The sequence below is a fragment of the Microcebus murinus genome, chromosome 6 (assembly GCF_040939455.1).
Source record: "Microcebus murinus isolate Inina chromosome 6, M.murinus_Inina_mat1.0, whole genome shotgun sequence".
NCBI classification, from domain to species: Eukaryota; Metazoa; Chordata; class Mammalia; order Primates; family Cheirogaleidae; genus Microcebus; species Microcebus murinus.
The window spans coordinates 30,620,057-30,691,967 of NC_134109.1; the positions used below are offsets into that span (position 1 = coordinate 30,620,057).

General features: G+C 38.9%; 2 protein-coding genes and 1 non-coding gene across 7 annotated transcripts; all 3 read left to right on the top strand.

Annotated features, from left to right (window-relative positions):
• The first annotated feature begins 10,984 nt into the window (after positions 1–10,984).
• Positions 10,985–11,110, top strand: LOC142871765 (small nucleolar RNA SNORA15). Its single transcript, XR_012919957.1, has one exon. It is a non-coding gene; the product is annotated as a small nucleolar RNA SNORA15 (small nucleolar RNA).
• A 12,569-nt stretch (positions 11,111–23,679) lies between these two features.
• On the top strand, positions 23,680–42,410 carry MED6 (mediator complex subunit 6). Of its 5 annotated transcripts, none has more exons than XM_076003900.1 (8): positions 23,683–23,811; positions 27,957–28,116; positions 29,041–29,132; positions 30,957–31,039; positions 31,354–31,462; positions 32,933–32,995; positions 41,362–41,389; positions 42,000–42,410. In XM_076003900.1, the coding sequence occupies exons 1-8, from the start codon at positions 23,790–23,792 to the stop codon at positions 42,049–42,051; spliced, it is 609 nt and encodes a 202-aa protein (XP_075860015.1). In that variant the 5' UTR covers positions 23,683–23,789; the 3' UTR covers positions 42,052–42,410. The 5 variants fall into 5 exon arrangements, 4 of the variants coding, with proteins under 4 accessions (XP_075860014.1, XP_075860015.1, XP_075860016.1 ...); XM_012756140.3 differs by having other exon boundaries at positions 23,688–23,811; positions 32,880–32,995; XM_076003899.1 differs by lacking the exons at positions 41,362–41,389; positions 42,000–42,410 and adding an exon at positions 35,496–35,639 and having other exon boundaries at positions 23,680–23,811; positions 32,880–32,995.
• A 5,935-nt stretch (positions 42,411–48,345) lies between these two features.
• ADAM20 (ADAM metallopeptidase domain 20) lies at positions 48,346–54,614 on the top strand. The gene is made up of 2 exons (XM_076003898.1): positions 48,346–49,276; positions 51,969–54,614. Exon 2 carries the CDS (start codon positions 52,108–52,110, stop codon positions 54,277–54,279), a length of 2,172 nt encoding a protein of 723 aa, XP_075860013.1. The 5' UTR covers positions 48,346–49,276; positions 51,969–52,107; the 3' UTR covers positions 54,280–54,614.
• Positions 54,615–71,911: the final 17,297 nt, after the last annotated feature.

Here is a 71,911-nt window from a genome sequence, read left to right on the forward strand (position 1 = left end):
GTGCTTTTAGTCATTATCTTCCTAATTTCCCTTCTCCTTCCATGACTTTTTTAAGGAGGGAAGTTTTGTTTGTTTGTTTGTTTAAACAACTTTATTGAGAGAAAATTCACATACACGATTCACCCATTTAAAGTATACAAATTGGCCCAGAGTGGCGGCTCATATCTGTAATCCCAGCACTCTGGAAGGCTAGAGGTGGGAGGATCCCTTCAGCCCAGGAGTTCAGGACCAGCCTGGCAAGAGCAATACCCCATCTCTACTAAAAATATTATAGAAAAAATTAGCTGGGCATAGTGACACATGCCTATAGTCCTAGCCACCTTAGAGACTGAGGCAAGAGGATTGCTTGAGCCCAGGAGGTTGAGGTTGCAGTGAGCTATGACGACACCACTGCATTCTAGCCAGGTGACAGAGCAAGATGCTCTCTCAAAAATAAATAAATTAAAAATAAAATAAAGTGTACAAATCAATGGATTTTTGCATATTCACAGAATTATGCAACTATTATCACTATCCATTTTAGAACATTTTCATCACTTCCCAAATAAATCCTGTATCCATTAGTAATCACCCCTCAATACCCTCTCCCCCAGGCTTAGATGACACTACTTTCTATCCTATAGATTTGCCTGTTCTGGACATTTTACATAAAATAATCATTTAATATATGGTCCCTATGAAATTTTAATGCCATAGGTATGTTGTAATTTGTTTAGGTACTGCATGAATATTTGTGCTTTATACATAAAATAGTAAGATTTCTTTTTGCACCCCTCCCAACCAGGTTTCACTGCCTCCATTGAGAAGGGATGATCCAAGGTGGCAGTTTCTCCACAGAATGTTCCTAACCAGCTGCAAATGCCAAAACTGTGAGTCATTTATTGACAATACAACATTATCAAAATGAGGTCATTGTGTAATTGGTTTTAATTACTACTACCACCTCCAGAAACTGGCTACAAGTAAACCCATTATGAACTAAAATAGGAAAAAATGCAATTTTCCTGACTAAGACCAAATAAAGCCTTACAAATGGAAAATCTGATTTTAATAAGTAGCAATCTGGACTCTTTTTTTTTTTTTTTTTTTTAGCTACATCTGCCTTTGAGTGAACCTACTGAATAGCTTCAGTTGTCTTGCCTGCTTTCCCAGCAGCATACCTGGAGATGCCACCAAGGGGATCAGATGTGGCAGTTAAAATTCTCCTGGATTCTGGAAACAGTTTGGGATAAGATAAGGATATTGGCTCACGCCTGTAATGCTAGCACTCTGGGAGGCTGAGGCGGGTGGATAGTTTGAGCTCAGGAGTTCGAGATCAGCCTGAGCAAGAGTGAGACCCTGTCGCTACTAAAAATAGAAAGAAATTAATTGGAAAACTAATATATATAGAAAAAATTAGCCAGGCATAGTGGCACATGCCTGTAGTCCCAGCTACTTGGGAGGCTGAGGCAGAAGGATTGCTTGAGTCCAGGAGTTTGAGGTTGCTGTGAGCTAGGCTGACGCCATGGCATTCTAGCTTGGGCAACAGAGTGAGACTTTGTCTCAGAAAAAAAATAAAAAAAATAAGCATATTGAAACAAAAAGATGGCATAGTCTATGAAGTGCTTTAAATCCATATAAAATGAATATAAGTGAGGTTTAAAAATATTCCTATTCCTTATTTGAATAACTGTCACAATACCAGTCAATCTCCCTTTTATAGATGTTTTTCTATTTAGTAGCTTTTTGCATCCTATAAGCCTATGTGTTCTGTTCCCTTTAACTGTTGGCAATTTTCACTGGGCAGACAGTATCATAAAGAAATCAACCCCGTCCAAGATTGAGGTGCCGGCAAAATAATAATAATAATAATGATAATTTTTTTAAAAAAGAAATCAAACTTGTCCCTTGTCTATCTTGGATTATTATAAACTTGACTATGAAAATCATCTCAGGAGTTCTTATTTACAAAATTATTAATTGATCCAGACAGACCAGGAGAGTTGGCTCTATCCTGAGAAATTCGGAATGGCTTCTTATAAGTGACTCATTCAAGGACCAATAATTAGGGAAGAAAACCTGGACTAGGGATTATGCTGATAGTAACCAGGAGTCCTGAGTTCCATTTCCAAGTGAGTCAACATAGGTATGTTCTTTACTTCCTGGTAAGCTATTGTTCTCAACCCTGGCTATACATTGCAATCACTTGGGGAGCTTTGAAAACAATGATGCCCAGGGGCCCATTCCCAGAGATTCTTATTTAATTGGTCAAAGTTATCCACTAGACATTAGCATTAGCATTTTTAACCTAAGCACATGAAAATCTCTGGGGTTGGGTCCAAGGCATTAATACTTTTTACAGCTCTCTAGGTATTCATTCCAGTGTGCAAACAAAGCTGAGAATCACTGCCTAAAACCTAGTTTCTCTCTGAGCACATAAGTCAAAGTCCACTCAATAGGGTAGGTCTTTAATAAATGTTTACTCATGGATGGATAAATTGTGCAGTAAAAAACTTCCAATACTGCTACTGACTGCCCCTTCCTGAGGCTCTAATTTACTTTTCTGTAAAACGAAGAAAATGAGCCTGGTGACATCTAAGGCTTTTTCCTGTGCCAGCTTGCTATAGTTAATGCTAATTGTTTCTTTTTGTCTTAAAGCTACAGAGGGCCCTTGAAATCTTTGTAGGATTTTCTATATAAGATCAAATAAAATGGAATAATAGTGCTACCGTTCTTCCTTGGCTGGTTAATTCTCACCGAACAATTCTAAGGAACAAATATTTATCAACCAATTCCTAGGTATTAGACATTAAACAAAATGAGTATCATTTCTTCCTTATGTAATTTAGAGTCTCCTGGAAAGAATGCATGGAGAAAAAAGTAAACAAATAAAGGAAATTATTTACAATCAGTGACAGGTGCTGTAAAACAAACAAATACAGCAAAGAGCTCATAGAGAGTTGAAGGGAAAGGGAAGTGGCCCTTAGTTAGGACAGCATCAAAGACCTCTCTGTGGGCCAGGCGCGGTGACTCATGCCTGTAATCCTAGCATTCTGGGAGGCCGAGGTGGGAGGATTGCTTGAGGTCAGGAGTTTGAGACCAGTGTGAGCAAGATCGAGACCCCGTCTTTACTAAAAATAGAAGGAAATTAGCCGGACAGCTAAAACTATATAGAAAAAATTAGCATGGTGGCACATGCTTGTAGTCTGAGCTACTCAGGAGGCTGAAGCAGAAGTATTGCCAGAAGTTTGAGGTTGCTGTGAGCTAGGCTGGTGCCAGGCACTCTAGCGCAGGGAACAGAGTGAGACTCTGTCTCAAAAAAAAAAACACAAAAAAAACAAAAAACCTCTCTGTGGAGGTCATAGTTGAGCAGAGACCTCATAGGAAGATTTAATTCATCAACATTCAACAACCATCCATTGAGCTCTTCCTATGTGCCAAGCACTGCTCTTGGTGTTAGAAATTGGACAGTGAAGAAAACAAAGTGTTGGTCTCAAGGGGCTTATATTCCAGAAGTGAAAAGTAGGCAGAGAAAGCCTGCGTGTATTTGTGTGTGTAAGGGAGTAGTGGGTGGGATGAGGGTGCTTCTCGGGCCAAGGAACCAGCTGGTGGGAAGGGCCTGCAGAGGATAGGCATGTCTTTCAGTAACTGAAAGCAGGCCTGTGTAGCTGGAACATAATGAGGGCAGTGAGATTTAGCTAGAGAGATAGACAATGTGAGATCATAAGAGGTCTCATAGACCATGAAAACGAGTTATGAAGAGTTAAATGGATCATGGTCTATGGAAAACACCAACATGAGTTTGAATTGAGTCTACTCATGCTAGGTTTAAAACTGCTGTGCTAGACTAGCAGCTTAGCTGATGATTGAGTCCCACATTTGTACCTCAATTAGCTGTATCCTTGAATCTGAAAAACACAAGAACTTCTGCAATGTCTGCTGTATTGTTTACCCACAGGGCTGCTGTGATAGCAGTTACTTGGTGGGGCCATGACAGTGGTGGGTATGTGTGCATCCTTGGGAGAGGGAATGGGGCTATAACCTGTCTGGATCCATAAAAGAAGAGATCCATCAAAGGATTGGGACCAATAGTGGTCTAAAGTAACAACAATAACCATATTTGGTCATGTAATAATTTATTCCACAATGGATATTTATTGAAAGTTTACAGCCATAGGAATTTCCCCCAAGAGAGACAATTTGACTATTACAATGTAATGTGATAAATGTCATAACAGAGCTGTGCTCCAGGATGCTATGGGAGTGTATAAAGAGCTACCTAACTCACAGTGGTGATGGAAAGGGTCTGGGAAGAATTCCAACTCAACTAATTTGACTTGTCTCAAGTAAGTGTTGAAGGACTTCTAGGGGTTGGCTGATTAAGAAAGGGAGGATATTCTCTTTCCATGGGTGGAGGGATCAAGGTGACAGAGATTAAAGTGTATTGCTAGGGACAAAAGGTAAAGAGGGCCTAGAGGTCAGTTTCGAGATGAAAATAGAGGCCAGATCATGAAGGGCATTGTTAGCTGTGCCAAGCAGTTTGGACTTCACCCTGAGGACAGAGGAAAATCATTCCACAAGTTTAAGCAAGCGGACAACCCAATATAACTTCAGTAGTGAGTAATAGTTAACATTTATTGATTTTTAAAAAAAGCTTTCAGGCACTCTTTGGAAGATTGGCACATATAGTAACTCACTTAATCATTTCTAGAATCTTTTGAGTTAAGAAATATTCTTGGCACCATTTTGTAAATGAGGAGCAGAGGCACAGTTAATGTAGGAACTTTCCCCAGGAAACTCTCCCACTTATAACTAGTAAGTGGCCAAAACCAGACTGTTGGTGTCATAAGAGATCACTTAACCACTAAGACATACCTAATTCCTTGCCACCGGAAGTGTGGTTCCTTGGACCAGCAGCATTAGCATTACTTGGGAGCTTGTTAAAGCCTCACCCTAGACTTGCAGAATCAGAATCTGAATTTTAACAAGATTCTTCAGGTGATTTGCATGCACATTAATGATTGAGAAACACTGGCTTAACCCACATGAGTGAAATGGGCCAGGGTGATGAACTGGAAACTAAATACCCCATCTAAAAAGGAATACTGCCATAGATCCAGTGATCAGTGAAAACCCAAATGTAAAGAGCGCCACCCCCCCCACTGCAGGCTCATTTTTTATGTTTTGATAGTAGGGAAGGAATACAATTTTTTTTTTTGTAACCACATTGCTCAGTGTATTGCTGTGTTGGCTAACAAAAGTTTGCAAGTAGAATTTGGCCTAGAAGCTAGAGGTTTCGAATCTCTGACACACATCTCGGATAGTGATCTGGGAAGAAGGGAAAAGGTTCTGTTCCCTTAGGTCATTTTAAGCTGCTTTTTATAGTCATGAGGGTGGTAAAGATTTGAGGGTTATGCTTATAAAATAGGTCTAGGAGTGAGGGGCCAATAGTCCCTCTACCTGCCTTTCACCTAGAGTTTTAAAAACTGCCTATTCTAGGTGGCCCACGTATGATCTGTTCAAATTTTCTAGGTGACTTACATTGGGGTTTAAAGCCAAAGCCATGGTTGGTATGTCTGGGGTTTCATGGTGGCAGTAAAAGAAAAATTGTCAAGAATTTGGGAACTCAGCATCTTTGGCCATCTGTCTGTATCCAGAGAGTGATCAGGAGATATATGGGGTGGGAACCACTTTTACAAGATTTTCTTGGCATAATTGTAAAGTATGATATCTTTGTAAAATGTGATATGAAAATAGGAGTGTTTAGTGAGGCTACTCTGTTCTCTAACTGCCAAGAGACCCAAAGCAAGAAGTATAGACTTTATTTTTGTAGGTTTCTAGCGAGCCACTAGAGGTTCAAGTGAGAGGATATGTATTGTATTTTAGAAATGTCACTCTGATGGGGATATGAAGAATGAACTTGAAAGGGTAGAGCCTGAAGATCAATAAGGAGGATATTTTAAATGTCCAAAAGAGAGATGATGAGATCATAAGAGCAAAGTCATTGGCCGAGCTAGAGAGAGAAGAGATGATTTATCTTTGTTTCAAACATTGCCCATGCGCATTTGACTTTAGTCCATAGCTTTCCCCCTGAACTCCAGCTCTTATTCCAAATGCCTTCTGGCTCTCACTATTTATATGTTAAATAATCATTTCAAACTCAATCTGTCCAAAATTCTCACTCTTCTTCATGCCCTATCTCAGTGGATGCGATCTACCCTTCACCCACACCAAATAACCAGGAGCCATCCTGGACTTTCTCACTTACTCCTATATCCATTCAACGACTAAGTCCTTTGACTTCTAATTCATTGGTGCCCCTCACATCCACTTTTTCTTCTTCATTCCATTGCTATTTTCCCATTTCAGACCCACATTCTTTTCACTTAGACTATAGACAGTAGTGCCTCCAGTCACTTATACCCTTCAATTCATCCTTTATATAACTGCCAAACTGGGCTTTCTAAAACAAAAATCTGACCTTGTTACTTTAAATGAAACTCCTCAAAGTTTACTCCATTGCCCACAAGATAAAGCCCAAATTACTTATATGGAAGAATACAAGAAGGCTTCCAGTTACTGAGCTTCAGTTTGCTTCTTGCTGTGTCTTATACTTGTCTTCCTCATTACCCACATCCATCCTTACCCTCTACTATGGGTTGAGTGTGTCCCCAAAAACGTATGCATTGGAAACTTGATCCTCAATGCAACAGTGTTGGGAGGTGAGGCTTAATGAGAGGTTACTAGACCATGAGGGCAGAGTGAATGGACTTTTGCCAGTATCACGAAAGTGGGTTTGTTACTGTGAGAGTGGGTTCCTTATAAAAGGACAACTTTGGTTCTCTCTCTCTCTCTCTCTCTCTCTCTCTCTCTCTCTCTCTCTCTCTCTCTCTCTCCTTCTCTAGCTCTCTCTCCATACATGAGCCCCTGCTTCCCTCTCTTGCCCCTCCACCTTTAGCTGTGGGATGATGCTTCAAAAAGGATGCTGCAAAAAGGCCCTTGCCAGATGCCCATCTCTTGATCTTGCATTTCCCACTCTGCAGAAATAAATTTCTGTTTGTTACAAATTACCCAGTCTTAGATATCCTGTTTTAGCACCAAACAAAGACATCACTAATTTTTAAGTCATAGAGAAATGCTTGCAAAACTTTGAATATGTCAGGATACTTATGCCTACATATTTTCTTTCATTTTCCTTTCTCCTCCCTCCTTTTCTCACCACATCTGGAAAACACCTCCTCATCATTCATGTCCACTCAAATGTCATCTCATCTATGAAGACTTTTTATTGATAAATAATATTTTACATATTTATGGGGTAAAGGTGATACTTTGTTGCATGCATAGAATGTGTAATGATCACGTTGGGGTAATTGGGTATCCATCACCTGAAGTATTTATCATTTGTATTTCTTGGGAACATTTCAAATTCTCTCTCCTAGCTACTTTGAAATATACATTACATCATTGCTAACTATAGTCACCCTATTCTGCTATCAAACATTAGAACTTATACATTCTATCTAACTATATGTTTGTACCCATTAGTCAACTTCTCTTTAACTCACCCTCCTACCCACATACCCTTCCCATCCTCTTGTATCTATTATTCTACTCTCTACCTCTATGAGATCAACTTTATGGCTCCCACATACAAATGTCAACATGCAAAATTTGTCTTTCTGTATCTGGCTTATTTCCTTAACATAATGACCATGCATAATGTTCCAAGCATGTTGCTTCAAATGACATGACTTCATTATTTTTTATAGCTAAATAGCATTCCATTGTGTATATAGGCCACATATTTTTTATCCTTGTGTCTGTTGATGAATGCTTAGATTGATTCCATGTCTTTGCTATTGTGAATAGTGCTGCCATAAACATGGAGATGCATGTATCTCTTTTATATACTGATTTATTTTCCATTGAGTAGATACCCAGTCGTAGGGTTGCTGGATTGAATGGTAATTCTATTCTTTAGGAAATTTCCATACTATTTTCCATAGTGGCTGTTTCCTTTTTGTCTTTTTAATAGCTGTTCTAACTGGCATCAAATGAGATCTCATTGTGGTTTTGACTTACATTTCCCCGATGATTAGTAATGTTGAGCGGTTTTGTTTTCATATACCTGTTGGCCATTTTTATGTCTTCTTTTGAGAAATGTCTATTCATGTTCTTTGCCCTTTTTAATGGGATTATTTATTTTTTACTATTGAGTTGTTTGAGTTCCTTGTATATTCTCTATATATTAGTCCCTCGTTGGATGAGTAGCTTGCAAATATTTTCTCTGATTCAACAAGTTGTCTCTTCATTCTGTTATTATTTAATTTGCTGTACAGCAACTTTTTAGTTTAATATAGTCCCATTTGTTTATTTTTGTTTTGTTGTCTGTTTTTGCTTTTGAGATATTAGGCATACAATCTTTGCCTAGACCAATGTCCTAAATTGTTTTTCCTATGTTTTCTTCTAGTAGTTCTATAGTTTTGGGTCTTACATTTAAGTCTTCAATCCATCTTAATTTGGATTTTTTTTTTTTTTGAGACAGAGTCTCACTTTTGTTGCCCTGGCTAGAGTGAGTGCCGTGGCGTCAGCCTACCTCACAGCAACCTCCAACTCCTGGGCTCAAGCGATCCTCCTGCCTCAGCCTCCCAAGTAGCTGGGACTACAGGCATGCACCACCATGTCCGGCTAATTTTTGGTATATATATTTTTAGTTGGTCAATTAATTTCTTTCTATTTTTAGTAGAGACAGGGTCTCGCTCAGGCTGGTCTCGAACTCCCAACCTCGAGCAATCCGCCTGCCTCGGCCTCCCAAAATACTAGGATTACAGGCGTGAGCCACCGCGCCCGGCCTGGATTTTTTAATGTGGTGAGAGATAGGTGTTTAGTTTCATTCTTCTGCATATAGATATCCAATTTCCCCAGCACCATTTATTAAAGAGTATGTACTTTCCCCGATGTATGTTCTTGGTGCCTTTATCAAAAATTAGTTGGCCAAATAAACATATAGGTTTATTTCTGGATTCTCTATTCTGTTCCATTGATCTATGTGTCTGCTTTTATACCATTACCATGTCATTTTGGTTACTATGGCCTTGTAATATGTTTTGAAGTCAGGGATTATGATGCTTCTAGCTTCGTTCTTTTTGTTCAGGATTGCTTTAGCTATTTACGCTTTTTTTGTTGTTCCACACAAATTTCAGGATTTTTTTTATATTTCTGTGAAAAATGACATTGGTATTTTGATAGAAATTGCATAGAATCTGTCAATTGCTTTTGCCAGTATGGTCATTTTAATGATATTAATTCTTCCAGTCCATGAGCATGGGCTGTCTTTTCATTTATTTGTGTCCTCTTCAGTTTCTTTCATTGGTAGTTTTCCTTGTAGAGGTCTTTCCCTTCTTTGGTTAAATTTATTCCTAGCTTTTTATTTTTGTGTAGCTCTTGTAAATGGGATTTCCTTCCCTATTTTTTCATAGCTAGTTAATGATTGGTATATAGAAAAGCTACTGATTTTTATATGTTGATTTTGTATCCTACAACTTTACTAAATTTATTTATCAGATCTAAGAGGTTTTTTTAATGGAATCCCTAGGTTTTTCTTGATATAAGATAATATCATCAGAAGAGATCAACAACTCGACTTCTTGTTCTCCAATTTGGATGCCTTTCTATCTCTTGTCTAATTTCTCTGGCTAAGACATCCAGTACTATGCTGAATAGGAGTGGTCAAAGTGAGCATCCTTGTCTTGCTATTTCTCTTAGGGGAAAGTATTTTAGCTTTTCCCCTTGAAGTATGATGTTAGCTGTAGAGTATTATATATGATCTTTATTGCATTGAGGCATATTCCTTCCATGCTTATTTTTTTGAGAGTTTTTATCATGAAGTGGTGTTGGATTTTATCAAATGCTTTTTCTTTGTCTATTGAGGTGATCAGATGTGTTTTGTCCTTCATTCTATTGATGTGATGTGTCATGTTTATTGATTTGTATATATTGAACTATCCCTGCATCCTTGGGATAAATTCTACTGGATGATGGTGTATTTTTTTTTTTTTTTGGATGTGCTGTTAGATTTGGTTTGCTAGTGTTTTGTTGAGAATTTTTGCATCTATGTTCATTAGGGATATTGGCCTGTAGTTTTCTTTTTTTGTTGCATCCCTGTCTGGTTTTGGTGTCAGGGTATTTGTGCCCTCATAGAATGAGTTAGGGAGAATTTCATCCTATTCAATTTTTTATCATAGTTTGAGGAAAATTGTTAATTCTTCTTTGAAACTTTCATAGTATTTGGCAGTGAGGACATTCAGTCCTGGACCTTTCTTTGTTGGGAGACTTTTTATTACTGATTTAAGATCATTACTTATTACTGGTCTCTTCAGGTTTTCTATTTCTTCTTGATTCAATCTTGGTAGGTCATATGTGTCCAGGAATTTATTCATTTCCTCTGGGTTTTCCAGTTTGCTAGTGTATGGTTATTCATGGTAGTCTTTGATGATCTTCAATATTACTGTGATATTAGTTGTGATGTCTCCTTTTTCATTTCTGATATTGTTTGTTTGGGTCTTCTCTCTTTTTTTCTTGAGTTGTCTAACAAGTAGTTTTTTGATTTGATCTTTTCAAAAAACTTTTCATTTATTTAATCCTTTGTATTCTTTAAAGTTCTTATTTCATTTATTTCTGCCTTTCTTGTATTTCACTGGACTTCTTTAATATCAACATTTTGAATTCTTTCCTCAGGATTTCATCAATTTTTTTGTTTCAATAGATTTAGAAATATAAGTGGGTTTTGGTTACATGGATGAATTCTATAGTGGCAAAGTCTGAGCTTTTAGTGTACCTGTCATTGAATAATGTACATTATACTCAATAGGTAACTTTTCATCTTTCATCCCCCTCCCATCTTCCCCCTTCTGTGTCTCCAAAATCTTTTATACCACCCTGTGTGATACCCATACCTTAGCTCCCACTTATAAGTGAAAATGTGTAGTATTTTGTTTTCTCTTCCTGAGTGACTTCACTTTAGATAATAGCCTCCACAGACACCATGGAAAAGCAGTCTTCCCTTTAAACTGACTGATGATATGCTAAATTTTTCCATAGCATATCATTATTAAAGGAGAATACAAATAAAAAAAAAAGATAATAGCCTCCAGTTGCATCCACGTTTCTGCAAAAGGCATTATTTCATCTTTTTTAATGGCTGAGTAGCATGTGTGTGCCAGTGTGTGTGCATGTGTGTGTGTGTGTGTGTATACCACCAGATTTTTCTTTATCCCCTCATTGGTTGATAGGCACTTAGATTGATTCCATATCTATGTGATTGTGAATTGTGCTACAATAAACATACAAGTGCAGGTGTCTTTTTGATATAATGACTTCTTTTCCTTTGGGTAGATACCCAGTAGTGCGTATTGCTGGATCAAATGATAGATCTACTTTTAGTTCTCTGAAAAATCTTCACACTGTTTTCCACAGAAGTTGTACTAACTTATATTCCCACCAACAGTGCATAAGTGTTCCCTTCTCACCACATCTACACCAACATCTATTGTTTTTGACTTTTTAATAATGGCCATTCTGACTGGGGTAATGTGGTATCTCATTGTGAAAAATTTGTTTTTGATTGGCATATGTAGCTGAAGAATTATTATTTTCCTTTGGATGTGTCATATTTCCTTGCTTTTTCAGGTTTCCTTATGTCCTTACTTTGATATCTGCACATCTAATAGTCATCTCCTCCAATTTTTTGAATTTGCCTTGCTGGTGGAGGACTTTTTCTTGAAGATGTATCTGTGATGTTAGCTGGGTAGGGCACTTTTGTTTTGATTCTAGTTGCATGCAATAGTGTAGTATTTGATTTCTTTGGCTCTAAAAAGCACCAGTGGTATCTGTGATTTCCTCAGTGGTTTAGGGTGCAGCTGTTAATGGAGGCTGTGGTGAAGTTTTGTTTGGGACAGAGATGCCAGGGGGGCCAGTCTTTGGGCTCCAATGGTGGCAGTGGTGGGCTGAGTGTGACTGTCCGTGGCCCCTAGGATGGTGTAAGCTGGCACTAGTGTTAGTGGGTCCAGGCAGGCCAATTCCTGGGCTTCCAGGTGGCTTGCTTGAGTACCAGGAATGGCAGTGGTGGGTTAGGCAGGTGGGTGGGTTCTGAAGTCCCTGGGCAGCAAGCATGACATACACATTGGCAGTAGCTGTAGTGGGATAACCCTCTGGGACCTAAGAAGCCCAGGCTGGTGTTGACAGTGGCTGTGATGGGCTGGAGGACCTGGTGCCCAGACCTGCAGGTGCTGCCTGTGTGTTGGTGCTAGCTAAGGTAGTAGTGGTAAGTTGAGTGGGCTTGACCTTAGACCCTGGGAGGAGCACCCTTGGACAGTGTGCTCAAGTACTAGGGGTGGGTGGAGCCAGGCTGAACAGACCTGCCCTTCGCCCCCCTGGTGATGTGTGAAGGCACTGGCTATTGTAGGCAGGGTAGGGTGACCCCTAGGCCACCAATGGAATGCTAAGATGGGGATGGCAGCTGTGACCCTTCTACTGGGGATGAAAGGATTGCTTTCCCTTGGAACAGCCATGGACAGGCCATCCTGGTTGCAGGCAGTGGAATTTATCTTCAGGGCATGTGAAAATGCACAGCAGCCCCTCTGCTGGGTGGTGGGATTACTGCCCAGGTCTCTGCTTCAGTCCACACAGGGCAGGATGCAGTCTGGTGGAAACTCTGCTCTCAAAATGGCACTAATGCAGCTGCTTAGGACTTGGGATTTAGGACTGTCTCTGGAGCAATGCCTTTGTGAGGTCTCCAGGTAGATCCCTGTATTAGACTCAAGGCCCATGAAGGTTGAAGGGCTCTTTGGTGGATAGGATTATAGAGTTTGGGGTAGGGCTGTGGACCACTGGTGGTCTCTTACTTACCCTTTCCCTGCATTGGAGAGCTCTTCTAGATTCCCAGTCAATCCCAGCCAAACTGACTGCCTCATTTCCTTCTCCTTCCTTGCTTTTGATGCTTCTTGTCATTTCCCTGTTGAATTCTATTGTTCTCTCTTAGACGATCTATTCAAAGTGTGCTTATCTACTTGCTATTTTGGTTCCTTTACATGGAAGAGGCAAGTAACAGATGCATCTAGTTGGTCATCTTGAAGCCCCCTCCCATCTCCTATATGAAGCCTTTGTAGAAAACTCCATCTTGTTGTCTCCATTATTTCCTAGGTAGAATATTTTAATGCCTAGAATGTAGCAACTGTATAATAATAAATATTCATAATGCTTATATATTCATTGAATAAATAAACAAATGGGTTTGTCCCTAGTTCATTAGTAGAAAAGTATTTTTTTTTCTTTTTAAAGGCTACATTACTATCTAGGAGAGCTTGCTCCTTCCTAATGGGTTTCAGTTACCAACCCTACATGGCTAACTTCCAAAAAACTTCCCCAGATCTGTATATTTTATTGCTTACAAGATATTCTGGTGAGAAAAATAAACCAGAGGCAGGGACAGTAATCAGGAGTCTATTACAATAATCTAAGTGAGAGGTTGCGAGAATGGAGATTAGGGGACAAATTTAAGAGTTTCTGAGATGTGAGTTACATCCAAGCCAGGTGGAGGGAGACTCTTCTCAGTGCTCTAAAATTACACAATATGCACTGATGCCCACTTCTGTGGTGAAGGTTGACATGGTGATTGCTCCCAGGACTGAGAAATGTCAAATATTTTCAAAGCCTCATTTTTTTTCTCTTCCTTCTCAAAGTCTGCTATACAGATGGGTGCAAAATCAGCAGAGTTGGGAAATGGGAAGGAAAATGGCAGTTTCTCCTACCTGTAGCCAAGCCCTGGGCCTAATCTATGGTGTTGGCTTCCCAGATATATAAAATTAAGACTGCCCACAGCCCCTAGTAATTGAATGATGTTAAATCAAAACATTTCCCTTATGCTCTTTGTTCACAATTTATAGCTTTTGGCAGATTGGCACACTGGACACTTGAGTCCATCTCAATTTATTATCAGATATGGATTCGCTTTGAGTGTGGCTCCGGGATAAAATCCTATGTGGGATCTTTCAGGCCTTGCCACAGGAATTACAGGGCGCGTTGTTCTCCTGACCTCAGACTTGTTGCACCACCACTGCATTGTAGTTTTCTTAAGGCAGTTGCAGTCAAGGACTCAGGGCCCTTTGGGCCAGCAACGATAGCATGCATGTCTGCATTCCCAGCCCATCCCAGAGGCCTCTTTGCTGAGGTGTCTCTGGAGACACTTCCCAGGCACCTCCACCGAGACCTTGATATTGGTGGCCTTCACTGAGGAAGTTTTCTCCACTTTGATTCAGTACATTTTCACTCCAGCCCTTGCCTCTTTTGCTCTCATGGCCCCACCAATTCATAAAAAGGCACAAACCTTTTGTTCAGGGATCCTTGGGAGTGAGATGATTCCATCCATCTGTGTTTCCATCAAATCCTTGCCTGGTGCTGTTTCATGGGAAAAATGGAACAGTAGGGAGCCAGTGCCTTTCTTTCTGGCCTCCTGCCTGCACTGTCAGAGCAAATGAATAAAGTAGTTTGAGTGTCACTTGTTGTCCTAATTGAACCTTTCAACACCTGGCAGCTTGGCACACAGGTTTGATTTCCCTGTCTTTTAAGTAGGACTAAGAATATTCCATTCTAATTCCCATATCTTAGGGACTCTGGGCTCTTGAAATAAGAGCTTTTATTATAAATATCATATATTCTACTTCTTTTAATTCTAGTAAGATTTAAATATTTCAAAGAAAGGAAAATGGATAACCCTGTTGTGTATTAGACTACATTTGATAGTATATTGAAACCTCTACAGAAAAACAAATATTTTTGTGTGGCATACAGAATAGTGTGACTAACTTTGGCCAGATGGAGTATGATTATGAATTAGCTGCATGTAGACTTGATTTGAGACACTACGAACTGACCCACTTCATAGCTTTAAATTATACAGATGAGGCTCTTTGCCCCATGGTGGTTTAATTATTTTCTTGGAAGACATTATATTTCTTTGTTCAGGAGATCTAATGAATTTTTACAATTACTCTTTCCTCTGAAGTCACAAGTAATAATTCTCCATCTGGATTGGTAAAGAAGAACTCACAGCAGGAAACACTGATGTGTGAAAAACTCAGTACAGCCTCCTTTTGCTCACCACCTATCTCTTTTGCACATACCCGACTGATTGAAGTGCTTGCTTGCACCTGTAGGCCTGGGGGAGGGAGGAGGTCAGATTTTCTTTTACCCCTCCAAGGTCTGTATCTTTATTACCTTGATAGTCCCTGCCTTAGTTTAGTTTACCATCACCTCTTGTCTGGATTATTAGGAACTACTGTTTGACATACATTCAATTCTCCCTCTACACTGACATCCAAGTTCTTCAAAGCAAGCTTCCATTGATCAGCCAATGCCTTTGGGATCAAGTCAAAATTCCAGTTCAAGTTTCAGTTGCTTAATATGCTAAAGGCAAAATAACAAAGTGGGAAAGAGTAAGGGTTCTGGACACTTGGGCTCCCCTATAAATCATGTTTGTAAACTTTTTTTTTTTTTTTTTTCAGAAACAGGGCTCTCTCTGTCACCAAGGATGTAGTGCAGTAGTGTGATCATAGCTCACTGTAACCTCAAAATCTTGGGTTTAAACAATCCTCCTGCCTCAGCCTGCCAAACTTTTGGGATTACCAGCATGGGCCACTGTGCCTGGCCACCTTTGTATCCTTGAGTGACTTGTTTAACTTCTCTAAACTTCTCTTTCCTCATAAGTAGGTTGGTGACTTAACTGTAATGCATCAGGTTGTAGGGAGGATTAAATGTGACAATCTTGCTAAAGTGTTAAGCATCGAGCCTGGTATATTATAAGTACTTAATATGTAAATATTAACTATTATTCTATTTTTGCTGACATTTTCTTCAACCCAGTTGTATTTTAACTTTGTTATATTTTAGCTTTACTGGTTTTCATGCCTAGAATTATATTAGATTGGGTGAATTAAATGACTGAGTTAATGGCATTATCAACTCTAGTTCTTTGAGTCTTTAATATTTGCCAAAGCTGCATCTGATGGAGTGTAGTTGAACAAGTTATATCGAACTGCCATGTGGCAGTGATACTTATAAGTGTAATTCTATCAAGAACCATTAAGCCAGGATCAAGCTTTTGTATTTTCAGAACTCTTATAGTCCAGTCAGATATTGTTAGTGCTTCACTTTAATAATAAGCAACATTAACATCACCAAATAATTTAAAGACTCTACCTTTGTAAAATCTTTCAACCTATGTTTGCTATACACTGTGTGGAGAAAAATACATTAATTGACTTTATACACACAAGGCTGATTTTTAATACCACTTTAGATTTATTCATTCTAATTTCAAATTTGATATATTTCAATTTTAACTGCACACTAAAGTCAAATTTATTTCCATTCTATACCAAAATACACAGATATCATTATAATTTCTAATTTTGCTTTTGAGGTCTGACAAATCCTTACATGTAAATACAGTTTTCTGGTAAGAAGGGTAATAGATTTGCAATAAAAATTATGAATTACTTGTTTCATCTTTGATTGCATATATGTGTACAAGTATGTCTTATTCATCTAAAAGTACAAGTTTAAGCATGGTAAGAATAGAAGGCTTTCTCCATTATTTCATACCTCCACAAGAGCTTTGCAGTTGATTAATCTTCTGTAAACCTATTAATATAATATTTATTACACCATTTTTTACTTATATTACAATATTGGTTTACATGGACATTCTGTACCCAACCACACTGATAGCTCAATGAATAAATAAATGAAGACTGAGAAGACAAATTGTTTCTTTGACTGATTTGTATACGAATCAGACAGGTATTCTCAGGTTTGTAAACAGCATATTTTTTAAAAAGCCCTGAATGCTAGCATATATACAATATGACTTTACATTGTACATTGGCATACTATATATAAAAATTATATGCATTGATACTCTTAATTTGCACATAATGTGGGAATAACTTATGGCATGGACTGGTGACATAAGTAAAGGCTTATTATTAAGTATTATGAAGTTCATTATTGTCAAACTTTTTTCTGTTATTAAGGTTTATTTGGCTGCTACTGAATTGTTTTTATCTTGTTTTAATCCTGGGCTGTGAAATGACATTGAATCTTATCTACAGGAAAGTAAAGAATTAGAAATGGAACATAACCCAGAAATTCTCTTCCTACCAATAAATATTTTGCAAATGTTCTAATATAAATATACTCTATATATAGCTCTAAAAAATAAGATATTTCTTTATGTCCACATATTATAGATTTGGAAATAAATAAAATATAAACTGCAGAAAAACTCAACAGAAGATAATTATTGGAAAATACGAAGAGTATAATTGCTAGGAAGACAAACCTGGGATTAAGGTTACCAGGAAATCAATCCCAGGAGAAATTAACATGAAAGTAGATTGGGATATAGTGTCATCCAATCACCCAAATACCTGAGCAATTAGATGTGTGAGAAGAAGCAGAATTGAACATGTTATCATTTTGTAGAGGCTTAATAAAATCTCCTAACAAGTCAACAGACAGAGGATGAAGAGAAGTGAATTATTTACTGACAGAAATTATTTATTGTTTTCTGCCTTCGCCCTACCCAACAATTTGCCTCTAACTAAAATCACATTAATCACTAATTATCAGCATCTACAGAGTAATAAACCTATATTTTCAAGTTTTTTTACACATGAACAGAATTTTCTAGATAAATGTGTGTGTGTGTGCATGTGTGCTCATACTTAAGATGGAAATGCCTAAGAAGGATTGATCACATGTTCATATAAGACTCAAAGAAAATCTAAACACATATCAAAGAATAGGTATTTTATAGAACATGTTCTCTGAGAACAATGCAATTGATAGAAGTTAATAACAAAAAGATAAATTTAAAAATTTCATGTATTTGGAAATTGTGTTTGGAAAAAACATAAGTAAATCATAGGTCAAAAAAATTGAATCAAAACTTAAAAAAACTTAGAACTAAAGGATAATTAAAACACTATATATTAAAACATAGGATATACAATAAAAGTGTTTGTTCAAGGAAAATTTATAGCCTTAAGTGCTTATTTGAGAAATGAATGGAGGCTGAAGATTTTCATCTCAATAAATTTTTCATCTCAATAAATAAATAATTTTCATCTCAATAAATTAGAAAAAGGACAACAGAATAAAGCCAAAGAAAGTAGAAAGAAGAAAAGAAGAAAGATAAGACCAGACTATAAGTGAAATAGAAACAAAATACAATAGGGTGACTTAATCAAGATAAAAGTCTATTATTTAAAAAATACAATCAAATTAGTTAAAATTTTGGCAACATTTATCATGAAAAAAGAGAGAAGAAAGAAACAATATAACTAAAGATGGAGACATATGTGCAGGTAGAGTCCAGATTAGAAAGACAATATGAGAATACTGTGAGCAAGTTTGTTACTAATAAGGTCTAGGAATCACTACTTTCTTCCCTATATTCTTCTTCAGGAAATTACTTAATCCTTCTACCACCAGGTCCCTAAGAGAAAGCAAGAACTACCAGCAGATTTCCAAGGTATTGCCATAGCCACTCCCTTTTCAGGGCTTAATTTGAGCCCTTACTTGCTGTATGAGTAGGTAATCAAGGATCTTCCCTGGGATACTCCCTTTGCTTCATTCCAGAATTAGCCAGGCATCTCAGGGATATACTCACCTCCCAAGAGTGTGAGGTCATTAGATATCTTCTAATGCCATACCAGAGTCTGATAATCTATTAATAATTTGCCTTTGCTATTGCTTTTTGATATCTCATGGAGTCTCACTTGAAGTTTAGTGCTGTGCAATTTCATGGGCCCTTGACAACTGTCAAGTTTTGGCATTTGCCTTGCAGGGGTGGTGTAACTTATCTTGTAACTCTCAAAACACACAAAAAAACTTGGTACCATATCTCTTCCTGGACCACCAGGGCTACTCTAATAGTTTTCCAGAGTGTTTTTTCAGAGATGCCTCCTCAGTAATTCTAAGGCAATTTTCTGTTTTGTTTTGTATTATGAAGTAGCTGGAATTTTCCTCACTAAATACATAGGAAAAACATCCTACACAGATTTAATATTTGCTAGAGTACTTTCCTGGTAGGATACCACACAAAAAAATAACTATGTTTTTCTTTTTATTAAGAAAGTTAGCATAATGAAGTTGTGGTTGTATGTTCTGTGTTGTTCTAACAACAGGAGAGATTTTAGGAGTTTTCTTATAACTTACCACAAATCCATATCCATCTAACAATATCTTATTTCATTTATTACTGGATTTCAGAAGTTTATTATTGAGCTGAGGATCATCATATTATCCATTTGTTTATACCTGTATTTGTTCATTCAACAGATATTTGTTGAGTACCTATTATATCAAAGACATTCTGCCAGAGAGTAGGTAAATAACATCAGCAAACACAGATACGACCATGTCCTTATGGAGTTTACAGTCTAGAGAATTTGTTTTTTAGAAAAGAGTCAGAATTCAGGTTTTGAAATTATAGAGGTATTCCTATAAGAAAGGGCATATATTAATATTTCTATAGGTACAGAGTGGGATGACATGATATGTATAAATTTAGAGTATTGGAGAGGATGTTAGAGAAAGCAAAACATAGTAATGAGGATCATGGTGCCAAGTGTTTAAAGGAAGATTGTGTGAAGAAAAACTGTTTATCTAAATGATGATCTTATGGAAAAAGATGATTACCACACATTACCAATTATCCATGAGAATCATTTAATCTTTAACTGATCAGAAATCATTCCTATCTCCTTATTGAAGAACATATTTTTCTCTTTCACTTGAACTCCCACACTTAGACATTAAATGATGTAAGTCCCCAAATTACAAAGCTTCAAAAGGTCACTATATGTAGGGGAGGCAGGTACAAATTACACAAGAAAATATATTACACCAGCATTACTGATTTTATAGAAGTGACAGTATATAGTAGATTTTATGTGTGCATGTATGTGTGTGTGTTGCTTAACACAAGAAAACCTTATTTCTTGCTTTTGGTCCAATGTAGGTCAGCGAGGTGGCTCAGCACATGTGGTCAGTCATCTAGGGACCCTGCCCCCACCTATTGTCAAACCTTGGCTTTAGGTCTTTCTGGCATCTATCTGGTGGATGCAGAGAGAGAAAGTGGAGAAGGCATCAATGCTTTTAACCACCTTGGCCTGGAAGTGACACTATTACTGTCATTCACATTCCATTGGATAGAACTCGCTCCGTAGCTCCACATAGACTCAAGGGGGGGGGGGTGGAAAATGTAGCTTAGCTATGTACCCAAGCAGATAATAAGTTTAATGAGCTCATCTGCTTCATTCAGTCTCCTCATTTAAAAAAGAAGGGGGTGGGGGAGCAATAGCTCCTGAGTAAGGAGCTCAATAGACATAGCAAGTACTTTTGACAACCATAACCAAATTTCCAGTCAGAATTAATATCCTCAAGGAATTCTTCTCCTTAAAACCTTTGAATGGCTTCCTATTTTCTTTGAATAAAAAAATAAATTATTTACAAGGCCCTTTATCATCTGGCCCCTTCCTTCATTCCTTGTCTTTTTCCCTATAGATTGCTCCTTCACTCTCACAATCCAGCTTATATTAATAACTGGCCTTTCTGTGGTTCTCAGACCAAGCCATTTCCCACTGCAGGTCCCATCGTTCCCTCCACTGCAATGCTTGTGCACCAGCTCTTCATATGTGTGTGTGGGGGGGTATTCTCGTCTTCCAGGTCTCACCTCAGATATCACTTCCTCAGAGAGGTCTGTCCTGACCATCCAATCAAAAGTGGCATCCTTCCTATCTCATCTTCTCTTATTTTTGCTATCACACTCTGTAATACTCTTCTTTATTTGTTTACTTGTTTATTGTCTTTCTTTTCCATCAAACCTCTTGGCTCCTTGGAGCTAGGGACTTCTGTCTGTTTACTGCTTTGTTCTCTGCAATGAGAGATGGGCAAAGCATATAGTAAGTGTTAAATACTTGACGACTGACTGGTGAATGGATGAATGAGTTGAAGATAAATTGGAAATTTTCTCTACTGGGTCTTTAACCTTACCTATCAACATATTCATATGTCCCTATTATTATTTCCATATCCCATTCTAGGTAGTGTTCTAGCTCTAGGTCTCAGCCACAGTCTGTACCCAATGCCACCTCCCTTCACTCCTGAACATATCTTTATCTGGCTTCTGCTCCTCTCTACCACTGCACAGAAACTATTCTTGTTAGGGGCATCCTATTTACCAAAGCCAATGCCTGCTTTTTTATCCCTTACTTACCTCACTTGTCTGCTTGACACTGTTGAGTACTCCTCTCTTCCTGAAACTCTTCTGCTTTGACTTCATACTCTTATAGATACCAGTATATAGCAGTGTTCTCAACTAAGGGCAGTTTTGCTGGGGAAAGGGGTGCTACTGGCATCTAGTGGGTAGAAGCCAGGAATGCTGCTAAACATTGCAATGCGCAGAACAGCTCCACCACACCTTCAGCAAAAAATGACCTGGCCCCAAATGTCAATAATGCAAAGTCTAAGAAATCCAGGTCTACAGGATGTACTGTAGACATTTCACAAACAACATGGTCACATCAAAATAAATCATTATGGCCGGGCGCTGTGGCTCACGCCTGTAATCCTAGCTCTTGGGAGGCCGAGGCGGGCGGATTGCTCAAGGTCAGGAGTTCAAAACCAGCCTGAGCAAGAGCGAGACCCCGTCTCTACTATAAATAGAAAGAAATTAATTGGCCAACTGATATATATATAAAAAATTAGCCGGGCATGGTGGCGCATGCCTGTAGTCCCAGCTACCTGGGAGGCTGAGGCAGAAGGATCACTCGAGCCCAGGAGTTTGAGGTTGCTGTGAGCTAGGCTGACGCCACGGCACTCACTCTAGCCTGGGCAACAAAGTGAGACTCTGTCTCAAAAAAAAAAAAAAAAAAAAAAAAAATAAATCATTATCTCTATTGTCATCTACTCCCTTGTTACTTATAATCCCTAATCTGATAAGTGGCACCTCGTCTTATAAATCATTATATTAGGAATCATTTTTAATTCCTCTCTCTCTCCTTCACCAGGCCCATCTATTAGTCACTAATTCCCTTTTGATTCTATTATCTAAATATCTTTAATTTTTTCTTTCCCTTCAGCTATCACTGCCATTGTATTAGTGTAAATATTATTTAGTTTGCAACAATCTCCTAAATGTACTCCCTGCTTTGAGTCTTATAAACACCTCCAACTCATGCTCTTCAAATAATCTTTCTAAAATGGAAGTCGGATCACATTTCTCCCATCGCTACAAGATAAAAGTTGAGGTCCCACATCTGGTTTACTATGCATACCATGTTATCTAAAGCCCGTGTTCTGTTACTATTCTTCCTAAACTCCTTCTCTCCTAATAAAAACATAAGGAAACAAAAACCCAGCAAAACAAAACAAAAGCCTTAATATTTCACACTTCCATTTATTGGATGTGATGTTCGCGCCCTTTTTGGAAAGTCCTCCCCACCAGGCACCCAAACAGGTCCTCCTGAAAATCTTCCTCCTGGAAAATTGTGTCTTTCAAAACTCTGTGCATGCATATACTTCTGTTGGGTCATTTATTTTATACATACCATACAGGTAAAAGATCCCCCAATTGATATGTATACACAATATACTTTTATTCCACTGAGTTTTAAAAATTTTGAATTTCCCATCTCTGAGGTGGAAAAATCCCAGTTATATTCATGGCCCTCTTCCCTTGATCCTGGGTTGTAGTTAAATTCTAGGGGAGCCTTCAAAGTACCTAAGTTTTGGAGAAGATGTAGGCACCCACCCCTCATTCCTCCTTCAGATTTTGAGGTCCTCTTCCTAGTATCTGCGCCTTGTTTGCAGATATCTCTATCATTTTGCTTTTACAGAGCCACACTGGAGCTTGAGAATCTTTCTGAGGCTTTCAATGGCTTCCCCATATCACAGAATCATTCCCTGTCTGGAGTCTTGTACCTACTCTAGACTACCTGAAATGCAGACAATTAGGTCATTACGCTGGGACCCAGGAGTATTTCCTTTCTCTTAAACTTATTTATATTTTACTTCAGAAGCATTTTGTGTTGTGAAATTTTTGTCCCAGAGGCATTTAATACTTTCCTTAGTCGATTTAGATTTTTAATGGGTTTAGTCACATAAAAGCCAATGACTCAAATTCTGTCAAGTCCTGTCCATCCCCATACTTGAGGCAGGGTGAAAAACAGAGTGGCCAGTAGCTCCTAAATCTACCAGCTCATTGAATACACCTGAGGAAACTCTTCCCTCCTCCCCCAACTCTACAGCACAAACTCTACGGTTTTGTTTTGTTTTTGGCGATCATAGAAGATCAAGACTGAAGATCAACACTGAATTTCTGAATCTCTCAGTGGTAGGCGTGGGGCGGAACCCCACTAAGTCTACTTTTCCTCCAAGTCTTCTAATTTTGAGCCCAGTCTTCTGCTTTTCCCTTCCCCTTCTTTTGGCCCAGGGCTCTCCTCGCGGTTTCTTCCTGCTCCTTCACACCCGCTTTTCTGCGCTGGTGTCCCCAGCGGCCACCTCACCGCCCCGCCCCGCTCCCGCCTCCTCGCCCCGCCCATCTCCCTCCCGACTCCGCCCCCCTCCTTCCCTCTTTACGTCCCTTCTCACCATTCGTATGATCCTCAACCCGCAACTTCCGTAGTCACAGTCGTTACGTTTGCTCTGCGCCGGAAAAAGAGCCTGCGAACGCTTTTGGAATTATGGCGGCGGTGGATATCCGAGGTGCTGCTAAACTTTGTTTCTGGATGGTCTGTGGACTAGTTTGGGAGTTTGTAGCTCGCCGGGGCAAGGTTCAGGTTTCTTTGCGCGGTCTTTGAAGTTCTTCCGAATGGTTTGTATGGAGAACCAGGGCTCTAACCTAGAGAAAAGTCGCGGAGTTTTTCTCAGTTCTTGTGGCGTCTGTTACAAGCGTCGGAGCGTAGGGGTTGGAAGAAGCTCAGGGTAGACCTGGAGTATTGCCCTACATATGTTTGCACCAGTATTGGGGCTTTTAATCGAGGTGAAGGAATGGTCTTTGTGCAGAGAGGGGAATGGGCTAATGAGCTGATTTGATTCGATTCAATCTCTTCGGACTTGGCGTGGAGGTTCCCTAATCCTTGAGATCGCACCCAACGGGTCCCTAGGCACGAATCCCTAAGGTTTTCTGTCGTAAGTTTTGTCTTTGAGTCGATAATGCAGTCCATCAAACACCTAACAATTGCTAAGGGTAGGGGTCGTTTCTTTTTCAAAGCTGAACTGTAGAGGTGCTCAAATATTTATTGAGTCGGTCAGTGAATAAATATATGGCGATGTCACTCCTTAATTGCTCCTTGATCTTGGATAGCATGTAGGGTTGTTTTTGTTTGCATTAATATGTGCAGTACTTCATTTTTACGTAGAAGCGTTTGCGCTGATTTTTTCTATATTAAACCAATTGGAGTCTAGCATACTTACTACAGTTATATTTCCATTTATAATTATCAGTAATCTTCAGGATGTCTGGATCATGTTTTTCATATTTGTTTAATAATAAGTGAGAGTTTTAAGTGCCAAATTTCTTCACTTGCTGCTTATTAGAATGCTGTACTTGAATTATGTCAACATGCTGCCTTGCTTCTGAATAAAAAGGAGAAATATTTAGTCCATCAGACTATTTTCAGATATTATATTTAGCTTTGATAATGTTTTAGTTTCTGTTTTGATTTGTTTGCGATTATGGCAAAGGACAGTAGAATAAAGCCAAAGAAAGTAAAAAGAAGAAAAGATGAGAGTGTGTCTGGTGTTTTAAAGGAACAGCAGGGAGGCCAGTATGGCTAGAGGTGGAGCGAGAGAGGATGTGGGGAGGATACGGAGGTCAGAGGGGTATTGTAGGCCATGGTAAGGTCTTTTGCTTTTCCTCTGAGTAAAATGGGGAGCTGTTCAAGGGTTTTGACCAGAGGAATGATATGATCTAACTTACTTTTTTTTTAGGACCACCTTGGCTCCTGAGTACAGTGTGGGAGGGCAAGGGTAAAATTAGGGAAACTCGATAGGAGGTCATTCCTATAATACCTGGAGATTTGGAGGTATCTTAGATTAGAATGGTAACAGCAGAGATGGTAAGAAGTGGTTAGAATCTACTTGGTTTGGTAGTGTGTTCTCTTTATGGGGCTGTGGTCACAGGTAGTCTCCAAGTGGGACAGATAATTATGTTCAATTTCATGGCCATAGACCATACTCTTAATCTCAGTTAACCATTTTCTAGATGAACATCCTTGGATACAAGAATCTGTGTAAATCGATTGATAAAAATTAGTGACTAACAGAGTAAACCATACTGTACTTGTCCTTGGCCTTTAATCATGAATTAATAAACATTTCCTGATTATTATGAATCAGGTCCTGTGCTAGCTCCTGATGAGTAAGACACAGTCTCAGTTCTCTAAAAACTCATAATTTAATGGAACACATTTGTACTTTTGAGTCATATGATAAAATTATATGAAAATTGCTATTAGAACATAGGGAAAGAAGCCCCCACCACTATCATAATGAAAATGTATTGGGTTATTACAATGTGCTAAAGATTTTACGTATATAATATAATATGTAAATACTATTATTGATCCCCATTTTATAAGTGAGGAAACTAAGGTATGAGGAGATTAACTTGTCTGAAGTTCCATAAATTGCTGGTGTGCTTTTCCTTGTGGCATCTTGCTATGTGGTGGGTAATTGTGGTCAGAGAAGTGGGAATCTAATGGAGCTGGATTGTGAAACGCCATAATAAGGGATTTGGACCTTAATCTTCTAGACAATAAGTGTGCACTGCCATTGTTTAAGTAAGAAGTGATATAATTAGATTTGTATTTTGCAAGTGTAGCGTTATTAAGGCTGAATAGGATTGGGAGAAGACCTGGAGGCAGAGAGCCCCATAAGGAGGCTGCTGCCCAAGTGGCACTTGAGAAAAGATTAAATAAGGTGGTGGCAACAGGAATGGAGAAGAGGAAATGTATTTGATAAAACCACATCCTTTCTAGGACAGCACTCATTGTTCTACAGGTAGTCTCCAAATTTGTAGTGTGACGTCTGGCTTCTCTCATAAGTTTTTAATATCTGTCTTTAGTGGATATTTTCATTTTGAGTTAGCATAGTGTAGAGGAGTGTGGTCTGTAGAGCTGGGCTACCTGGATTCAAATCTCAGCTCTGCCATTTAGTATCCTGTGACCTTGGACAAGTTACTTAACCTTCCCATGCCTCAGATTCTTCATCTGTAAAATAGTGATAATAATAATGCCAACCTTTCTGAGATATTCTGTGAAGTGGTTAGAACAATGCCAGACACAAAGTCAGTGTTCAAAAGTGTCAAATAATATTATTTCCATTTGCATTGGTTTCACATATCATACGTGTCTCACTTTTCATCTTTAGGCTAGTTTACTGGATGAGGAAAATATGATAAATTGAACTGCTGATAAAAAAATTTGTAATAATGGAAACAGCTTGGTGAAGAAAATTATAGGGAGAATTTACTGAACAGCCACTTGGAGTAGATGACATTTATGATTCCTTCTAAGAATCTGATTCCATTTTTACTCTTAATCTGTACAAGCCAAATTTATTATCATTACTTCCCTAAATGAATTGTTGTTTCCTAAGTTCTCTTAATTTGTAGCTGGTCATTCAAGAAATTGTTTTGTTTTGTTTCCTAAAAATATCTCATGTCCTTTTCTTGCTATGCATTGCCATTTCTTTCCACCAGATCCATATCACTTCATGCCCATATCTATTAACTCTCCATAGTTGTTGGTAGGTAGGATTTATGATTATATATTTATTTGTTCCTATAACCTATCTGTGCTGAAATAATCTATAATATTGTGACACTATTATCAAGAACTGATTGTGACACCACATAGCCATAATTTCCATGTGAAAAACAAACCAAAATTGTCCTTCTAGGAATGTTTTTATATAATAATTTCTAAGGAAATAAAAAATAAATGTATAAGTAGTTTTGTTATAAATAAAACTTGGTTAATAATTGGGCTGTAGTATTTAAAGCCAAAATGATTATTGTCTTTAGTTGCTTTTCATTACAAAGACTGTCGTCTTCTGAAAATGTTATTTCCTGGCCTATTGTATATTTGATTGTTGCACCATCCAGTTATGATGAACCATCTAAATGGTCTGTACTAATTATTTGGTTATTAACATACTTTACCTATTTGTCTCCTTTATTTTATAACACACAAAGTACATTTTACCTTTATGTAATTAGTTTTTCTCAATTTGACTCATTTTACTCACTGCTTGTCACTTTCGATTAGGTTTGACTTTGAGGATGCTAGAAATAATCACAGTATAGGAGAGATTGAAGTTTTTCAACCAGTATTGTATAAACATTTTGATGTTCATGGCTTGTATCTAGTGGTGTTTAGTACAGTGAGTGGTATGAAACATCATCACAGCCAATAACCAATAAAAGGTAATTTATTAAAGGTATCCAGCTCTATTTACCATGTCTTTTTTAAATTTAAGATTCTACTCTAAAATATGAAACAATGTGGCTGTATTTAAGGAGATTCTATTTCCTATCTGCTCCTTAATTTTTACAGCATTATCATCTTATCTACAATAATAGCTTCCTAACTTACTTCTGTATCTCTGATTGAGAGATCTCAAATTGGTGGCTGTGCCTGTGTTTTCTTTGGCATATTATTATACTGTTTTATCATTGCTTTCTTGAATACTTATCTCGTATGTTATACCATGAAAATATGTAGGTTAGTATCCATGTTGTCATTGTATTCATAGTGCCTACTACATTAGATACATAATAAATGTTTGTTGGATGGGATTCTTTCCTTTTTTTCCTAATCCTTTATCATTTTGTTTCTTTCCTATAGATAATCTGCTGGGAATCTCTTGGGTCGACAGCTCTTGGATCCCCATTTTGAACAGTGGTAGTGTCCTGGATTACTTTTCAGAAAGAAGTAATCCTTTTTATGATAGGACGTGTAATAATGAAGTGGTCAAAATGCAGAGGCTAACATTAGAACACTTGAAGTAAGTTATTTTTAAGAAGGTAACATCTTTGCCAGCTAGAGATTTTGTAATAAATACTTATTTCAAGCTGTGGATTGTGAAGTGCAGAGTAGAATTTTTGGAAGAAAAACTGGAGTTTTGTTTAGGTTTGTACAAATTTGAGAAGCAGGGGAATTATTAGTGTCACTTGTAACTTGGAAGTCTCTTCTGTAAACTTCATAATGTCCATTTAAAATTTAACTGAGGTTTAGATATTGATCTCATGAGGGATTTTAGCAAATGCAAATAAGTTAGCAAATGCAACTTATTCTCAACCAGGCAACTATAATTATTGTCTTCTCTATATTTAATTTTTATTACAACAGTATCTGAAACAACTTTAACTTTTCTTCTGTCAGTCAAATATCAAAGGGGTTCTTAAAATTAAATTACTGTGGTCTTTTAAATGGCTTTTCTTATGGGGCAAATGCATATTAAGATAACTTATGTTGCTTTTAAACTTAATCTTCCAGATCAGATTCAAATTCAAATTGTTGGGATAAGGTTTTTGATGTTTTCTAGTTCGGTAGAATTTATAGTTTGGTCATGTTTATTTTTATATGTATTTATAGATCTTTTCAGTCAGGAAGCATCATGGTATCTTGATGGCCTTTTTGACTTGGACACTCTTCAGTGTACTTTCCTGACTGAAAATACTCAGATTTAAGTTCATGATGAATTTTGTAGAGAAATTTTCTTGTTTAAAAAACAACATCTTACTTTATCTGTATACCACCTATCTGGAAAAATAGCCATTTTTATTCAACAGACAGATTTTAATACCAAACATAGGCAGTTTTAATTCTGTTTACAGTGTTGCTAAACTTTTATATAGTAATTTGAATGTCACACAGAATTGTCTGCAGGTCATTCATAGATCTCTGGATGTTTATGTTCTGTTTTCAGTCAGATGGTTGGCATCGAATACATCCTTTTACATGCACAGGAGCCCATTCTTTTTATCATTCGGAAGCAACAGCGGCAATCCCCTGCTCAAGGTAAAATGTGTAAACTTCAGGTATTGTTTTCTTCTTAAAATACCATGATTTATTTACTTCCTGACCCCCCCCCCTTTTGGTTGAGTTCTGTTTTTTGGGTCCCCAAGACCACATACATGTTCAGTACTTTGCTAAGAGGACCCACCAGGCTCAGCATATGGTTGTAGTTATGGCTAAGATTTGTTAAGGCAACATAGTAAGGGTATGCAGCCAGATTAGTAATGGAAAAAGACATATCACATGGGGTCTGTAGGAATCCATGTGCAAATTTTCTGTGCTTTCCATCTTGTGAAGGGCCATACTGACTTGTGTCTTCCATCCAGCAGTGAAACGTAGCCATGCTTGTATGATATGTTTGTTTAGGGAAGTCCATTTGAGACTTGAACCCAGGATTTTTATTGAGGACTGGTTGTCTCGGCCTCAAAATTCCAGACTCCCAGAAGGAAATCAGGTGTCCACTGTAATCACATAGTTTGAACAATTTGTCTGGGCGGGCTGGAATAGCAGGCATAACTCTCACCAAGGAAGTGTTTCAAAGCCATGTTCCACTAAATGTATGCCTGGGCACCAGGACTCTTCCAGCATGTCCAAGGACAACTCTTCAAGCACTAACAGAGAAACTCACTCAACTCAAAGCCAGCTCTTGAGCACAGTTGTTGGGCTTCCAGCGGAACCTCAAGCATCCCAAGTAATTTTTTTTGTTAGTTCATTGAGTTAATTCTGTTACAAAACACATGGCAGATGCAGTTCTATCAGATTCATAGAGAATCAATTAAAATTCCTTATTGATGCATTCAACAAAAAACCTTACTTGAATTATGCTACTAAATGAAAAAAACGTGCTTTAGAAATACCACCGAAGAGGGTAGAAGAGTCCAGATTTGGTTTTAAATCAAAGAGCTAGACACCTATTCTAGAGATGACCAGAACTTGAAGACACATTAGAATCAAACCAGGACCATGGACAAAGTCACACTGAAGATTCAAGGTAGAGAAACCAGATAGTATCATCCTAGGCGCATCTCTCAGGTAGATACCCTCATCAATACATTTAGGAACAGCCCCTTACCCTCGTATTGGTTTCAGAGAATGACTTGGTAAGGATGTTGTGGTTCTAGAATTCAAATTTAGTTTCAAAATTGAAGCTCTGGAGTCTGCCCAGAGAAAAAGGAAACCTCAGAACAAAGGCAAGACCAGGAATTGGATTTCCATGGTGAGAAAATTCAGGGCATAGAAGCTACACAAGATGGTGCCAGCCCCCACTAGCAGCTGCCTTACTCCTTAGGACCCAGAACTAGGGCACAAAGGCAAGTTTAGTGCATCTGATAATCTTTACCTTGGGCCCCAAATCTGGCTTGCTCTAAGGTCTTACTCCCCAAAGTATGGTTGACTGATACCAGCAATGGCATCTTTTGGGAATTAGTTAGAAATGCACTATCCGTACTGAATGAGAATCTGATTTTATTAATAATAGGATCTGTTAAGTGATTCAGATGCACGTTAAAGTTTGAGAAGCTCTGATGTAAGGCAAGAGTGGGCATACTTTTCCTGTGAAGGGCCAGTGAATAGATACTTTAGGCTTTGTGGGCCTCTTCATCTCTAAGACAACTATTCAACTGTTGCCAAAGCAGCCATAGATAATATGTAAATAATTGGGTATGGCTGTTTTCTAGTACAACTTTATTTACAAAAATAGGAGTTGTCAAACCCTGCCTTAAGGTTTAATATGGGAAAATGTCAAATTTTAATTGTTCTTTTAATGAAAATCTGTTTAGCAATTTGTGTATACAGCTGTATTCATAAACATTTTTCCCATTGTTTTAGTTATCCCACTAGCTGATTACTATATCATTGCTGGAGTGATCTATCAGGCACCAGACTTGGGATCAGTTATAAACTCCAGAGTGGTAAGTGTCTTCACATTGTTTAAACACTAAAGAAAACTTTTAGTTGAGCTATCTTCATCCCAAGAATCAAACAGCAACTCTTCTGCCTTACATAAGTTACTGTAAAATGTTGGCAATTAGAATGTCTTGAGCATTAGTTACTATGCACTAAGTCAGTGCTCAAAGTATATACCATAGCCCCAATTATTGCATATATTAATTTAGTTTCTGAAAAATAAGAAATTACTGTCTATGCATACAATAATATTTTGTGAGTACTTTGGAAATTTTGGGTGACTTAATGAGAAATTTAGAAGTCGTTTTCTTTTTACAAGCTTACTGCAGTGCATGGCATTCAGTCAGCTTTTGATGAAGCTATGTCATATTGTCGATATCATCCTTCCAAAGGGTATTGGTGGCACTTCAAAGATCATGAAGAGCAAGGTGGGTAGAACACCTAGACCCTCCTCCAAACACACACTTTTTAATCAAAACCACTTTTTGATCCTCTGAGAATGAAGCTGTTTTCTTTAGGAAAATGGCTATTGATGTTTTGTAGATGTGTTTCACATTTTCATAGGATGATGACTTTTTTATAGCTGTGATTCATGAAACTAGATGGGGTAATAATTGCTTTCACATAGGAACAGATACAAGTTTAATCTGTTAGGTAACTGGTAATCTTTATTAGGTGATTCAAGATTTTAAAATATTTAGACCATAAAGAAGAAAAATAGTGATGAGGAATAATCAATGATTATTGATGATATTTACATAATTGTTTGAGTTACCTAACCTACTTACCTAACTGTTGAAGTCATCTTGGAATCTGGACCCGTTTATTTTCCAGTCTTCAAAATAGAGGAAATGAGGGATTGCTCTTAGAGTCCTGTCTCCAGATGACATGTCTATTTTCTTATCCTTCCATGTTATCACCTGTCATGGTAAGAGGTCTCCTGAGTTTTCATGGCTACTAATCTGCTACTGTCTTCACCGTATTTTACCAATAAAACTACCTCCAGAAATGTGTCTGGAATAGTATACCTGCATTTCCTTCTCTGAGAAATGAGCAACTCAGAATAAATTACTGGTGGAAAGATACCCTTTATGTAGAATTCCGACCTGTGGAATGTTCTTTCAGGTATAGTTATATTAATCCTTAATAGTAGGTGCAGGCAGTAACATTTGATAAGGGCAAGTCTTCCTTAGTTGAATAAAATTGGCCTAACAGCTATTTTCCTCTACCCTAATGAAATGTTTGGAGTAATGCTTATCTGGAACCTTTCATTTAGAGACAGTTCCCCAATATACCTTCCTCCAGCAGGCAAATTCCACATGTGATTAACTTCACAATTTCTCTTTCAGGTTCTTTTCTTTGTTGTCTTCATGATCTGTTTTGTCATGTTTTTCAGGGAATTACAGTCTTAATAATTGAGCATGATAACTTGAATTTGTGAAAGCTGCATTTTCCATTTGCTCCTAGTAGGTTTTGTGGAAAAAGACCATTTAATACATTTAAAGTATGCAAAAGATAATTTCTAAACCAATAAGTTAGATTATGATTATGATAATTATTAATAACTTTAGCTTTAAAACTCTTATGTATCTTTATGCTTACATACCAAAACTCAAGTATCTTTAAAAGACATATATATCAGCTTTTTAAATGTTAAAATTTAAGTTCAGTTAAGAGGAGGAGTTAGAACACTTCGTTATATGTGCTGTTTAGCTTATTTGGGGAATTATCTTCAGTATAGCAGCCAAATAGTGAAATTTGGCTATGTTCATGGTAGATAGAGATTTGTAAAATATAAGACACAAAACTAGGCAATGTTTTGATTTGGGCTTCATATTTTAATAGATAAAGTTAAACCTAAAGCCAAAAGGAAAGAAGAACCAAGCTCTATTTTTCAGAGACAACGTGTGGATGCTTTACTCGTAGACCTCAGACAAAAGTTTCCACCCAAATTTGTGCAGGTAATGAGAATGTGTGTGGTTAATTTTGATTTGACACTTTTTCCTGACATATATATTTTTAATTGAGAATAGTTTCAGTTGTGACCTAAAAGTATTGATTATCTTCATTAGTTAAAAATGAATCAAAGGAAAAGTTTTGAAAGACTTGGTGGAGGAAATGGCTAAAGGGAATAGAATGAACACTGTTCTGTGTTCCTTACTGAATCTTCACAAACTATGAGGACTGCATGTAGACAATATTCTCATTCAAAAGGTTAGTGAAAGCATCATAGGTGATAACAAAACTGGAATATGAAACTCATGCTCTATTTGTTGCCTTCTGGCTTGATATTGTAAATATCTAAGCTCCTTAAATGATAGGATAGTTAAAATGTTTGTAACAAAAAGAATAGAACATTTGAGGTGGTGTTGGCATAATTAACAGAGGATGCAGGACCAACAATAGAGTTACCACATTGGTGTTTATAGTATATGAATTCCACTGTATGATTTGGAGGGGCTGGGGGATTTCCAACAGCAATAGCAAGCCAACTGCCATTCTATTAAATGAGCTTTTGAAGTGAAGTAGATATGAGATGGAATATATGAATATGCTGCTCTTATGGCTGGTCTTAGTTTTTATGGACCTTTACAGGACTGTGTACACACAAGATCATATTTACTGTTTTTCTTAGGAGGTATTTAAGGGATTTTCAAGGATAGTTACAAATTAAATGAGACTTTTCAAACCTTGAGATGGCTTTAGGACAGGTCTCCCCCTTCCACCTTCCCTGACTCTATTGTGAAAAATATGTGCTATTGGAATGGTGATGTGGGGAAGGGAGCAGAGGACACAAGTGGGAACTCAGGACTGGAAAGCCAGTTTAGAGAAATCTCATGAATTGTAGTTGAATATGGAACAGTGTCTGTTGAGTGAATGAATAAATGAATGAATAAATAATTGAATTACAGCTGTGTGTAGGATGATGCATAGCTACTATAGTTACTACAGAATGTAAGAGGTTAGGTGTGGTTGACGATTCATTTGGTGAGTAGTATATAGTACATACTACGGTGTTTCCCCGAATATAAGACAGGGTCTTATATTTATTTTTCCTCAAGAAGACACCCTAGGGCTTATTTTCAGGGGATGTGTTATTTTTTTTAAGTATGGTACAACAATCTACATTTATTCAAATATAGTTAGGTCGTCATCTTTTGGAACATCATCATAACTCTCTAAACCCTGAATTCCTTCCTAGTTTCTTGCAACTCTTATTTCCTTTAGAACCATTGACTCCAGTCTCTCATGTTGAGCAATAGAGCTTTCATTAAATGAGCGGCTCTTATCCATGTAACCTGTTCGTTCTTCTTTACCGCTCCGCAGCAAAATGCATGAGTTGTGCAGATACGTTGTGTAGCCACGCCCATCACTAGGTCTTATTTTCGGGGTAGGGCTTATATTGCGCAAATGCTTAGAAATCCTGCTAGGGCTTATTTTATGGGTAGGTCTTATTTTTGGGGAAATACGGTAGGTGGCCAGGGGAGGCACACCTAGACCTGTGCTGTCCAGTGGAGTAGCCCCTAGGCACATGTGACTATTGAACATTTAATGCAGTAAGTCCAGATTGAGTTATGGTGTAACTGTAAAATACGTACTGGATTTCAAAGACTTGTACAAAAAAGAATGTATATAAAATATCTCCTCAATAATTTAAAAAATATTGATTATATGTTGAAATAATATTTTAGATGTATTTGGTTAGATACAATAAAATTTGTCTCTTCAGAAGTGTGACTAAAATTTTTTAAATTTCATATATAGCTTGCATTTGTGGCTAACATTTCTTTTGAACAGTGCTGATCAAAAAATGGTAATGACAAAACCAAAAACATAAAAGAGTTAGTGAACATATATTCAGAAACCAGAAAATATTCTGAGGATTTGTAGAGGGAAGAGTAATGGAAAATGAGACTTATAAGATAGATTAAGGTCAGATTGAGAAGGATTTTATATGCTATGCAAATGAGTTTAAGTTTAATCCTGTAGGCCAGTGTTTCTTCGCTATTTTAAATTTACAGTCCATTACCACTCCCATAGATAAAAAAGGCTTAGATAAAACAGATACATTCAAAGTTATTTGAAGTTTTAAAACTATAGCTATCACCATTAAGGATAAACCAAAGTGGTGGCAAATTTTGTATATTCTTTTTCAAGTATGTATTCTGACAGTGTATTCCCACTAAAACACCTTTTACCTCATCTTTTTGTTTTTTTTTTTTTTTTTTTTTTGAGACAGAGTCTTGCTTTCTTGCCCAGGCTAGAGTGAGTGCCGTGGCGTCAGCCTAGCTCACAGCAACCTCAAACTCCTGGGCTCAAGCAATCCTACTGCCTCAGCCTCCCGAGTTGCTGGGACTACAGGCACGAGCCACCATGCCCGGCTAATTTCATATATATATATATATATATATATATATATATATTAGTTGGCCAATTAATTTCTTTCTATTTTTATAGTAGAGACGGGGTCTCGCTCAGGCTGGTTTTGAACTCCTGACCTCGAGCAATCCGCCCGCCTCGGCCTCCCAGAGTGCTAGGATTACAAGCGTGAGCCACCGCGCCCGGCCTTTTTACCTCATCTTTAAGTGACTAGCCAAGGATTATTGCTAATGGCAGTAAGGATCCATTAGATGTTTAAAAGCAGTTGTAGAGAAGTAGTCAGTTTTGCATTTTAGGAAGATAACTAATAGCAGTATAGGGAGGATGCTTAGGAAACTGTGAAGTTGGGAGTCAGGGAATTTAGATTGTGGAAAGCCAAATTAATTCTGTGGCAGTAAGATAGGAGACAGATCCAGGAGATATTTCAGTTAGGATTGCCTAAATTTGGTGGTTGGATTTGGAAAGATTGCCATTGAGTGTGATTATGGGGTTTCAGGCCAGAATTAGACTTAGGTGTTGATTGTTTAACCCAAATTCAGAATATGGGAAAAGAAACAGATATTAGTTGAACTATAGTTGTTAGGGGTTCTGTTTTCATTGACCAACCTTCAGAACAATCGGTAGCTAACCGCTGTATTTGGATTCTGAGGTACTTTAGTGAATGACCACTCCTTTTTCCCTGGCTAGGGGGTCCTGCCTTGAATCTTATGTGCTGTCCTATGTGAGCTAGGCTAGACATTGTAAAAAGCCCAAAGACTATCTTGATTCTTAAAACTAAAACCTTTACCTTATGGAAAACTGTAGTGATTTAAAAACATACACAGAAGTAGAGAGAATAATTAACAATGAAACCCCCATGTATCTATTACTTTACTTCAACAATTATCAAACACGGCCAATCTTGTTTTATCTCTCCTTCTACTTCCTCCTGCTTATGTTTTTTTTTCCTGAGACGGAGTCTCACTCTGTCGCCTGGGCTAGAGTGTCCTGGCATCAGCCTAGTTCACAGCAACCTCCAACTCTTGGGCTCAAGTGATCCTTCTGCCTCAGCCTCCCAAGTAGCTGGGACTACAGGCATGCGCCACCATGCCTGGCTAATTTTTTCTGTATATTTTTAGTTGGCCAGTTAATTTCTTTCTATTTATAGTAGAGATGGGGTCTCACTCTTGCTCAGGCTGGTTTTGAACTCCTGATCTTGAGGGATCCACCCGCCTCGGCCTCCCAGAGTGCTAGGATTACAGGCGTGAGCCACCACGCCTGGCCCCTCCTGCTTATTTTTAAGCAGTCTGCAGACTGCATATCATTTCAGTGTGTTTTTTACATTTTTCTTTTAAAAGTTTAGCCACAGTCACACTTAAGTTGTCATATTCCTGAACCCCACATTTCTTTCTTTCTTTCTTTCTTTCTTTCTTTCTTTCTTTCTTTCTTTCTTTCTTTCTTTCTTTCTTTCTTTCTTTCTTTCTTTCTTTCTTTCTTTCTTTCTTTCTCTCTCTCTCTCTCTCTCTCTCTCTCTCTCTCTCTCTCTCTCTCTCTCTCTCTCTCCCCCCCCCTCTCTCCCCCCTCTCTCCCCCCTCTCTCCCCCCTCTCTCCCCCCTCTCTCCCCCCTCTCTCCCCTCTTCTTTCTTTTTAATTTCAGCATATTATGGGAGTACAAATGTTTAGGTTACGTGTGTTGTCTTTTACCCCATTACCCCCTGGCTTCAGAGCTTCAAGCGTGTCCATCCCCCAGATGGTGCGCATGGCACTCATTATGTATGTATATACTCATCCCCTGCTCCCCCTCCCGCCTGCCTAATGTCCGATAAATGTTATTCCTATATGTGCACTTAGGTGTTGATCAGTTAATACCAACTTGCTGGTGAGTACATGTGGTGCTTGTTTTTCCATTCTTGGGATACTTCACTTAGTAGAATGGGCTTCAGCTGTATCCAGGAAAATACAAGCGGTGCTATATCACCATTGTTTCTTATAGCTGAATAGTACTCCATGGTATACATATACCACATTTTATTAATCCACTCATGTATTGATGGCCAGTAGGGTTGTTTCCATATCTTTGCAATTGTGAATTGTGCTGCTATAAACATTCAAGTGCAGATGTCTTTTTTATAGAGTGTTTTTTCTTCTTTTGGGTAGATGCCTAGTAATCGGTTTGCTGGATCAAATGGTAGATCGACTTGTATCGCTTTAAGGTATCTCCATATTGCTTTCCACCGAGATTGAACTAGTTTGCAGTCCCACCAGCAGTGTAGGAGTGTTCCTATCTCTCCACATCTACACCCAGCATTTATTGTTTTGGGATTTTTTTATAAAGGCCATTCTCACTGGAGATAAGTGATATCTCATTGTGGTTTTGATTTGCATTTCCCTGACGATTAGAGATGTTGAACAGTTTTTCATAAGTTTGTTGGCCATTATTCAGACTTCTTTTGGAAAGTTTCTGTTTATGTCCTTTGCCCACTTTTTGATAGGGTTGTTTGATTTTTTTCTTGCTGATTTTCCTAAGTTCTAAAGAGATTCTAGTTATCATCCCTTTATCGGATGTGTAGCTTGCAAAAATTTTCTCTCATTCTGTAGGTTGTCTGTTTCTCTTGTAACAGTTTCTTTGGCTGTGTGGAAGTTTTTTAATTTGATCAGGTCCCATTTATTTATTTTTGTTGTTGTGATAGCCCATTTATTTATTTTATTTTTTATTTTTTTATATTTATTTATTTATTTATTCCCAAATTCTGTGGGTACAAATATTGTAGGGGGGAAATGATTACCTCTATCCCTTTTTAGGGAGAGGCAAAGAAGCACACTGTAACCATTTATTTATTTTTGTTGTTGGGGTCTTCATAAATTCTTTACCTAGGCCAGTGTCTAGAAGGGTATTTCCAATGTTTTCCTCTAGAATTCTAGTAGTTTCACTCCTTAGATTTAAGTCTGCTACCCAGCGTGACTTGATTTTTGTGAGAGGTAAGAGGTGTGGATCCTGTTTCAGTCTTCTACATGTGGCCATCCAGTTTTCCCAGCACCATTCTTTTAACCCCATATTTCTTTTTAGCCACAGTTACACTTAAGTTGTATTTCTGAACCTTGTATTTCTTCTTTCAAGAGCCAAAAGCCAACTCCCAAAAGTGTTTCCAGTTCTGTGTAACAGAACTAGGAGAAAGATGGCTTACTCTAGAACTATTAATAATTTTTTTGCTTGTCCTACCAAAAACCATCCTCTTCAGACATAGAGAAGAAAATAGTGTACTTAAAGTTTCCCAGAACCAGTCTTAGCTCATATTAACCTGTCAGGTTTCCATCTTCCAGAAACATTTGTATCTCAGTACTTATTCCTACTTATCTGTTGTATTTAACAGTTGGGTTTGTGGGTCCTAGGGATGTTGCCCCTTTAAGGGAATGCTCAGAAGAATATTAGAAAAGTCTTGCTTGCTTCTTTGAATCTCCTTTTTCCATATTTTAATTCTTGTTACTGCTGGAAGTTACACTAATACTGACGTGATGGGAATTTAGGCCCTCCGAGCCTTTTTATGGTGAATGTCTTTTCAGTACTGTTTTTAGAAGCTGCTAGAATATTATAGGATATTACTTCAGCTAAATTTATCTAAACCAAGGCCACCTGATTAAATTTGGTTAGAAGGGCACCCTCATTCTATATCCCCATCTCAAACTACATTCTATTAGTTTGTCTGACAGTATTTAGTAAAAAAGATTAGACAGTGTATGTTGGGTAGATAATGACATTATTCCAAGGTCCAAACATAATTCATTGTCCAATATAATTCAAATGGTTCAGTGCTAGCAATATAAAAATCCCCCTTTTCAAATATTTTTACTCCCCTTGATGTTGTTCTATATATTTCCTCTCCTGTTTTAAAGAAAAATTATTTGTTCTCTCAGAATTACTTTAGGCATGTTGTAAGTCCTGATATATTCACAAGGTAATGTGATACTTGGCTTTTTTGGGGATTCTAATGACCACTCCCATGTTTGGAGATTTGCTGGAAGGACTCACAGGACTTGGCATGTAGTTGTACTCATGGATAAGATTTACTACTGTAATATAGGTAACGATGTACAGCCAGATCGTAAGGGAAAAACACATAGCAGAGTTTGGACTCCTTCTGCTTCCTTATACTTTCTCCTTCCCATGAGCAGTTACACAGAGTGCACTCTACTCTCGGTGAAAATGCAACAACATCTGTATGATATTTCTGCCCAGGGAAATCCATTAGTGACTCAGTGCCCAAGGTTGTTTTTTTTTGAGGGGGGGGTGGAGGGTTTCCTCATGTAGGTACCCTTTATCAAGCACATACCAAAATTCCATAATCCCTGAAGGAAAGCAGGTATTCAGCATAATTCACATTGTTTGTACAGTCTAGGCACAGTGAGTCATCATTGTCTGTTAGGAACGCTCCCAAAATCCGAGTTTCTAGACATAAGGAGCCAACCTTGCAAGTAGGCTTTTCTAAGGATCACAGCCTGTGGCCTTCTATGTTAACACTTTTATGCATAGTGGATAATAATATGGCGCTCAGATTTGGTCTTGTCAAGTGTAAAGGTGCCCAGGACTTGCAGCTGGAGTAGTCTAGTAAGCAGTTGGCAGCATGAATTTGGAACATGCAAGATCAGAAAATTTTGTAGTCTTTAGTCATGGGAATAGGTAAGAAAATTTAGAGAGGGCATATTAATCCAGAAAGAAATTCAGAAAATAGATGGAGGCATTAACATTAGAAAGGAAGAGATTACTCTTTTCTTCTGGGGTGATAGGGATGTAATAAGTTATTTTAAATATTAATATATGTGGGTGTATATCTGTGTGTATGTATATACTTAAAGGTATAAGTTTAAAGGTAGATGGGAGGGAAATTGGTGGTGTTGGCATCCTGTTTTGTTGTTGCTGTTGTTTGTTTTGTTTTTTAAATGGGAGGCAGAGTGTCATCAGATGAAAGTGAGGGATAGGTTGTGAACCTTGAGGAGAAGGAAGAGGAGAATGTTTGAGAGCATTTAACTTGGGTAATGGGACAAAGGAGATGACAGGGCTCAATCAAATAAAAGAATTGCTGTACAGGATGAGGACCTGACCTTGTGTCTGATCTCTAATGCCCCTATCACTTTTCCTGTAGTTTAATTTGTAATAATTCACGCATCAGAAGTCTCTTTTCTCTCCTTAGTTCCCATGCCTACCAACTTTATTTATTTATTTATTTATTTTTGAGACAGAGTCTCACTCTGTTGCCCAGGCTAGAGTGAGTGTCGTGGCGTCAGCCTAGCTCATAGCAACCTCAAACTCCTGGGCTCAAGCAATCCTGCTGCTTCAGCCTCCCAAGTAGCTGGGACTACAGGCATGCGCCACCATGCCCGGCTAATTTTTTCTATATATATTAGTTGGCCAATTAATTTCTTTCTATTTATAGTAGAGACAGGGTCTTGCTCTTGCTGGTTTTGAACTCCTGACCTCGAGCAATCTGCCTGCCTTGGCCTCCCAGAGTGCTAGGATTACAGGCGTGAGCCACTGCGCCCGGCCCCTACCAACTTTAGAAGTCAAACTTTAGTCTCCTTTTTCCTAATTCGTATCACCTAAGCAAATAAGCCTCTGCAGTATTGAAAAGCTCCATTATTTCCTCCCATTGGATTCTTTTAACTACTTTTTATAAAACGTTGTAGCCTGAGTGTGGAGGCAAAATGCTTTGTTAGATGTTCAGGGTTTTTATGGTTAACTATTTTGTTCTAGTTTTAGATTTGTGTCTTTTTTGGAATGGGAAAAAGAAGTAGAAAATTATAAATTTACTTTATATGGTACATGAAAAGCAGTTTTTCTTCATGAAGTAATTTTCTTCATATTGTAATTTGAATGGTTTGAGAATTATGAAATCAAGAAGAAAACTTTGCTAACCTGACCTGTTTTCTCCTTTTTTCTTCTTTCTCCCCTTCTTCCCTTTTACAAAAATTTAAGCAAAAGTCTGGAGAAAAGCCAGTCCCAGGTATGATTCATCTATTACTATAATGCTTATTAATATTCCTATCAAACTTGAAATAAGACCAAACAGCCTGATACTCAGTAACAACTATGGTATGTGAGATGAGCTATGGTCATTTTGTGCTAGACTCTCTTACTGTAGTTTGTCACTCATCTTTTGAGATCTGCTGAATTGTCAACAGGTGGTGCCTTTGTGGTAGTGATCTTGGTATTTAAAAGATGAATTGGGGTGGAAAGAGTGGGTATTGAGGTGTGAAGAAGCCAGGTGATTTAAGGGTTTGGATTCAGATCTTGGTGTGAAAAGTGGTCATCTGTTAAATCAGTGAAAACAAGTATTGAACTATCTGTGTAACTGATCTGTGTAATGATATATCTTGCTTATACATAATGTCATATTGTAATGCCATATGATTTTGTCTAGTATCACTAATTTTTTTGAGTTATCAGGTTGTTAGGTTTATAACTGAGTTCTTGAATATATCTGCCTGGGGAAACAACTAAATTTAGAACTTGTGATTAGCAGTGAAAAATGAATTTGAAAGAGTGAGTCATTCATAGTAACCATCATCCCCTCATCCCCCACCAAAAAAAAAAAATCTGCTTTTGGTGTCTAGTGGATCAGACAAAGAAAGAAGCAGAACCTATACCAGAAACTGTAAAATCTGAAGAGAAGGAGACCACAAAGAATGTCCAACAGACAGTGAGCGTTAAAGGCCCCCCTGAGAAACGGATGAGACTTCAGTGAATATTGGACAAAAGAGAAGCCTGCAAGACTCCTCACCGTCGGCTATTGTACTTTAGTACTCTGGTAGGCTCTTGAGCTTTAAAGTACTTTGTCATAACCCTCTCATTTGTATGAAATGTGCTTGTTCTTTAAGAAATGGTATTATTCCCATCATGCTTTTTATGTCACTATTTCTTCTGTATCTTGTGTAACCTTTCCTTGGACTTGAGCAGCTACCTACTCATGTGTACTGGTATATATGTTTAAAAACAAAATAAAGACATTTGTACATATTGCTTCATCATGACTTTTTCACCCTCATTGCTTTCTCTGAAATTTTTCACATGCACTTTGAGGACAAAAAGATTAATATTAAAGTAATAACTGAGAATATTTCCTTTCAACAGTTACATGCCTCAATATTAAAATAGTTACTCACATTTTGGAAGAGGAAGAAAAAGAAAAACCTCACTCACCAATACCAATATCCTATAAATACCATAACAGTGTTGTGAATTTTCTTAGTCTTTTTCTATTTTTAGATACTTTTAAAACCATAGTTTGTAATTATTCTGTTCACACAATTTTACTGTATTATATTGCTATATCTGTTGTAAGCTTTTTCCAATGTTTTTAAAGACCGTGTATTTTAGTGACTGAATAATTCCTGTGATTATATCTTAGTTTTTTGAATTCTTGCTGTATTTTATATGGATTTTTCCCAATTTGCATTATTTTTAAAATGGCTACAGTGATTACATTTGTATATAATGCTTTTTCAATATTTAGTATTTATTTCCTTAGGATAGAGTTCCAGAAATAGAATCACTAGAGTCTCTACATTTTTATTTTTCTTAGTCCATATTGCCAAGTTGTTTTTCTTAAAAAGGTTTGGACTGGTTATCACTCAGACAGCAAAGTATGAAAGTACGTACCAGGTTTTCTGGAATTGTTACCACTAAGTGTTGTTATTTATATTTTTAGTGCTAAATAAGTAGCAAAAGTAGTGTTTTGTTATTTAAAGTAGAAAAGATTTCTCTGTAGCATGCAAAGCTGTTTGATAGCATTTTATCCACAGTAGAACTTTCAAATTAGAGTCGATACTCTCAAACCCTGTTGCTGCTTATCAATTAAATTTATGTGATTTCTAAATTCTTTTTGCCATTTTAACAATGTTCACAGCATCTTCACCAGGAGTCAATTCAGTCTTAAGCAACCAATTTCTTTGATCATCTGTAAGAAACAACTTCTCATCCATCCAAGTGATATGAGATTTCAACAATTCAGTCACATATTCAGGCTATACTTTTTTTTTTTTACTAAAAATTTTTATTTTTAATTATTATGAGTACATAATAGTTGTATATATTTATGGGGTACATGTGATTTTTTGATACAGGCATATAATGTATAATCATCAAATCAGGGTAATTGGGGTATCCATCACCTCAAGCATTTATCATTTTTTTGTATTAGGAACATTACAATTCTACTCTTTTATTTATTTTAAAGTATACCCTAACTTATTGTTGATTATAGTGATTTTGTTGAGCTATCAGATATTGTTCATTCTATCCATTAACCATCCTCATTTTATCTCTCCCACCCCACTATTCTTCACAGCCTCTGATAACTGTCTTTCTACTGTCCATCTCCATAAGATCAATTGTTTTAATTTTGAGCTCTCATGTATGAGTGAGAACGTGTGAAATTTGCCTTTCTGTGCTTGGCTTATTTCACTTAACATAATGTTCTCCAGTTCCATTCATGTTCTTGCAAATTACAGGATTTCATTCTTTTTTATGGCTAAATAATATTCCACTGTATATATGTATCATATTTACTTTATTGATTCATCTGTTGATGGATGCTTAGGTTGCTTCCAAATCTTGGCTATTGTGCAGTAAACACAAGAATGCAGATACCTTTTAGATACACTGATTTTCTTTCTGTTGGATATATACCAACAGTCGGAAGTGCAGAAGAATGAAATGCAGTGGGATTGCTGGTAAAGGGTGGCCTTGCTGAAACAACAGGAAAATATCTAATTCTACAATTTCCTAATGATAGCTAAAGATCAATCCTATGGACTCCCTCTCTGTTCTCTCTCCCTGCCCTCTTGCTCTTTCTCTCCCTACCTGGCAGGTATGTTGCAGAGTCTGTTTTCACAAACATCTGAAAAGAGCTGAAAGACAGAAAGGAAATATAAATCTTTCTCTTTATATTCTCCAGAAACTGCTTTTAGAATTTGTTTCATAGTCTTAAGGTGTTCCTGAAAAGCTCCTGTATGGACAGCAGAGGGGCAAACTCCAGGCCTTAGTTTCCTGCCCAAAACTATATCTCAGGGGCAAAATCACATCCCCTGCAATAAACCTGACTACATTTCAGAGATAACCAAATCTTTAGGAGGAGAGAAAACGAGAAAGAGGGAGAATCTGATGTCTCTCAGCTGCCGCTAATTATTCCACTGACAACAATCACTATTTTTCTTCCTTTCTCTTTGTCCCCATAAAATCAGCAAGCCACTTGGCCTCACCGCTGGCACCCCTTTCTCTTTCTTTGGGATGCCATGTCCTTCTGCTCTCTTCCACCCCTCCCCCAACCCAAGAAGATAAAATAAACTTTTTTTAAAAACTTTTATATCTTAATCTCTGCGTGAGAAATCTTTCTCTACCTGCACCATAAGCACCTACTAGGCTTTCTACCCTAACAGCTGGGTCATGTGGTAGTTCCATTGTTAGTTTTTTGAAGGACCTCCATACTGTTCTCCAAGCATTCTTCTTTCTCCACATCCTCTCCAGCATTCGTTATTGCCTGTCTTTTGGATAAAAGCCATTTTGACTGAGGTGAGATGATACCCCATTGTAGTTTTGATTTTTTTTTTTTTTTTTGAGACAGAGTCTCACTTTGTTGCCCAGGCTAGAGTGAGTGCCATGGCGTCAGCCTAGCTCACAGCAACCTCAATCTCCTGGGTTCAAGTGATATTTCTGCCTCAGCCTCCCAAGTAGCTGGGACCACAGGCATGCGCCACCATGCCCAGCTAATTTTTTCTATATATATTAGTTGGCCAATTAATTTATTTCTATTTATAGCAGAGACGGGGTCTCACTCTTACTCAGGCTGATTTTGAACTCCTGACCTCGAGCAATCTGCCCGCCTCGGCCTCCCAGAGAGCTAGGATTACAGGCGTGAGCCCCCGCGCCTGGCCGATTTTTAATTTTTTTTTAGTTTTGACTTATATTTCTCTCATGACTAATGATGTTGAGCATTTTTTCATATACCTGTTGGCTTTTGAGAAATGTCTATTCAGATCTTTTGCCCATTTTTCATTGGATTATTTGATTTTTTTTCTTATTGTTTGAGCTCCTTATATATTCTAGATTCCTTGTCAGATGGGTAGTTTGAAAATATTTTCTTCCATTCTGGGTTGTTGCTTCCCTTTGTTGATTGTTTCTTTTGCTGTGCAGAAGCTTTTTAGCTTGATATGATCCCATTTGTCCATTTTGTTTTGGTTGTCTGTGGTTAAAGTATTACTCAAGAAATCATTGCCCAGCCAGGGGTGGAAAACCTACAGCCTCAAGGCCACATGTGGCCCTCCAGATCCCCAAGTGTGGCCCCGTGACCAAATCCAAACTTCACAGAACAAATTCCTTTTATTAAAAGGATTGATGCCAATGTGTCTGAGCAAGTGGAAATAAATAAATAAATAAATAAAATAGAGACTCCTGTCTGAAATGCCATCATCCTAATAATAATCAGAAATATAGAGCTTTTAAAGGGTGGCCATTCAGCTTCAGGCCATTGCTGTTCAATAACTTGATTGAAGTATAATTGACATAGAATAAACTGCATATATTTAATGAATGTAAATTTATGAGTTTGGATATATGCATATTCTTATGGTCAGATTGACCAGTCTTTGGGACCTAGTGGTGGCAGTGTTGGGCTGAGCCTATCCTTGGGCTCCATGGTTGCATATGCTGACACCAGTGTTAGTAGGTTCACGAAGGCTGATTCTTGGGCCTTGAGGTGGTTTGCTTAGGTTCTGGGAATGACAGCAGTGGGCTGAGCAGGTGGGTGGATTCTCAAGCCCCTGGCATTTGGCATGGTGTGGATGATGGCAGTAGCAGAGGTAGACAACCCTCCAGGACCTAAGCAGTCCATGTTAGTGTTGGTAGTGGCTATAATGGTTGAGTGCATCAGTCTTGAGCCTCATAAGTAGCACGTGTGGGTGGGTGCCAGCTTGTGGTGGTAGTGGTAGGTTGACTGGGCCTGATTTCAGACTCTCGGGGGAGTACTCAGGTGTTACCTGTGTGGGACTGGGCTGAGTGATATCCAGGCCCCTGGATATTGTGCTTGGGTACTTTGGGGGTGGAGCCTAGTCAGACAGACCTGCCCTTAGGCCCTTTGTTGGTGCATCCAGGTACTGGCTATGGTTGCAGGAGTGGGATAATCCCCAGGCTGCTGGTGGAGTGTTCAGGTGGGGGTGGGAGAAGATGCATTGCAGTCCTGCTACTGGGGAGGGCAGGGTTGCTTTTCTTAGGTACAGTCATAGGTAGGCAGCTAGAACACACAGGTTTTACTCATGCCCCAGCTCTGCAGCAGCCAGCAGTGGTGGTAGTTGCAGACAGTGGAATTTGTCCTTAAGGAAGGATGGGGAGGCTGAATTGCTGTCATTCTGCTTTGGCCCTGATGGCAGGGCAGGATACAGTTCAGTGTGGTCTGTGCTATTACAATGGTGCCATGCTACTGCTGGTTTTGACTGGGGGCTTGTTGGACCCGGTGTGAGCTCTCTCCCTCTCTCTCTGGAAGAGTGCCTTTGCATGGTTTCCAGGCAGCTCCCCACTTTATTCTGGGGGTCAAGGGCTCTCCTGTGACTAGGAGTGTAGGAATTCATGGGGGAATGTGGACTGCTGGGGTTCTCTTATTTACCTTTTACCTGCATTAGGGAGTTGCTCCAGATTCCTGGCCAAACAGGCTGCCTCATTTCCTTCTCCTTAGTGTTTTACCTCACTTCTTTGTTGAATTCCAGTGTTATACCTCTTAGATGTTCTATTTGAAGTGTGATTATATACAAACTATTTTGGGTTCTTCTCCATGGAAGAGGTGCATACCAGATGCATCTAGTCAGCCATCTTGAAGCCCTTCTATTTTTTATTTCTTTTAAAAATACAGATCCGATCTCTTATCAATGTCGAACTGTTTACATTTTCTATTTCTTTTGTCACTTCTTTTCATTGTGTTTTTCAAGAAGTTTGCCTATGTTTAAATTTTCAAATGTATTGGTATAAAGTTATTTATAATATGTTATATTATGCTTCTTTTATGTCTATAGGAATTGATGCTTGTAATTTGTGTTTTATCAGTTTAGCTCTTCAACAGTATTACTAGGTGTTTGTCAATTCTGTTTTTTTTTAAAGTAACCAGTTTTTGTCTTTGATGATTTTCTTTCTAAAATTTTTAAATGTCATTATTTTGTTCTCTCATCTTTATTTTTCTTTTATTCTACTGTTAAAACTTAATTACTTGTAATTTTCTACCTTCTTGGGACTATATTTCAGATAGAATATTTTCAGTTTTTCTCTTTTTCTAATATATACACTGAAAGCCAGAAAATTCAAAGCATCATGTTAGCTACATTCCACACTTTAATCTATTATATTGTCATTAACAGTCCAAGATATTTTCAATTATACATCATGATCATATTTGGATCATGGCTTATTTAGAGACTGTTGTTTAATTTTCAATCACATGAATACTGTCTTTTTTCTCTATGTAACATTTTCTTTAAAATTCTGAAATCATTAAGGAACATATACTGTCCAATATTTTTATAATTTCTTGAGACTTCCTTTATAACTATGTATATCACCTTTTTTGGTAAATATTTCATGTGCATTTGAACCTAATTTGTGCTGTAATTGGGTGGAATGTTTCTATGTGTTAATTAGATTAATTAACATTGTTCGAATTTTCTATTTCCTTATTCATCTTTTTTGTCTTATAGTTCTCTATCAGTTACTGAAAGAACAATGTTAATACCTGCAGTGGATTTTGTATTTTTTAAGTTCTCCTTTTACATTTCTCAAGATTTCCTTTATATATTTTGAAGCTATTTATTAAGTAGATACAAATTCCTGTTGAGTTTTATCATATCAAATATATTCTCTTTATATCTATAACCACTTAACTGCTGCTATTATTATGGTTTCTTCAAGGTTTTTTTTTTTTGTTTTTTTTTTTTTGCCAAAATGAATTAGTAAAATATTGCAAATATTTTGGAGTAGAAGTTATTTCCTTGTACTTCAGACTTGGAACTTGTCCCCCCAGAGCATGTTGAGATCTGGTTCTGATTTTCATTTAGAGCCATAAATGGTGGTAGGAGTATGTCTTGAGGAGACTGGACATCCTCTTGCAGAGTAAGTTCCCCAGCTGAGGTCATTACAGGGTCTCAAGCTAGAGGTGGCTAGACTTCTCAGCCACCTTTTGGGCCCTTTTACTAGTAAGGGAGACTTGGGGATACTTGGGAGGATCTAATCAGAAACATCCAAGTCCACCTGGAATTCCCCATTTCAAGTCCCAGTGTTTTTTCCTTCTCAATGTACTAACTTTTCCCACTAGAGTGTTGACAAATGTATGTATTTAACTCACATTGTAATTCTGCAACCCCTACAGTTTTTTTGTTTGTTTGTTTTTATTTTTGATTTTTAGTTAGCTTGATCTTATGGCTAAAGCAGAGAGCAAAGGTTCTTTTAATTCCACTAGTGTAAGCTCTCAGTTTCAGCTGAGAATTTAGGGTCTTGAGCCTAATTGTGTAAATTGTGCATTATCATTAAATGTAGCTATCCTACCCCTCAGTCCATGAGGTACGTTAGTCATCATCACATAGTCACTTTGTCCCTTTATGTACTTGTGTCAGTAGGGCACTTCATCACAATCAATATTGAGTAGTAATTTAAATAATTGTGATGCCACTGCATGCCCATTCCCCATTGGATGGGAGTTCAGCAGTGTGTTTGAGGCCTGGACACGCCCAAACCAATCCCACATTCCCACTTTGTCTTTCTGTCTTGCTATCACTCCTGGTACCAAGTCCTGTGTCTGTTAAGATCCAGTCTGGGAAAGAGAAACCCACCAAAGAAAACTAAGGAAAACTTTGAAAAGGTATTAAAGGTCTGAAAGGACTAAAAAAGGGAACACTGAGGTACACAGAGGTAGGATTCCCATAAGAAGCTATTAATACATCCCTAAAAAAGGGGAAACAAAGGGAAGAGGTTGGGGTCATCAAAACCTAGATTCTTTTCTAATGGGCCTCATAGGTCTGGACCTGGACTGTAGGGGACAGAGCATTCCTTGGTGCTGGTGATTTAGGATCTCAGGAAAGCGGTGTTGTGGAGCTCATAGCTGGACCTCTTAGAAAGTGATGCTGAGGTAGTGCTGGTACCTTAGGAACTTGGAAGAAGGTCCTCCAAAAGTTATGATTCAGGTTTCAGAGGAAGGATATCGCTCACTTGGGGCTGGTATCAAGGCTATTTGTGGCATGACCTGATAGAGCTGGTAGTGTAACATCTCAGAAAGAGACACTGTCAGGCTGACATTGGTTGCCTAGGGGATTGGAAGATGGGCTTGTTTATCTAGTTCTCAGACTTGTGAGGGAGGGAGCTTGTTCTGCTGGTACTGGTACCTTCGATGGGGCTTGATGGAGCTGGCTCTGGGAATGTGGTGTTAACCAAATATCACCACCAGAGCAAGGAAGCACTGCTGGGGCTAGGAAGAGAGTAACAGCAAGCAAACAGAAAGTAACAACTTATCCTCATTTTGCCTTTTAGTGTCCCTCTAGTGTCCAACTTGGTAAACTCTTTAGGAAGCCCACTCACAATGTAGAAAATAATATACAGAATGCTATTTCCAGCTTCACAGACCGAATATAGTTTTTTGGTTTAGAACTCAGTAAATAGTTGAGATAGTTAGCATAAGAACTGTTAGCACTATGCTTTTGTTAAATTCTTGGTGATAGTTAACAACAACAGATATGGATTCAGGTGAAGTCCTCTGATATTTTCCACTCTCTTGTGTTTCATTTACTTGGGGCCAACTAAATTGATATCATGACTCACTGTGGTTTGTGACACAAATTTGGCAAATGCTGAAATAGGTCTAGACTGAGTTAATGGAAAGATATGATAGGGTTTTGAGGAATTTTTAAATTGCTACTGGAAATACAAGAGTTAATGACTAACTCTAATGCAGAGGAAGATTCTCACAGTCGTTGAAGTCCTAGTAATATTAAAGGAAAGACCTTTGGAACACACCAGTTCACAAAATTAATGGGAATGCAGTGTTCCTTCAGGACTTGTCTTTATAGTAATGTAATGGCAACAAAGACTGGCTTGTCACAAAGATTCTTTGGAAAAAACTTTTGTATTATAGCCTCATCATATTTCTGACAATGCTTAATATAGGTTATTATGCTCTCCAAAGCCTTTTTCTTTCATAATCCTCTCCCAATTCACCCATTCCCATCTTAATATCCCAAACTCTGTGACACATACCAAGGATATTATGAAGAGAGACATGGAAAGGAAATCTGGCAATTGGGATTTCACCTCTTTCAGAGATAATTCCCTGAGATATTTCATCTAGTGATCTTGGTTTTCTCTGGTGGCATCTGGTAGCCACCCATTAGGTCTGGAAACCCACACAGGTGGGTACAGTTTCTCTTGACATAATGCCAAGGATATTGCTCATGCTGTATACTTCTGGTCCCATTTATGTCCGTATTTAGAATATTCAGGCCACCGGTATGTGTTAATGACATATGTCCAAATTTGTTTTAACTTTTTATTTCAAATATTAAGCAAATTATTAATGATTTTTAAGTGAAAGTTAGTAAATGACCAAAATTAACTTTTCCCTGACCCAAAGATTATGTTTTCAATAGTAATGTGGTTTTTAAAGTTCACTCTAATTGTGAACATCCAAACATCTTAATGAGCTGACTCTAGGCTTAAGCTACTAAGCTCAGTGTTCTTTGGAAAATTAAAATCTATAGATCCAAGTAGCTCCCCAGTCATGTGCAAAATAGATTTGAATCTATATTGACATGACCAAGATAAGCCTCTAATAATTGAGAACAGGATGCAGGTGGACTTTGTGGAGAGAAGGCTGCTGCCTCCATGCTGTGACTGGGGACAACTGGGCTGTGTGCCCTGCCCCCAAACAGCTGTCCCACTCCCTGTTATGCCATCAGTATGCCTTCCTTCCCTTGAATGGTTAGGGCTTTTCTGCAGATAAGAATGCATTATAAAATAAAAATAGTATTGATTGGAGGAGGCCTTCCAATACTAATAAGCCCTTTAAGGAGGGCATTTTTTTTTTTTTACTGCTAAGTTAGAACTGGATGGGGTCTACATGAGATATCTGTGGATAGGAGAGAGGAAATGGAACAAACTGTGTGAATAAAGAAAAAATGGTGGGATTTGGATGGATTGTCCACATGTTTTATGAAGGTACAGGATGCCAGTAGGTTCTTGGGTGGAAGAGAAATTTGGATTATATGCCATGTCTTTTTAAAATGGAATTTTTTTTTTTTGCAATTTTACATATTTAAAGAATAGTATATAATGAATCTTTATGTATTGACCATCAAGGTTTGGCAGTTATCCACCTGAGTACAATCTTCATTTATTCCACTGGAATCCCCCTTCCCCCATATATATTGAGAGAATCCCATGCATTTTATTGCTTCAAATCAATCCTGGTGTGAGAATCAGTTTGCTTCACTTTCTTCTGTCTCTCTCCTTCCTATCCCACTCGCCCCATTCTAGCTCTTCTTATTTTCACTTTTTATTTTCAGCACTGCAGCTCTGTGGGCCAGCTCTGGCAGGACACAGATCCATAAGATCGGCCCTGCACCCTCAGCAGCTCAGAAGAAGGAGCCAGACCAGCAGTTCCTCACTCCTTGTCCTCTTGTGCTCTGGACAGATGGCTCCATAATGGCAGTGGGTGAGACCCTGCTATACCTCAGGGCCACTCTTCTGCTGCTCTGGCTTGAGGTGTCTTTGTCCTCTTATGGCCATTCTCAGGCCAGGCCCTCCCAGCATTTAACCTCACCGGAAGTGGTGATCCCCTTGAGGGTGATCAGCAAGGGCAGAGGTGCAAAGGCTCCAGGATGGGTCTCCTATAGCCTGCGGTTTGGGGGCCAGAGACACATTATCCACATGAAGGTCAAGAAGCTGTTAGTTTCCACACCCCTCCCTGTGTTCACCTACACGGAGCAGGATGCCCTCCTCCAGGATCAGCCCTTCATCCCTGATGACTGCTTTTACGACGGTTATGTGGAAGGGTTCCCTGTGTCCCTGGTTGCCCTCAGTACCTGTTCTGGGGGTTTTCGAGGAATGCTACAGATAAATGACCTTACTTATGAAATTGAGCCAATTAGGATTTCTGCCACATTTGAACACCTGATGTATAAGATAGACAGTGAAGACACACAGTTCCCACCTATGAGATGTGCTTTAACAGAAGAGATAATAGCACGTCAATTGCAGTTGCAATTGTCATACAATTTCACTCTGAAGCAAAGTGCTTATTTCGGCTGGTGGACCCACCAGAGGTTTCTTGAGATTGCAGTGGTTGTAGACCATGATAGATACCTTTTCTCTGAAAGTAATGTGTCAGTAGTTCAGCACCAAGTATTTGTTGTTATCAATATTGTGGATGCTCTCTATCATCCTCTTAACATTGATTTAATTTTGACTGGGCTTGAGATATGGACTGAAAAAAATCCATTTAATACCAGTCAGGACATAGATCATGCTGTGGAGGAGTTTGCTTTTTGGAAGTTTGTTAACTTGGATAAACGAATGCACCATGATGCTGCACATCTTTTTATAAAAGAATTCAATGGTGTGAAGCTTGGTGTTGCCTATGTTAGAGGAATATGCCAGAGTCCATTTAATTGTGGAATTGATGTTTTTATAGACAACAGCGTGGTTTTTTTTGCACTGTCTTTGGCCCATGAGCTTGGTCATAATTTGGGTATGATACATGACACTGTATGGTGTGTGTGTGGGCTAGAATTTTGCATAATGTATGCCTACAAAAAGCCAACAAGTAAATTCAGCAACTGCAGTTATGCCGAATACTTGGACAATAGTTACAAGACTGGATTATGTCTTCACCCTCCTCCATATCCAGGTAATATCTTTAGGCTGAATTTCTGTGGAAACCTAGTGGTTGAAGAAGGGGAGGAGTGTGACTGTGGAACAGTGCATCAGTGTGCGGAAGATCCCTGTTGTCTGTCAGACTGCACTCTGAGTCCTGGAGCTGCTTGTGCTTTCGGAATGTGTTGCAAAAACTGCAAATTCATGCCATCAGGAACTTTATGTAGACAACAGGTCAGTGAATGTGACCTTCCAGAGTGGTGCAATGGGACATCCCATCAATGCCCAGATGATATGTATGTGCAGGATGGGTTTTCCTGTGGTGTTAATACCTACTGCTATAAAAAGTCATGCAGTAACCATGATATTCAATGTAAAGAAATTTTTGGCAAAGATGCACTGAGTGCATCTCAGAGTTGCTATGAAGAAATCAATACCCGAGGAAATCGTTTTGGTCACTGTGGTATTGCAGGCACAATATATGTACGGTGTTTGACCGCTGATATCATGTGTGGGAGAGTTCAGTGTGAAAATGTAAGAGAGATTCCCAAACTGATAGACCATACTACAGTGCATCAATTTCACTTCAATGACACAACTTGCTGGGGAACTGATTATCATTTAGGGATGTCTATACCTGATGTTGGTCAAGTGAAAGATGGAACTCCATGTGGTCCAGAAAAGATCTGCATCAACAGGAAGTGTGCCAGCATGGTTCGTCTGTCACCAACCTGTAAACCTGAGACCTGTAACATGAGGGGGGTCTGCAATAATAAACAGCACTGTCACTGTGACCGTGGATGGGCACCTCCCTTCTGTAAAGACCAAGGCTTTGGAGGTAGTAATGATAGCGGCCCACCTCCTGGGAACAGCACGGAAATACCAAAGGTGAAGAGAATTTGGGGTTATATGTTATTATTGCTTCTTCCTTTGATTCTATTATTTATATTTTTCTTGCTTGTGCTTTTTAAGAAAAGCAAAGAAACACCAGAGGAAGATTAAGAAAAGCTTCCTACAAAGGAAGAAAACAGAAAGGAACAACGGAAAAAGAAATAAGAGGAAAACTAAGGGTCATATTTCATTTAAAAATATCTGATTTTTCTTTGAATAATAGAGAAATACAGGGGCATATCTGACTGTTTAAACAAAAATTCAAAGATCTTTCATGTCAAGATCATAAGCATTAACTATCACAGCTAAGTATTCCTAGCATGTTCTAACTTACTCTTCAGTGTTTTAAGCAATATTAAAAGTTCATTTTCCCCAGAAGGTGTCTGTTTATGTTTCCTGAGCAAAGGCACAGAAAAGACATTATATATATATATATATATATATATATATATATATATATATATATATATATATGTTTGATTTCAGGATATGATTACATCCCCATTTCAGGATATGATATGGAGTTACAAACATTTTGGTTACATGTTTTGACTTTCCCACACCCAAACCATGATTTGACATGTGCCCTGTCCCTCCTGTCCTTCCTACAATGCTCATTTGGTCCATTAGTTGTGAGTTTACCCACCCCTAACTCCCCAATCCCTAAAGAATATTACTACCATGTGAGTACCTTAGTGTTGATCAGTTAGTGACAATTTGATGGTGAGTACATGTTGTACCTATTCTTCCATTCTTGTGATACCTCACTTCAGAGGATGGGCTCAAGCTGTATCCAGGAAAATATAAGAGGTACTAGATCACTGTCATTTTTTATAATTGAGTAGCATTCCATTGTATACATATACCATATTTTGTTTATCTACCCGTGGATTGACAGGCACTTGAGTTGTTTCCACATCAATGCAATAGTGCATTGTGCTGCCATAAACATTCACATGCAGATGTCTTTATTATAGAATGGCTTTTGTTCCCTTGGGTAGATGCCTAACAGTGCTGTTGCTGGATCAAATGGTATTTCTATTTTTAGCTCTATGAGGTACCTCCAAATTCTTTTCCACAGCAGTTGTACTAATTTGCAGTCCCACCAACAGTGTAAGAGTGTTCCTATCTCCACATCCTCATGAGCATTTGTTGTTTGGGGACTTTTTTTTTTTTTTTTTTTTTTTTTTGAGACAGAGTCTCGCTTTGTTGCCCAGGCTAGAGTGAGTGCCGTGGCGTCAGCCTAGCTCACAGCAACCTCAAACTCCTGGGCTCCAGCGATCCTTCTGTCTCAGCCTCCCGAGTAGCTGGGACTACAGGCATGCGCCACCATGCCCAGCTAATTTTTTATATATATATCAGTTGGCCAATTAGTTTCTTTCTATTTATAGTAGAGACGGGGTCTCGCTCTTGCTCAGTCTGGTTTTGAACTCCTGACGTTGAGCAATCCGCCCGCCTCGGCCTCCCAGAGAGCTAGGATTACAGGCGTGAGCCACCGCGCCCGGCCGGTTTGGGGACTTTTTAATAAAGGTCAATCTCACTGGGGTTAGGTGATATCTCATTGTGGTTTTGATTTGCATTTCCCTAATGATTAGAGACGTTGAGCATTTTTTTATATGTTTGCTGGCCATTAGTCTGTCTTCTTTTGAAAAATTTCTGTTCATGTCCTTTGCCCATTTATTGATGGGGTTGTTTGATTTTTTCTTGTTGATTTTTTTGAGTTCTAGATAGATTCTTGTTATCAGCCCTTTATCGGATGTGTAGAGTGCAAATATTTTCTCCTATTCTGTAGGCTGTCTATTTGCTCTGTTGATAGTTTCCTTGGCTGTGCAAAAGCTTTTTAATTTGATCAGGTCACATTTATTTATTTTTGTTGCTGCTGTGATTGCTTTGAGGGTCTTCTTCACAAATTTTTTTGCCTAGGCCGATGTCTGAAAGAGTCTTCCCTACATTTTCTTCTAGGATTCTTAAGGTGTCATGCCATAGGTTTAAGTCTGTTATCCAGCATGAATTGATTTTTGTAAGAGGTGAGAGGTGGGGATCCAGTTTTAATCTTCTGCATGTAGTTATCCAGTTTTCCCAGCACCATTTATTGAAAAGAGATTCTTTTCCCCAGTGTATATTTTTGTGTGCTTTGTCAAAGGTTAGATGACCGTATGCAGATGGTTTTATCTCTGGATTCTCAGTCCTGTTCCAAAGGTCTATATCTCTGTTATTGTGCCAGTCAATGCTCTTTTAGTTACTATAGCCTTGTAGTAAGTACAGCTTGAAGTCTGGTAGACTGAAACCTCACAGTTTATTCTTTTTACTTAAGATTGCTTTGACTATACCAGGTCATCTATGGTCCATACAACATGTAGAATTATTGTTTTTAGATCTGTAAAGAATGATGATGGTACTTTGATAGGGATTGCATTAATTCTGTAGATCACTTTAGGTAGTATGGACATTTGAACAGTGTTGATTCTGCCAATCCATGAGCAAGATAGATTTTTCCATCTGTTTGCATCTTCTACAATTTTTTTTTCTTAGTGTTTCCTAGTTCTCCCTGTATATGTCTCTCCCTTCTTTTGTTAAATATTTTCCTATATATCTAATTTTCTTTGAGGCTATTGTAAAAGGTACCACATTTTTGATTGGTTTTCAGCTTGACTGTTATTGGTATATATGAATGCCTCTGATTTGTGTGTATTGATTTTGTGTCCTGAGACTTTACTGAATTCATTTATCAATTTTGAGAGTCTCTTGGTTGAATCCTTGGGGTTTTCTAGATATAATATCATATCATCATCAAAGAGCGAGAGTTTGATCTCTTCTGCCCTCATTTGGATGTCCTTAATTCCCCTCTTTTGTCTAATTGCTCTAATTGCTTTAGCAGTATGTTGAATAGAAGTGGAGATAGTGGGCAACCTTGTCTGTGGAACCTTGTCTGGTTCCAGTTCTAAGTGGGAATGATTTCAATTTTTCACCATTCAGTATGATATTGACTGTCAGTTTATCATATATGGCCTTGGTAATTTAAGGTATATCCCATCTATGCCTATTTTGTTAAGAGTTTTTATCATAAAGGTGTGCTGGACTTTGTCAAATATTTTTACTGCATCTATTGAGAGAATTATATGGTCTTTGTTCTTGTTTTTATTTATGAGGTGCATTGCATTTAAAGATTTGCATATATTGAACCAGCCTTGCATCTCTGGTGTAAAGCTCATCTCGTCATGGTGAGTTATTTTTTTGGTATGCTGTTGGATTCGATTTGCTAAAATTTTGTTGAGGATTTTTGCATCTATATTCATAATAGATATTGGTCTGTAGTTTTCTTTTTTCATTGTGTCCTTTCCTGGCTTTGGTATCAAGGTGATATTGGCTTCATAGAATGAATTAGGGAGGATGCCATCTTTCTCAATGTTGTGCAATAATTTCTGTATTATAGGTATGTGGTCTTCTTTGTATGTTTGGTAAAACTTAGAAGTGTGGCCATCTAGTCTGGCAGTTTTCCTTTTTGGAATGTTTTTAATTGCTGCTCCAATTTCTGTGCTTGATATTGGTCTGTTCAGGAATTCTGTTTCTTCCTGGGTGAACTTAGGGAGGTTGTATGTTTCCAGAAATTTGTCCATCTCTTTCACAGAATGTAGATTTTTGGCATATAGGTTTTTATAGTATTTAAAGATAATGTTTTATAATAATTGGATAATGTGGTGTCTGTTGTGACCTCTCCTTTTTCATTTGTAATTGAGTTTATTAGAGTCCTTTCACTTTGAGTTCTTGTCAATCTAGCAATATGGCTATCAATTTTGTTTATCTTTTTAAAAAAACAGCTTTTAGTTTTGCTGATCTTCCGTATAGTTCTTTTGTTTTCAATATCATTTAGTTCTGCTTTGATTTTAGTTATTTCTTTTCTTCTGCTAGGTTTGGAATTGATTTGATCTTCCTTTTTCAATTCCTTGAGACTGTTTATTAGTTTGTTGATTTTTGAGCTTTCTTCTTTTTGGATGTGAGCATTTAATGCTATTAGTTTTCCTCTCAGGAATTCTTTTGCTGTATCCCACAGACTTTGATAAATTATGTCCCCATTATCATTTAGTTTGAAGAAATTTAGATTTCCTTATGTATTTCCTCCTTGACCCAATAGTTATTCAACAATAGATTGTTTAATTTCCATGACTTTGTGAAGTGGTTGGGATTTCTGTTGGAATTGAACAAGTCCAACTTTCTGTTGGAATTGAACTCAAATTTTATAGCACTATGATCTGAGAAGATACATGGCATAATTTCTATTTTTTTTTAATACGTTGAGCTCTGATTTGTGGCCTAGTATGTGATCAATTTTGGAGAAAGTCCCATGAGCTGATGAGAAGAATGTATATTTGGCTTTCTTTGGGTGGAATGTCCTGCAGATGTCTGTCAGACCCTTTTGTTTTAGAGCTTTGTTTAAGTCCATTATTTTCTGCCTATTTTCTGTTTGGAAGATCTGTCTATTTCATTCAGTTCAGTGTTGAAGTCCCTGTATACTATGGCATTATTGTTTATATGCTATTTAGATCAGATAGGGTTTGCTTTATGTATCTGGGTTCTCCTGGGTTGGGTGCATAAATATTAAGAATTTTTAATTCTTCTTGTTGGATCTTCCCTTTCACCATTATATAGTGCCTGTCTTTGTCTTTTCTTACTTTTGCTATTTTAAAGGTTATGTTATCTGAAATAAGTATAGCTACTCCTGCTTTCTTTGGACTTCTATTTACCTGGAGGATTGTTTTCCATCCCTTGACCTTGAGCCAGAAAGCATCTTTGTGGATTAGATGCATTTCCTGTAGACAGCAGGTACTAGGCTTGTGGATTTTTATCCACTTTGTCAGTCTGTGTCTTTTCATAGGACAATTTAATCCATTCACATTTATTGAGAGAATTGATATTTGAGGTAAATTTCCATTCATATTGTTGGGTGAATTCCTATTGTTTTGTTTTACTCCTTGAGCTATCATGGAGTCCAGGTTCTAGACTTTAACTCTTGATTGATTTTACTTTGGAGAGTGTCTATTACGCTGTTCAGTATATAATGCAGGTCTGAGTACTTTCTGTAGGCTAGTCTGGTTTTTGCACATTTCATCAGTGATTGCTTGTCTGGGAAGGTCTTTATTTCTCCCTCATAGATGAAACTTAATTTTGCTGGGTAGAGAATTCTAGGTTGGCCATTATTCTGTTTTAGAAGATTAAGGTTAGGCACCCAGTCCCTTCTGGCTTGTAAAGTTTCAGTTGAGAAGTCTGTAGTTAGTCTGATAGCTCTCCTTTGTAGGTTATCTGCTGTTTTTGCCTCACTGCTCAAATGATTGCTTATTTCTTGTTTACGTTGGTTAGCCTAATAACTACGTGACGTGATGATTGTCTTTTCACATTGAGTCTCACAGGAGTTCTGTGTGCCTCTTGTATCTGGATATCTAGATTTCTGGCCCGGCCAGGCATATTTTCCTCCAGTATTCCATGAAATAAGTTTTCCAGCCCTTGTGTATTTACTTCTTCTCTCTCTGGGATGTCAATGATTTTTATATTTGGCTTCTTTACATTATCACACATTTCTTGTATATTTTGGTCATGTCTCTTGCTTCTGTGTTCTTTTTCTTCATCCGATTTCTTTAGAACATAGGCATTATTGTCAAGCTCTGAGATTCTTTGTGCTGCATGATCTATTATGTTCTTAAGGCTTTCAATTATGTTTTGAAGTTCCTTGACTGCCTCCTTTATTTCCATGATTTCATTTTACTTTATCCATGGTATTTCAATTTCCTTAGAAAGTTTTTTTTTTTTAATTCGGCATATTATGGGGGTACAGATTTTAAGGTTTCAATAAATGCCTATTTCCACCACTCCCCACACAAGTCTGAGTCTCCATCATGACCATCCCCCAGATGGTGCACATCTCGCTCATTATATATGTATATACCTGCCCCCCTCCCCACTCCCACCTGCCCAATACCTTATTACTGTAGTACCTATGTGACCACTTAGGTGCTGTACAGTTAATACCAATTTGCTGGTGAGTATATGTGGTGCTTGTTTTTCCATTCTTGGGAAACTTCACTTAATAGTATGGGTTCCAGCTCTAACCAGGAAAATATAAGATGTGCTATGTCACCATTGTTTCTTAGAGCTGAATAGTACTCCATGGTATACATATACCACATTTTATTAATCCATTCTTGGATTGATGGGCACTTGGGCTGTTTCCACAGCCTTGCAATTATGAATTGTGCTGCTATAAACATTCGAGTGCAGGTGTCTTTTTTGTAGAGTGTCATTGGATCTTTTGGGTAGATGCCCAGCAATGGGATTGCTGCATCAAATGGTAGATTTACTTGTATCACTTTAAGGTATCTCCATATTGCTTTCCACAGAGGTTGAACTAGTTTGCAGTCTCACCAGCAGTGTAGGAGTGTTCCTCTCTCTCCGCATCCACGCCAGCATTTATTGTTTTTCTGTTTGGAGGATCTGTCTTGTGCCGTCAGTGGGGTGTTGAAATCTCCGGTGATTATGGAGTTGCTATTAATCCATTTCCTTAGATCCAGTAAGGTTTGCTTTATGAAACTGGGTGCACCTAAGTTGGGTGTATATATACTTAAAATTGTTATCTCTTCTTGTTGAAGTGTGCCCTTCACCATTATATAATGACCCTCTTTTTCTTTCACTACTTTTGTTGGTTTAAAAACTAAATCGTCTGAAATTAGAACTGCCACATCAGCCTTCTTTTGGCTTCCACTTGCCTGGAATACTGATCTCTACCCTTTTACTTTTAGTCTATATGCATCCTTGCAGGTTAGATGTGTTTCCTGAAGACAGCATATACTTGGCCTGTATTTTCTTATCCATTCAGCCAGCCTATGTCTCTTGAGTGGAGAGTTTAAGCCATTCACATTTATTGAGAGAACTGATAGGTAAGGTAGATTACTGTTCATTCTGTTGGGTTGGATGTTGTTGCTTTGATTTCTCTCTTGAGCCATTGTATTATCTGGCCTTTAATCTTTGGGTTTTGGTTGTTTTTATATTCGAGAGTTTTTATTATGGTGCTTCGTGCGTAACACTGTGTTGAGTAGTTCTTGTAGGGCTGGTCTTGTCTTGGTGAATTCTCTGAGACTTTGGTTATCTGAGAATGTCTTTATTTCTCCTTCACATACAAAGCTAAGTTTTGCAGGGAATAAGATTCTAGGCTGGGCATTGTTGTGTTTCAGAAGAGTGAGAATGGGGCCCCAGCCTCTCCTTGCTTGTAAAGTCTCATTAGAGAAGTCTGGCGTTATTCGTATTGGCTTTCCCTTGTATGTTACTTGCTTCTTTCGTCTTACAGCTCTTAGAAGGGCCTCTTTAGTTGATATTTTGGTCAGTCTGATGACTGCATGATGTGATGTCTTCCTGTTTGCATTGAATCTCCCAGTGGTCCTCTGGGCTTCTTGAACTTGTATATCGAGATTTTGAGCAAGGCCGGGGAAATTTTCGTCTATTATATCTTCCAAAAGCTTGTCCAGCCCTTGAGTGTTGTCTTCTTCCCCTTCTGCTAACCCTATGACCCTCACGTTAGTTTTTTTCACATAATCCCACATCTCTTGTAGGCTTTGCTGTTTCCTCTGGTTTCTCTGCTCTATCTCTGTGACTGATTTATTTAATTGGAAGGTGTTATCTTCAATCTCTGAGATTCTTTCCTCTGTTTGATCTACCGTGTTCTTGAGACTTTCCACAGTATTTTGTAATTCCCTGAGTTGATTCTTCATCTCCAGGACTGCGGTTAAAGTTTTCTTCACTGTTTCGATCTCTTTAGTGAACCTTTGTTCCATATCCTGGAGGCTTTTTGTGGTTTCTTTGTGTTGGTTATTGAGTTGTTGTTGCAGCTCCATGAGTGTTGTTATGATCCACATATGAAATTCATCTTCTGTCATTTTGGTTGCCTGATTTTGGTTGGTGTCCGTTTCTAGGGTGCTGGTGCTCCTCTTTGGGGGTGTGTTTTCTGTTTGGTTCTTCATATTTCCTGAGTTCTTTCGCTGATATCTTCCCATGTTGATCCGTTGTTGTTTCTTTTCTTTAAGTTTTTTGTTCGGGTATTCACATACCTTGTTTAGTTTCTGAGCCGTTAGGTGGTTTCTGTGGGTGAGATTTGACCACTCCCTGTATATTGAGTCAGTGGGTGCCGTGAAAAGGCTGTGCAGGATGCCATCCCTGTCAGTAGGTGGCGGTTGCATGGAGGAACAGGCTATGCTGTTGATTTTGTGTCCTGTTATCAGCTCTTGTTCTGGGCAGAGCTGGGTTGGGTAAGCCTGCCCTCAGGCACCACCAATGTTGTTAGCAGGGGTCAAAGTTATGTTCTCTGCTTCCAGGAAAAGCTGCCAGGGCGGGGCTGGAATTGTCCCGCTCAGCCAGAAAGTCTGTGTGTGGGGGTGGGGCTGTCTGAGACCAGCAGTCTCGAGTGGGGCTCGCTTCTTTCCACCCTCCCCAACTCCGCAGCTACTCCTGGGTCTCTGCCAGCAGGCCAGACCACATGCCACCTGGCCTCCCCGGACTGTGATGCAAGCGGGGAGGTTCCCTGCGCAGGAACGCCACCTGAGCTGGGCGTATGGCCTCCTTTTGGGAGGAGGGTTGCCCTCTAGGACTCTGATCTGCCCCTGAAGGCACACACACATCAGTAGGCTGTTCACGTATAACCCTTCTGTGCCCCGGGCAATGCTAGACCTGGGTACACGGGATCTGGTCTGCAGGTCCGACCTCTGGGTCCCAGAGTTCAAACTGTATCCCCACCATGGAGAGGAGTTCCGGTCCCAATTCACCCACAGGGAGCCCAAGCTGGGTCTATGTCTCTCAGCCTCTGAGTCACCACCATTCTCCTGGGAACACTGTGCCAGCAGCACCTGGGAGGGCTGGCGGGTAGGGAACTCACAGTCTGAGTTCCCCTTAGTCAACTGTAGGGTCCCAAAAGGGAAGGTCCTGTTCCCTGGAGGTGCCTCCGGCTGGTGGCTGTATTGTCTCTCTGGGCAGCCATGGGTAGGGTCGGCGGAGGGGAGGAGGAGGCAATATGGCACCTGCCGCATGGCTGGGTCTGTGTACATGGAGGTGCCGGGAGGGAGTTGGGAGCCTGGTGCCACGTCCGCTACAGGCTCACTGCTAGCTGGCGGCAGCCGTCTCTGGGCTGGTGTCCACAGGTCTCTCCACCCGCTGGGGAGCCCACCAGCAGTCCCAAATGCAGGGGAGCGGAAACAGTAAATCCACCTACCCTTGCCGCTAGTCTCCGGGCTGCTCTGGTGGTCTCAGCCTCCAGTTCTCCTCCACAGCCGCATCACGTGGAGTCTCTGGGGTCTCAGGTACCCTTCTTTCCGGCCCTCGTCTTCTGTATGCTCGTCCTCTTGCTTCATTTTTCTAATTTCTGCTAGAATCTGTCTTTTCTACAGAGACAGTCTGTCTGGCGGTGTTTCTCGTCCACCATCTTCTCCTTAGAAAGTTTTTCATTAATTTCCTGTATTGATTGTTCTTGGGGCTTCTTTTTATTTGGGTTTCTGTTTTCTCTTCATTCCATTGAGTTTTTTTACAATCCATATTCAGAATTCTTTCTCTGTCAGTTTAATCCTATCTTGTAAATTGGTATCTATTGATGGAGATTGAATACTTTCTTTTGGGGGTGACTTTTATCTCTGATCTTTCATGTTTCCTGTGTTCTTTCTCTGTTTCTCTCTCATCAGGCTACTTTGTCAAGAACTGGGGGTGCTAGGGCTGGTTTATGGCCTTAACTTTAAGTCCCTGAGGGGACATTTCTTGACAGTGCTCGGGAGATGCACTCTTGTCCTGTATTGCCTTAGAGAGGTTTAAGCTGTTGGGTTATCTCTCACCTGTTGTTTTCACCTCTTACCAAAGGAGATTAGTGATTTTGGACCCCTTGCTTTGTCTCCCAGGTGGTAAATCACTCTTATATGTGTGACTCTGCTGCCCTCCACTAGTTTGAGATGGAAAGCACTGTGTTGGGGTATGGGGTTACTCTCTCATTTATTGCTTGTAGTTTGTGTGGAGGAGTTGATTATAAAGGTATTCCAATACCTTCATATTGGGCTCTAACTCCCCAAATGGAGTATATAAGTGTCCCAGACTTTGAGAAATTTCATGTCACTCCCTAGGGTTACTTAAGCCCTGTTGCCACAGGTATGTGCATACCACCTGTGGTTACTTACTCTGCTGCTAGGGGAGAGCTGCTAATATGTTATTCAGGGCTCTTTTGTCATACTTTGAGGCAGCTCGAGGTGGGGGGTGTCAATTGGTGCAATTGCTAAGGACTCTGGCCAGGATTTTCCTTCCCAGACTATAAGCCCCAAACCTGGCAGCAGCCTGGGTGCCACGAGTGAACCCTAGTGTTATGTTCTTATCAGATGATCAAAACCAACACACTGAACCGAGTCAACAGTCTATCTCCTATTGCTTAGTTTCGAGGTCCCACAGATTCATGCCAATTGCACAGGGAAAAGTGACTTTTCTTCTTTCTCCATGCCTCTAAGGGTGGAGTCTGCCCTGCTAGGCTGGGGGAGAGTCGCTGCCTGAGGCCACTGGGTGTCTCATCCTGGGAAGTGGCTAGTGTCATTACTCTGCCCTTCCAGGGTGGTGTTTGACCTGCCAGCTGGAAGAGGCAAGCAGCTGAGTTGGAGGAGGAATGGTCAGAAAGCATCTTCTCTAGTTACTCCCCTCCTCCAAGGGTGGGGCCTGCTCTGCCGGGTAGGGGCAGTGGCTCTACCTGAATCCATTGCCTGGGCTTACCCTGCTGGGCTCAAGAAGGGCCATGCCCAGATCAACAATGTGCCACAGAATTTTTAGGCTATGGACCCCCAAAGTGGTGACTGCCCACCCACAGACAGTCAGCACTGGATGTCACTGCTCTGGGGAGAGGTGGCACAGGTACTGGGTTTGGCAGGCTGTCTCAATGAGCCCCTGACTGTCTCAATTGCTTCCCTGATGTACTGTGTCACATCAGTCCAGTTGGGGGGGGGCGTTCTGTACTGTCTGTCCCACCCTGTGCCAGCCGAATCTTAAGCAGTTTTCAAGGGCAGAGCCTTCCTTTCAGCATTCCCCTTCCTTGTTCTGGTCCCAGAGGTGAGATGCCTGTCTCCTAACTCACTCCTGCAGATCCAGGAAGTGTCCACTCAGACCAGTCCCTCCCTCAACCAGTGTGGACCTAGCACAGAGCACTGGAGAATTCAAAATGTTTACTGCTTTTGTCTTTTCCCCACACAGCCTGTCAGCCTTTGCCACAACTTCGCACTGATTTCAGGTGCTTCCCTGCTGGAGTGGATGTGGAGGTTGGGGGAAGAAGAATTGTCCTCCTGTGGGTCAGATCACATGGCCCTAGCTGGCCTAAGGGCGTGGCTGCCCCACGCTCTAGTCCATGTTGTATATCTCACACTCTCCAGATTTTGCAGTCAATTCTCCAATTTACCTTTTCTTTTTCCAGTGCTACTTGTCCCCTGCTGCTTCTCTGCAGATTGATGATGCTGTTCCTGTGGGAGAGCGATCCACTTGTGTGTAGCTGTCTGTGTTCTTCACCTCCTACTCTAGGAGCAGAGAGCCAGGAGGTCACCACTAATATGCCATTTTCTGGCCCCCTTTCGAAAAGACATTTTTAAGCTGTTGTCTCTTAGTTCTATGCCTCTTCTTCTTTTTTTTTTTTTTTACTCTATTACATAAGGATGTTTCTTTACAAACTCCATTTCTGTTTGGCACATTTTTTTTTTTTATTTTAGTGAATTATGGGGATACAAGTGTTGAGGTTATGTATATTACCCATTCCCCCCACCCGCTCGAGTTAGAGCTTCAAGCATGTCCATCCCCCAAATGTTGCCCTTCTTACCCATTGGGTTTGTATATACCCATCCCCTCCTCCCCCCTCCCACCTGCCCGAAAACCGGTAAATGTTATTCCTATATGTCCACTTAGGTGTAGATCTGTTAATACCAATTTGCTGGTGAATACATGTGGTGCTTGTTTTTCCATTCTTGAGATACTTCACTTAGGAGAAGGGGTTCCAGCTCTATCCAGGAATATACAAGAGGTTCTATATCACCATTGTTTCTTAAAGCTAAATAGTACTCCATGGTATATATATACCACATTTTATTAATCCACTCATGAATTGATTGGCACTTGGGTTGTTTCCACAGCTTTGCGATTATGAATTGCGCTGCTGTAAACATTGAAGTGCAGGTGTCATTTTCATAAGGTGACTTTTGATCTTTTGGGTAGATGGCCAGTAGTGGAATTGCTGGATCAAATGGTAGATCTACTTGTATTTCTTTGAGATATCTCCATATTACTTTCTACAGAGGTTGAACTAGTATGCAGTCCCACCAGCAGTGTAGGAGTGTTCCTATCTCTCTGCATCCATGCTAGCATTTATTGTGTGGGGACTTTTTGATAAAGGCCATTCTCACTGGAGTTAAGTGATATCTCATTGTGATTTTGATTTGCATTTCCCTGATGATTAGAGATGTTGAGCATTTTTTCAAATGTTTGTTGGCCATTATTATGTCTTCTTTTGAAAAGTTTCTATTCATGTCCTTTGCCCATTGTTTTTGATGGGGTTGTTTGATTTTTTCTGGCTGATTTTCCTGAGTTCTAAATAGATTCTAGTTATCAGCCCTTTATCGGATGTGTAGCTTGGGAAAATTTTCTCCCATTCTGTAGGTTATCTGTTTGCTCTCTTGACAGTTTCTTTGGCTGTGCAGAAGCTTTTTAATTTGATCAGGTCCTATTCATTTATTTTTGTTGCCGCTGTGATTGCTTTTGAGGTCTTCTTCATAAATTCTTTGCCTAGTCCAAGGTCTAGAAGAGTGTTTCCAACATTTCCTCTAGAATTCCAACATTTCCTCTAGAATTCCAACATTTCCTCTAGAATTCTAATAGTTTCACACCTAAGGTTCAAGTCTGTTACCCATCACGAGTTGATTTCTGTGAGAGGTGAAAGGTGTGGGTCTTGTTTTAGTGTTCTACATGTGGCTATCCAGTTTTCCCAGGACCATTTATCGAATAACGATTCTTTTCCCCAGTGTATGTTTTTATCTGCTTTGTTGAAGATTAGTTGGCTATATGACAATGGTTTTATATCTGGGTTCTCTGTTCTGTTCCACTGGTCAATGTCCCCATTCTTGTGCCAGTCCCAAGCTATTTTAATTACTATAGCCTTTTAGTATAGTTTGCAATCTGGTAAATTGATACCTCTTATTTTGTTTTTGTTGCCTAGGATTGATTTTGCTATATGGGGTCTTCTCTGGTTCCATATGAAGTGTAAAATTATTTTTTCTATATCTGTGAAAAATGATGATGGTATTTTGATAGGGATTGCATGGACTCTATAGATCACTTTGGGTAGTATAGACATTTTAACAATGTTGATTCTGCCAACCCATGAGCATGGTATATTCTTCCACCTGTTTACATCCTCTGCTATTTCCTTCTTCAGTGTTTCATAGTTCTCCGGTAGAGGTCTTTTACCTCTTAGTTAAATATATTACTAGGTACTTTATTTTCTTTGTTGCTATTTTGAAGGGAATTGAGACTTTGATGTGGTTCTCACTTGTACTGTTGTTGGCGTCTATGAATGCCTCTGCTTTCTGTGTATTGATTTTGTATCCTGAGACTTTACCAAATTCATTTATCAGTTAAAGGAGTCTCTTGGTTGAATCTTTAGGGTTTTTTAGGTATAATATCATGTCATCAGCAAAGAGTGACAGTTTGCTCTCTTCTGCTCCCATTTGCACGCGCTTAATTCCTCTTTCTTGTCTGATTGCTGTAGCAAGGACTTCCAGCACTATGTTGAACAAAAGTGGATATAGTGGGCACCTTGTCTTGTTCCAGTTCTAAGTGGGAATGCTTTCAGTTTTTCCCCATTCAGTATGATATTGGCTGCGGGTTTGTCATATATGGCTTGTATCATTTTTAGGTAAGCCCTGTCTATGCCTATTTTATTGAGCATTCTTATCATAAAAGGGTGTTGAATTTTGTTGAATGCTTTTTCTGCATCTATTGAGAAGATCATATGGTCTTTGTTTTTGCTTCTGTTTTTTTGGCGAATTACATTTATAGATTTGAGTATGGTAAACCATCCCTGCATCCCTGGGATGAACCCCACTTTGTTGTGATGGATTATTTTCTTGGCAAGCACCTGGATTCGATTGGTTAGGATTTTGTTAAGAATTTTTGCATCTATATTCATAAGGCATATTGGTCTGTAGTTTTCTTTTTTTGTTGCATCCTTTCCTGATTTTGGTGTCAGAGTCATGTTCGCTTCATAAAATGTGTTGGGGAGTGTTCCATCATTTTCGATGTTGTGGAATAATATCTGCAGGATAGGCGCCAGTTCTTCCTTGTAGGTGGTAAAATTCGAGTGTGAAACCATCTGATCCAGGACTTTTCTTTTTAGGAATGTTTTTTATTGCTGTTTCAATTTCAGTACTTGACATTGGTATGTTCAGGAATTCTAATTCTTACTGGTTGAATGTAGGGGGGCTGTGTGTTTCTAAGAAATTGTCAATTTCCTCCACATTTTTCAGTTTGTGGGCATAGAGGTTTTTGTAGTATTCATAAATTATATCTTGTATCTCCAGGGCATAAGTTGTAATTTCTCCCTTATTGTTCCTGATGGAGCTTATTAGGGATTGTTCTTTTCTGCTTTTTGTTAGTCTAGTGAATGGTGTGTCAATTTTGATTATTTTCTCAAAGAGCCAACTTTTTGTTTTGTTAATCTTCTTTATGGATACCCTGTTGTGAATTTCATTTAGGTCTGATTTGATCTTAATGATTTCACTTTTTCTTCTGCTGGGTTTGGGGTTCTTCTGTTTTTCTTTTTCTAGATCTTTGAGATGATTCATTAGGTTGTCTATTTATGATCTTTTAGACTTTTGGATATAGGCATTTATGGAAATAAACTTTCCTCTCAGGACTCCTTTAGCTATGTCCCACAGGTTTTGGTAACTTGTGTCTCCTTTGTCATTTAGTTCAAATAATCTTGATTTCTTCCTTTATGAAGTGATCATTCAGCAGAACATTGTTTAGTTTCCATGACTTTGTGTAGAAATGAGAGTTCTTGTTAGGGTTGATTTTTTGCTTTTATTCCATTGTGATCTGAAAAGATACATGGTATAATTTCTATTTTTTTTACATTGTTTGCGACATCCTTTGTGTCCTAGCATATGGTCAATCTTAGTGAATGATCCATGAGCTTATGAGAAGAATGTATGTTCAGTGATTTTGGGGTACAGTGTCCTGTAAATATCAGTCAGGCCCATTTGTTCTAGAATTCCACTTAAGTCCATTATTTCTTTGTTGATTTTTTGTTTGGAGGATCTGTCCTGTGCTGTCAGTGGGGTGTTAAAGTCTCCGACTATTATGGTGCTGTTGTTTATCCATTTGTTTAGGTCAAGTAGAGTTTGCTTTATGAATCTGGATGCACCAAGGTTGCATGCATATATATTTAGAATTGTTATGTCTTCTTGTTTTACTGGACCCTTCACCATTATAAAGTGACCTTCTTTGTCTTTATTATGTGACCTTTATTACTTTTGTTGATTTAAAAACTAAGTTATCTGTAATCAGAACTGCCATGCCAGCTTTCTTTTGGCTTCTGTTTTCTTGAAATACTGTTCTCCACCCCTTTAACTTTAGTCTATCTGCTTTCTTGCAGGTTAGATGTGTTTCCTGAAGGCAGCAGATACTTGGCTTGTGTGTTTTTATCCATTTGGCCAGCCTATGTCTCTTGAGTGGGGAGTTCAAGCCATTCACATTTATTGAGATAACTAATAGGTAGGGAAGATTTCTGTTCATTATGTTGGGTTGAACTTTGTTGCTTTGTTTTCTCTCTTGAGCCATTGTGGTTTCCGGGCTTTGATCTTTAGCTTTTGAGTAGATTTACATTTGTGAGTGTTTATTGTGCTGATCTGTAGGTAACACTGTTTTGAGTACTTCTTGAAGGGCTGGTCTTGTCTTGGTGAATTCCCTCAGCCTTCGCTTATCTGAGAATGTCTTGATTTCTCCTTGATATACAAAACTTAGTTTTGCAGGGAATAAGATTCTAGGCTGGGCATTATTCTGTTTCAGAAGAGTGAGAATGGGGCCCCAGTCTCTCCTTGCTTGTAAAGTTTCAGTAGAGAAGACTGGCGTTACTCGGATTGGCTTTTCTTTGTATATAACTTGCTTCTTTTGCCTTACAGCTCTTAGAAGGGCCTCTTTAGTTGATATTTTGGTCAGTCTGATGACTGCATGTTGTGATGTCTTCCTGTTTGCATTGAATCTTACAGGGGTCCTCTGAGCTTCTTGAACTTGTATATCAAGATTTTGAGCATGGCCTGGGAAATTTTCCTCTATTATATCTTCGAATAGCTTATCCAGCTTGAGTGTTGTCTTCTTACCCTTTGGGTAACCTTATAACTCTTACATTAGGTTTCTTCACATAATCCCACATCTCTTGTAGACTTTGCTCTTTTCTCTTGTTTCTCTGCTCTATCTCTGTGACTGATTTATTTAATTGGAAGGTGTTATCTTCAATCTCTGTGATTCTTTCTTGTGTTTTATCTACCCTGTTCTTGAGGCTTTCTACTGTGTTTTGCCGTTCCTTTAATTGATTCTTCATTTCTAGGAGTTTAGTTAGACTTTTCTTCATTGTTTCAATTTCTTTAGTGAATTTTTGTGACATGTCCTGGAGTTTTTTTGCATTTTCTTCGTGTTGATTATAAAATTTTTCTTGTAACTCATTGAATTTTCTTAGAATCCATGCTTGAAATTTTTCTTCTGTCATTTTAGTGGTCTGGTTTGGCTTGGTGTTCATTTCTACAGGGGTGGTGTTCCTCTTTCAGGGTGTACTTTCTGTTTGAGTTTTCATATTTCCAGAGTTCCTTCACTGATTTCTTCCCACTGGGTCAGTTGTTGCTTCTTTCCTTTAGGTTTACGTTTGAGTAATGACATGCCGTCTAGTCTCTGAGCCAGTAGGTGGTGTTTGTGGGTGAGATTCGATCACACCCTGTATGATGCGTCAGTAGGTGCTGTGTAAAGGGTGTGCAGAATGCCCTCCCTGTCAGTATGTGGTGCTTGCTCAGAGGAGCAGGCTACAGTGTCATTTTTGTGTCCTGTAACCAGCTCTTGTTCCTTGGAGTGGCACTGTAGTGCCTCAGGTGGTGGGTGGGGCTCTGGAACTTCCAGGTTTGTCCTTATTCTCCACTTCACTAAGGGCTGGTCTGGGAGTGAGTCTGGGTGGAGCTGGGTTGGGTAAGCCTGCCCTGATGCACCATAAATGCTGTTAGCAGGGATCAAAGTTCTGTTCTCTGCTTCCAGGAAAAGCTGTTAGGGAGGGGCTGGAATGTTCCTGCTCAGTCAGGAAGTCTGTGTATGGGGCTGGGGCTGTCTGAGACCTGCATTCTGGAGCAGGACTCGCTTCTTTCCACCCTCCCCAACTCTGCAGCTTCTCCTGGTCCTCTGCCAGCAGGGCAGACCTCACACCACTGGGTCTTCCCTCAGTGTGATTGTGATGTGGGCAGGGAAGTTCTCTGTGCAGGGTTGCCGCCTGGCCTGGGCACACAGCCCCACCTTGGGAGGAGGCTTGCCCTCAAGGATGCTGATCTGCCCTTAAAGGTACACACACCTCAGTAGGCTGTTCACAAATATCCCTTCTGTGCCCTGGGCAATGCGAGACCTGGGTGCACAGGATCTGGTCCGCAGGTCTGAACTCTGGGCCCCAAAATTCAATCCCTGA

Excerpts from the sequence above, each read along its gene's own strand:
- MED6 (XM_012756140.3), top strand. The coding sequence starts at position 23,790 with ATGGCGGCGGTGGATATCCGAG. Across the intron at positions 29,133-30,956 it reads GCGGCAATCCCCTGCTCAAG|TTATCCCACTAGCTGATTAC; the intron begins GTAAAATGTGTA and ends CCATTGTTTTAG. Across the intron at positions 41,390-41,999 it reads TGGAGAAAAGCCAGTCCCAG|TGGATCAGACAAAGAAAGAA; the intron begins GTATGATTCATC and ends TTTGGTGTCTAG.
- ADAM20 (XM_076003898.1), top strand. The coding sequence starts at position 52,108 with ATGGCAGTGGGTGAGACCCTGCTATACCTCAGGGCCACTCTTCTGCTG.